This window comes from Bubalus bubalis, chromosome 13 (genome assembly GCF_019923935.1).
Source record: "Bubalus bubalis isolate 160015118507 breed Murrah chromosome 13, NDDB_SH_1, whole genome shotgun sequence".
Taxonomy (NCBI): Eukaryota; Metazoa; Chordata; class Mammalia; order Artiodactyla; family Bovidae; genus Bubalus; species Bubalus bubalis.
In genome coordinates, this window is record NC_059169.1 from 68,997,563 (window position 1) to 69,069,280 (window position 71,718).

Genomic DNA, 71,718 nt, shown 5'->3' on the forward strand with positions numbered 1-71,718 from the left:
TGGAGAAGGAAATGGCAACCCACTCCAGTGTTCTTGCCTGGAGAATCCCAGGGATGGGGGAGCCTGGTGGGCTGCCGTCTATGGGGTCGCACAGAGTCAGACACGACTGAAGCGACTTAGCAGCAGCAGCAGCAGCAGCAGCAGTGTTTATAAGGTGTCAGGGCATCTGATACATAGTAGGTAGTCACAATAAAGGGTCCCATTTTCCCATTTCACTCTGGACATTCTATCGGAAGGCTGAATTATATAGCCAGGTGAAGGTTTAGAACTCAGATTTGATTTGTTCTTAGGAATTTCATTGTCTAGTTGGACACACATACTCAGAGGCAGCAGCTGGGGAGCTTAAGATAAATGATTTTGAAAGCTTCTCTGAGCGTACAGAGTTTTCAGACACACAAAAATAAAAGCCATAAGACATCAGGATGTACAGTACACCCAAAGCCTAGTGATCAAATTAGAAAAAGTATGATTTCATCCAACATACCCAGGTGAAATCAGAACACCCTAGAGTTGATTAGTTGAGGCCCAATCAGGCATTTATGCTTATATAAAATAGATATCCACCCACAAGATGAAAAATAAATAAATGGAACACTGAGACTTTTCTAATCGTGAAAATAAAATTTAAAGGCCATTTGTCACTTTCCTGTCATTTTGTGTCACAAAGACTTGCAGTCCCCATAGGTGAACCTATTTATTCCTCCATCCTGTCATCTAGATTAGAGACCAAGACAATATGACAAACGAATTACTGAGTGTTGACGGGATCCTAGATTTTTTAAAAGCAGCTATAAAGAACTTTTATTAGGACATTTAGGGAAACTTAAATATGGATTGCTTAATAATTGAATATTACTGAGACCATATTAAGTTTCAGGGGTGTGATTTTTTTTTTTTTAATCATTTTGTCTGTTAGACAAAGGTCACTCTTGGCTCGTGTGCTGGTCTGAGTTCTGTCTACTCCACTGGGTCTCTGTTAATCCAAGAGCAGGTGTACACCTTGCTAAATTTCATTGAATGCAGGGAACCCCAGAGATCAGGACCCGGATGTTTACAAGGCTTCCCACCCCAGCTTCATTGACCATCTAGTCTTCAGGTCAATTTCATTGTTTCAGTGACTGGTGAGCTCAAGAAGGTAGGGCTCTTTGTGTTTGATTCATGGCACTGGAGCACATAGTAAGTGTTCAGTAAGTGTCTACTGGCTAAATGAATTGGATATAGGAAGCTAACAGATACTGGCATATGGACTTTGTGGAACTTGTAACTTAAGTTCAAGTGGAACTTGGTTATTAAGTCCACTTATAAGTTGTCTCTTGAGTTTTATTTCTGGATAATCATATCAACTATGAAAACAGCCGGTTTGTTCTTTGTTTCTTTGAACTTGCTTATTAAGTCCACTTATTTATAAGTTGTCTCTTTTGAGTTTTGCTTTTGGACAATCATATTAACTGAGAAAGCTGCCAGTTTGTGTCTTTATCCCCAGTCCTTGCAGACTTTTCTTTATCTTACTATGCTGGGAGGATCTTCAATGTTGCCTAAAAGTGTTGCCCACAGCCTTTCTTGCCCTCTGCCTTATTTCAGAAAGAGTGCCTTTGCTGACTTCCAATATGAGTATCACTCTTTGCAGCACTTTAGTAGCTACTTTAAAAAATTAAGCAAGTTTCTATTTCTATTAATAGTTCGTTCAGAGGTTCTTTTTTATTCTTTCAAAGTCACTTATGGATATTCCCATTCATTTCCCACTTGCTATTTTAAGAGATGGTCTTCTAACACCACTGAGAAATAATCTGCTTTCCAGTGTCTCACAGCTGAATTCACAATTCCTCATTAGTGAGAGGGGCTTAGTTCCTGCCTTATCTTTTGTTCGCTGTAAAGTATGTCAATATGGAGGAGCAAATCAAATTCTTAAAAATTGGCATTGTGTCGAGCCAGTCTTCTTGTCACGCTGTATTACATGTGAGTTACCAGGAATGAGATATCCAGGCTGTATAAAATCCATAAAAATGCAAAATATACATTGCAAATTCTAAGCTGACTTATGGAGCTGTACCGAGAGCGAGACCCCGGGTCCTCAGGGTCTTTTTCTCTTTCATTATATGTGAGAATTTCAGTTGTGCTGCTAATTACAAGAACCCAGAGATCTCAGCATCACAATGGGATTAATGACAGCAGCAAAGACTCAGAGAGAGAGAGAGAAATCGATTTTTTTTAAGTCAATAAAAATGCAACTATAATCTATTTCCTGAAATGGGAGGGGGTCACCTAGCTGATCCCTCCCTGAGGCTGGAAGAAGCTTAAGAGCTCAGCGACTCAAAAAAAAGGTTTCAGAATTCTCTGGACTCGGCTCTCTTTCCATTCTTGTCATTCTACACCCCCTAAGCCCACCCCCATCGCCCTTCCAATCCTCGTCCTGACATCTGTTTTTTTCATCACTGTCAGTGAAAACAAGCATGGTGCTGTCTGAAACCCACAAAGAGCAACCTCCGGGGAAGAAAATATCAATCATAGGTGTGTGAATCATCACCCCCAGGAGCTGGCATGCTGTTGACTTGCACAAGAGCCTGTATTTTTCACTGAATGCTGAAAATCAGCCTTCATCTGTATGATTCGGGGTAGGGGCAGGGGTGGGATATATAAAACACAAGGGTTTCAGGAACTCAGCACTGGCAAAAGTCTGGGTGTGGGGAGAGAGAGACGGGTGGGTTCATTTTGGCATCTAATCAGTCCCTGGGAATAGTAAGAAAATGGGAAGGGAGTCAGCTTATCAGCATATCGACTTGCAATGAGGGCCCCCTGAAATGCTTCCTAATTCCCTTTGCAGAAGGAGCCAGGGAGGAAAGCTACTGTCACAGGCAACATTCATTTGCTTGAACGTTCTCCAGGTTCATTCATTTTCTGGGGAGCACTATCGTTTTGTCTCCAGCACACCACGACGAGGACTGGCTGGTGCAATCAATTCCACCCAACACCCATCAATTCAGTTAAACAACCAGTGGGGAGGGAAGAAAAGCCAGAAATCAATAGCAGTTGTTTCATTGGATTGACGGGTTACTTCAGGCTCTTCAGATCCATCTGTTGGCTGGTGTGCTCAGTTGCTGCCGTGCCTGCAAAGTGTCACAGGGGAACTTCAGGCCAAGGCAGACCCTACCAGAAGGTGAACGCCAGGCTCACCGTGGGCAGCGGGTGCTTCTTTGGCTGGGCTGACCTTGCTGTCATATGCAGCCACGAGCATCACCATGGGCAAATCGCCATGGGCAAAATCACCATAACAGCCACCTTTGCAGAACACCTTCTGTGAGGGCCCTTTACAAACATTATCACTTGACTTTCAACAAACCAGCAAGGTAGGAATTGTCACCCCTCCCTGCTCTTTTCTTGCGTGAGATTTTTGGAGAGGTCATTTACTTGGCTAGCCAGCAGTGAGAGGAAGAGGCAGCCTTCAAACCCACCCCTTTTCATCGTCAAAGCTGACATTCTCGGCAGGATCCCACTGGCCTCGTATCTCTGGATAGCTTGGTGGCTGAGAACAGATTCTGGAACCTGACAGATAATGGGTTCAAATCCTGGCCCTTCCTGGGGGACCTTGTGAAACTTACATAACTTTTCTGAATTTCTGCTTTTCCATCCGTGACAGATTTTATTTTGGGGGGCTCCAAGAGCACTGCTTATGGTGACTGCAGCCACGAAATTAAAAGACACTTGCTCCTTGGAATAAAAGCTATGACAAACATAGACAGTGTATTAAAAAGCAGAGACATCACTTTGTGAACAAACGTCCGTCGAGTCTAAGCTATGGATTTTCCAGTAGTGATGTACAATGTGAGAGCTGGACCACAAAGAAGGCTGAGCACCAAAGAATTGATGCTTTCAAACTGTGATGATGGAGAAGACTCTTGACAGCAAGGAGATTGAACCAGTCAATCCTAAAGGAAATCAACCCTGAATACTCATTGGAAGGACTTATGCGGTAGCTCCAATACTTTGGCCACCTGATGCGAAGAACCAACTCTTTGGAAAAGACTCTGATGCTAGGAAAGATTGAGGGCAAGAAGAGGATGGGGTGACAGAGGAAAAGATGATTGGGTGGCATCACTGACTCAATGGACATGAATTTGAGCAAACTCCGGGAGATAGTGAAGGACAGGGAAGCCTGGCATGCTGCAGGTTACAGGGTCGCCAAGAGTCAGATACTACTTTGCAAGTGAACAGCAGTCTGCAACATGGGTGGGAATAAAACCTATTCACTGAAGCAAAATATACACCAAGTCCACTGTAGGCCTGGGGTATTATAAATGTAGAAAAGGCTGGGGTTTTCCTTAACCATTATTCTTAGTAATATCATTAAAAATAGTGATATGAGAGACTGCCCTGCTGGTCCAGTGGTTAAGACTCTGCACTTCCACTGCAGGAGACCCAGTTTGATCCCTGGTCAGGGAACTAAGATCCCACATGTCAGAAGATGTGGCCCCCAAAAAAATAAAATTAAAAAAAGTAGTGACTTGAGATTTCTTAAACTCCTATTATGGCTACAAGCCTTCCTCTTTTCTCGTCCTTGCCACTTACAAACCCTTGGCAAGGTCTTTGTTTGGGTGTCAATGTTTAATTGCCTACCTCTGAATTTCAGTGAACATTTCTCACTAGATGACCCACAGAGGCTTCTACTAAGCCTACTCTATTCATTCAACATTTTAAAGTGCCCTCAGGTTTTTCGTTCACTTGCCTGGAGAAGGCAACGAAGATCCGTGAAAATGCTGAAGTGAAAGCTCGGAAACCCCACTTCTGTGAAGTTCAAGAATAGGCAAAACTAACTTAAGACAGTAGAAGTCAGACCAGTGGCCACTTCTTGGGGGCCAGTGGGAATTGATGGGGAAGAAGTGGAAGCCTTTGGGGTGCTGGAAATCTTTTCTACCTGGATCTGGACATTTGAGCTGTATGGCGATGATGGTGCCCTGTACTGTCCATGGGCTCCACCAGAGTTAAGGAGAATTGAAATTGTAATTGTGCAGAAGGCCCCTCTTATACTCACAGAAAGCCGTAAACTGCCCTCACCCACCTCACCTATGGCACCAGGTAACAGATAAATCATTCCCTCACAGTGGAGTGAACCAGTCTGAATGAGAGTTGGTCCAGGGAGGCAGTAACACTGGAAAACTGGAACATACCCTGTCACCAGATGTACATACAAAGGAACTGAATGTCTTTCAGATTCTCTCTTGTTCTCAAACAAATGTGGTAACTACCTTTGATCAAGTACCTGTTTTGAGCTAACTATAGATATGTATATTTTTTTCTCCAGCTTTTCCAACCACCTTATAAGGTGAGTATCTTTTGTTCCATTTTATAAGTGAATTTGTAGGTTAGAGAAAACCCTTGTGGCTCAGCTGGTAAAGTATCCGCCTGCAATGCGGGAGACCTGGGTTCGATCCCTGGGTTGGGAAGGTCCCCTGGAGAAGGGAAAGGCTACTCACTCCAGGATTCTGGCCTGGAGAATTCCATGGACTGTATAGTCCATGGGGTTGCAAAGTGTCAGACACGACTGAGCGACTTTCACTTCACTTTCAGAGAAATCTTATAACAGTAAGTAGTGAAGCAAGATTTTAACCCTGGTCTGTCTGGCTTTTTGGCCAAGGAGCATAAGCTCTGCCGAGCGACTGGTTTTTCAGTTCCAGCTCTGCCTTGCCTACGTGTGTATCCTTAGGGGAGCACCTCGACCTCTCTGTGCCTAATTCCCCCATCTGCAGAAATGGAGGTAGTATTGGCAGATATATATTGTGGGGTTGTGAGTTAAGTTGTACAGCACTTAGAGGGCTTCCCAGCTAGCTCAGTGACAAGAATCTGCCTACCAGTGCAGGAGATGCAAGAGACACGGGTTTGAACCCTGGGTCAGAAAGATCCCCTGGAGGAGGAAATGGCAACCCACTCCAGTATTCTTGCCTGGAGAATCCCATGAACAGAGGAACCTGGCGGGCTACAGTCCATGGGGTCACAAAGAGCCAGACACGACTAAAAGAGACTTAGCATGCACACATGCATGCTTTGTGATCAGGACAGAGAAATGTCTTAAAGAAAGTACATTTTAAGAAATTTAATGGAAACGTTTTAGGTGTGGGCAAATACACATAACATTTACCGCTTTCACCACTTTCCAATGCACAGCTGGGCAGCATTAAGCACATTCATGTTGTCCTGCCACCATCGCCACCATCCATCCCCAGATCCCTCAGCAAACACTTTACTTAAAGCCCCTTCCCAAACGGCTGAAGTTCTAATTTCACTTCCTTCTGTCTATGGGGTCACACAGAGTCGGACACGACTGAAGCAACTTAGCAGCAGCAGCAGCAAGAAACTATCTTCAGCTTGCTCCCAGCATGTAATGAAAACAAAGCCCAATATCTGTTCCCCTCGGTTTTTCCAGTAGGCGATAGGATGCCTGTGGCTGTAAACTGTGAGTAAAAATGGTGAAATATGATGATCAAGTATCCCAAGAGCTTGTGTTCCCAATGGCCAAAGGCCACATGTTCTTAGTAAAAATGCCCTGCATCCCTGGGAAATGTAAGCGGTCCCTGCAGGCAGGTTTCCAATAAATAAAAAAGCTTATCAGTCGGGGTTTAGCCTGTGCTTTTGTCCAGCCATCCTTTTCAAAGCATGCCAATGACGCCTCTTGTGGTGCCCTGTGAAAGCGTTTCAAAAAGAGCTTTCTTCGTGACTCAGCTGGTAAAAAATCTGCCTACAATTCGGGAGACCTGGGTTCAATCCCTGGGTTGGGAAGATCCCCTGGAGAAGGGAAAGGCTACCCACTCCAGTATTCTGGCCTAGAGAGTGCCATGGACTGTATAGTCCATGGGGTTGCAAAAAGTCGGACACGACTAATTGACCTTCACTTTCATGTATATTACCATATGTAAAATAGATGATCAGTGCAAGTTTGATGCATGAAGCAGGGCACTCAAAGCTGGTGCTCTGGGACAACCCAGAAGGATGGGGTGGGGAGGGAGGTGGGGGGCGGGTGTTCAAGATGGGGGGGACACATGTGCACCCGTGGCTGATTCATGTCGATGTGTGCCAAAAACCACCACAATATTGTAAAGTAATTAGCCTCCAATTTTTTTTTTTTTAAGTTTCTTTAAAACTGTTGTGTATCTAGGAAAACTTGACACTTCAAAATTTTGAGTTTGCTTGTTAAAGGCTCTGCTTGTACAGGCAAAGTTCTAAAACGATGTTAAAATATCAATATTGTACTGTATTCTGGAGAGTTCTGTTTCTTGTGCAAAAATGCAGACTTTTTTAAAAGTTTTTTTTTTTAGGTATTTTAAAGTCTTTATTGAATTTGTTACTATATCATTTCTGTTTTATGTTTCGGTTCTTTGGCCATGAGGCATGTAGGATCTTAGCTCCCTAACCAGGGATTGAACCTTTATCTCCTGCGTTGGATGGCAAAATCTTAAACATTGAAACAATAGAGAAATTCCAAATGCAGACTCTCTTTTGTTCTTGTTATGCCTAACACCACCTCAATTCTACCCAAAAATGTCTGAGAAGATTCACTACCTCGTTCTTCCCTGGTCTTATTGATTTGCGTGTCTGTGGCCTGGGGTTGGTCAGTCAGAAGCAGGCTGCCATTGACCAAGCAAAATGGGGACAGTGACCAACCCAGAGGATTTTTTCAGCCTGATTGTCCAGAGTTAATGCTTCTGGGCTGTCTCAAGGGGCAGAGCCGGCAGGGGCATTTTCCCAATGGTTCTCTATTTAGAGGAGTCAGTTTCTAGCTGACTGCACGAGTATCTCTATTTCAGATTTGCTAGGTTTTTTTTGCAAACACCTGGCTTCCCTGGTGGTTCAGACAGTAAAGCAGGAGACATGGATTCAACCCCTGGGTCGGGAAGATCTCCTGGAGAAGGAAATGGCAACCTACTCCAGTACTCTTGCCTGGAAAACCCCATGGACAGAGGAGCCTGGTAGGCTATAGTCCATGGGGTCGCAAAGAGTCGGACACAACTGAGCGACTTCACTTTCTTTTTTCACCCTTATTTGGCTTCCCAGGTGGTGCTAGTGGTAAACGACCCGCTTGCCAATGCAAGAGACATAAGAGGTGTAGGTTCGATTCCTGGGTCAGGAAGGTCCCCTGGAGGAGGGCATGGCACTCCAGTATTCTTGCCTGGAGAATCCTGTGGACAGAGGAGCCTGGTGGGCTACAGTCCATGGGGTCACAAAAGAGTTGCACATGACTGAGCACATTTCACCTTTATCATATTTGATAATTAAGGAAGATACAGATGAAGCCAGTGTTGCAAAGGCTTCTCTGATTTTCGCCCATGGCCACTTCCTGTAAAAGAAGCTCTCTGCTAGGTAAAAAAAAATTTCTGAGCAGGTTTCAGAGCCAAATGAAATGATGGGAACTGAGCTGTAGAGACCAAGGGCGCCATCTCGTGGGAAAGCAGGAGGTTGCCACTGCAGCTATTGAATGAAATTTGCAGCGTAGAAATTCCTGCCCAGCTCTTCCTGTGGGGCCCAAGGAGGCCTCAATTCAAAAGCTCCAAGATATTGGCCTTTCTCTGTAAATCTATGTGTTGGGGGGGTGGGGGGAAGGGCGGGCAGAAACAGTTAGAAACTTCTTTGTCAAAGGAAAGGAAAGAAGCTTCCTTTGTGGGGTGTGGAAGATGCATGCTGTGCCTTCTCCCAGATAAAAGGAGTCAGGAGTAGTCAGCCTGCAGAGAAGCCTGGAAGATTCTGGAAACCCAGGAGCCTCAGCCTTGGACAGCTATAGCATGGCTGTGCCAGCCAGGGACAGTCAGGGCTGGTCTGGCCAGAGTGCCAGGGGAGGAGCCCACTTAAATGGAGCCCTGTCACCTGAGGTCTACGGGGAATTTGTACCCTCAGCTGGAGAAGGGTTTTTACTCTCCTGTTTCCTAAGGCAGGTCCTCCCCTGTGGGAGTGGATTCCTGTCAGTAAGCCAGAAGGCCCACCATGTGGCAGGAAAGAAATCTTTCTTTCCTTCTCATATGCCACAGTGGGCTTCCCTGGTGGCTCAGTGGTAAAGAATCCGCCTGCCAATGCAGGAGACACGGGTTCGATCCCTGGGTCAGGAAGATCCCCAGAGGAGGAAGTGGCAACCCACTCCAGTATTCTTGCCTGGAAAAATCCCATGGACAGAGGAGTCTGGTGGGCTACAGTCCATGGGGTTGCAGAATTGGACGCAACTGAGCTCACACACACATACACCACAGACCAAGTCCCTGTGTGGCCATCTTATATCCTAATGGGGCCCATGGAGAGAATCCACTGGACAGCAAGGAGATCAAACCAGTCAATCCTAAAGGAGATCAACCCTTGATATTCATCGGAAAGACTGATGCTGAAGCTGAAGCTCCAAGACCTTGGCCACCTGATACGAGGAGCTGATTCACTGGAAAAGATCCTGATGCTGGGAAAGATTGAAGGCAGGAGGAGAAGGGGGCGACAGAGGATGAGATGGTTCTATAGCATCACTGACCCAATGGTCATGAGACTGAGCAAACTCTGGGAGATAGTGAAGGACAGGGAAGTCTGATGTGCTGCAGTCCATGGGGTTGCAAAGAGTCAGACACGACTTAACAACTGAGCAACATCTTTCAATATGTGAAATACAATGTTTGATTTTTGAATGTTTGTGAAATACAATGTTTGATTTTTGAACGTTGAACTTTACGTTCTTGGGATAAACTCTACCTGATCTTTTCATATATAGTATTGTATTTTACTGCCTAATATTTTGTTACTGAGTTTTGTATCTCTCTTCACAAGGGATACCGAGGAGACTCCGGGAGATGGTGAAGGACAGGGAAGTCTGATGAGCTGCAGTGCATGGGGTTCGCCAAGAGTCGGATAGACTGAGCGACTGAACAACAGCAAAGCAGGACCCGTGGTGAACCCACGCAGCCCGTTGTTCATTTGTGAGTCTCCCGGCGCTTCACAGGCCTGCCCGCTCTTAGCTTCTAGCTCTCAGCTCAAATGTCTCCTGCCCTGACTTGTACTGAGATTTTTAGAAGCCTTTACCTGCAGCCGACAGCATTGTTCTCTATCTTCCTGGCAGCCTGCAGGCTGGCTTCCCAGTGCTCAGCTCATGTGCTCTGATGCAGTAGGTTTCCATGTCTGTCGTCTCCCCCCTGGGCAGGGTCGGCGTCTGGTATGGCATCCCCCTGGAAGAGGAGCTCCAACCTTTGCATCGAGGAGGGAGAAGCCTGAGCCCAAGGGCTGGGAGGGGGCAGTGGAAAAGGCCAGTGAAGACTCCTGTCTGTGGGCCCCTGGCGTGGCCACCCCACTAGAAGTCATAAGAGCCGCAAAGTCTACCACGGGGGGTTACAGAGATCATAGGGGGCCAAGGCACTCTGCCAGTGCACAGCGTTCTCAAGTGCTGTTTATTTCCATGCGCTTGGTTCCATTTACTGCAAGCCAGTCTGCTTTCCGGGATCCCGTTATTAGGAGAGAAGAGGCAGGAGGCAGAGGAGGGCCCAGCTTCTCCCAGAGTTCAGGGCCACACAGGGATCACCGTCATCAGTGATGGCGGCGGGGGTGGGGTATTCTCGAACCTGTGTGCGCGCTTCGTTCGGAGCCTTGGCCCAGACCTCACCCCAGAAGTTCTGATTTAATCGGTCCAAGAGGAGGCACAGGTAGAGGGGGCAGACAGCTCTCCAGGGATCCCATGGTGCACCTGAGAGTGGGGACCCGGCCCCTTCCACCCGCCCCCTCCCCAGGCTTACAGATGAGTACGTAGAGGCCAGGCATATAACGGTACTGTCCTCGCAGCCCTGCTCCCTCTCACGGGGCACAGGGCAGAGCCGGGCCATGGACACCCCCTAGCGGGACTGAGTTTGCTCCACAGCAGTGCTGAATCTGAGGCCCCTCTCTCGCATTTCAGATAAGAAAGGGTGTCCACGTCTGTGACAAAGCTCCTCGGGGTCCCCCCACCACCTGTGGCAGCTGCCACTGTGTTTCACTGCTTCCAGCGAGACATTCTGAGATGGATACAAGCCAGACAAACACCGTGACCTTTCATGAGGGCAGAGGGTCAGAGTGGACCACTGCAAGTGGACACATCTGTTCAGGTGATGGTTACGGCAAGGCGTACACTGAGGTTAAGGAGAAACCCAGAAACCTTGGCAAGGGGCACTTCAGTTTATACCTGAGGGGACACACGTGGCTTGTTTTGTTCAGATGGAACATAGCTCACAAATGTAAAAAAGGTGGGAAATCCTCTGATGCACACCAGGGTCCTATGTTGTCTCAGGTGGTGGTAGTGGGGTCTCAGAGGTCTTGCTTCTGCAGACATTCACTTGTTAGATGCCCTGTGTGTCAAAGGAGGAACACCTCTTATAGAATTTAGACATTCTAAAACGAATGAAGAAATCAGGGTGCGTTTTACATGTTTGGATTTAACAAATGAATGCTTTCAAACACACACCCAGGTGTGTGATGCAAGATGATCATGCTGTTTACAAGATAATAACAGGGTTTCTAAGAGTGTGGAATCATAACACACTGTTTAGGGGTACTGGCGTTCAGGCGGTGTCTGACAATGGGCCGCAAGAATCAAGTTGTGTAGTGAGCATCTTTCTGTTGTGTGGGTGTCGCTTTATCGGTGGGCCTCTTAGCTCGGGCTGCTAAGACAGAACAACACTGACCGAGTGACTTAAACAACAGACATTCGATTCTCAGAGTTCTGGAAATCCCGGAACCAAGTGCTGGCGAACCTGGCTCCTGATGATAGCGTTCTTCCGGGCGTGCAGACTTGAGTCCTCGCATAAAGGAGAGAGACAGATCTCTTGTGTCTCTTCTTAGAGGACACTAATCCCATCCGAGGGCTCCAACCTCTGAACCAATTGTCTCCCAAAGGCCCCACCTCCTAATACCTTCACACAGGGGGTTCAGGTTTTAGCATATGAATTTGGGGAGGGGGGACACGATTCAGTCTGTAGCACTGGGTGCCTTACAGCTTTTGAGAGTCCTATCAGGGGCCTTTTTTCCAAGACCCTTTGTGAACATGAAGTTTGAGTCAAGGGTCCCTGCCTTTGCTCCCCTCCAGGGCCTGCCCTCAGCCTAATTACATTCCCTGAGAATGGGGGGCAGAAAGCAGGGAGGAGGGGAACCTAGGGGTACGGGGGGGTGGGTTGAGGACACTGTTGATTGCATAAGTCCTGATACATCTATGGCTCAGAGTACTATGTAACTGTTGAAAGGGAAGTTTAATTTGGGGCCTAATTTTGGCTAATCAATCTATATAAGCACATATACCATTTATGATTGATCCTTAAATAATTTGTACAAAGGGTTCATTTGATTTCCACACACACTCCATTTAGTTTTCAGGATAACCAAGGGCCATGCGTGAACAGGGCTGTACTGCGCATGCACAGACACACACATACAGACACGCAGACACACACTCACATCTTCTCTCTTACGGGCCCTGGGGCCTGGCTCTTGCTGCTCTCCTCCCTCCCCTCCCATCAAGCCCCTGAGGGGTCCTCTTTGCCATGGGGCCGCCCTCAAAGGAGGAGTGGGGGGCAGCAAGGACCTGGGCAGTGGAAGTTTGCTGCACATTTTCTGGGTGAAGGAAGATGGCAAGAATGCATTCTCAGCACAGCTGCCTCGCTCTTGAGCCCTGGGGACCCGGCCCCTGGGTGGGTCACCCTTGGCCTCACACCCCTCCAGGCCTCCCCATCCCACCCACCCCTGGACCAGTGAGGAGTCTGTCTCTGTGTGCCCTATACTCTCGAGGTGGTCTTCTCCCCTGGTGGGTACCAACTCTGGGCTGCCTGAGGTTCATTTGAGGGTTTGGGGAGCCTGTCAAAGGCCCGGGGGTGAGGCCCTGGATCCACTTTATCACCAGCGCCTTCTGCAGCAGGCAGCCTTCTGGGAAGCAGCGTGTCACTGTTGTGCTTTAGTTGACAGCTCTTGGGGCTTCCCAGGTGGCTCAGTGGTCAGGAATCCTCCTGCCAGTGCAGGAGATGCAGGAGACCCGGGTTCGATTCCTGTGTGGGGAAGATCCTCTGGAGGAGGAAATGGCAACCCCCTCCAGTATTCTTGCCTGGAGAATCCCGCAGACAGAGGCATCACAGAGTTGGACATGACTGAGCATACACACTGCTGCACGCTGACAGCCCTTAGGAAGAACACTGACCCAACCCCTCACTCCCAGCGCTTATGACTCAGAATCTGAGGAGTTCAGTAACAGTGTATCGAGCCCGGGGTTCTGGTCTGCAAATGCAAAGATAACAGAAGCACTTGGGTCTTTGGAGGGCACATCCTGCCTGGGTTCTGGGTTCAAAATGATCTGGGTTCCCCTCGCTGTCTATTGGGGACCGCGCTGCAGTGTCATCTACGTCTTCCTATCAGTTGAAGGAACAAAATACATCCAGGGTGGTTGTGCGACCACATGAGATGGAAGAAAAGGGGCTATGGATGGGGCTGACCCCGAGGGGGTGGGAGCGGGGTGAGCCAACCAGAGCCTTGGGGCACCAGAGTTGGCTGGGGGAGGAGAAGTGGGACCTTTGCCCTGGCTGGGGGCACCGGTGGGCCAGGGGTCCATCTCCTCCAGCTCCTCCCGTGACCCTGGCCCAGGTTCCCAGAACACAGGTCTCCCCACCTCCGGCCACCTTGGGAGTGGAGGCATCTGCATTAAAGCTCATTTCTGGTTTGCCCCAGAGTCAGGGGCTAGACTTCTGGACTCGTCCATCACCTGGGGATCTGGCCAAGCAGAGAGGGAAGCATCCTAGGAAGTAGGGCTTAGAGGTTTGCAAATGAGGAGTTGGCTGGGGCTGCTGCAGGGGTATGGATGTGGGCGAGAGAGTAGCCCGTTTCCCATCCCCTCCCCTCCGCCCTCGACGGTGGGGCCAGCTTGGTCTGTGTGTCTTCTGGGGCAGGGACCACTGTGGCCCCGGCGCTGTCCTGGGCTTCTCGCCCATCCCCTCCACGTTGTTGCCTCCCTTCCCGCTGCTCTGGGGGCCGAGCCCCAAGACGGAAGGTGGGTGGTTTCCTGCCTGGGTTACCGGGCTGAAGAGGGGGAGGCCAAACCATGGAGGCCTCTAGTGGCATTTTCAGGAGTTCATATCTACCTCATCGCTGCTGTCAGGAGCAAGTGACTCCATGCATTTCCTAGACTGATGCCTGGCACAGGGTTCAAACCCTCTAGCAGTTGCTTGTTATTCCTTCAGGAGGTGTCTACAGTTTCCCTCCTGCCTCCTTTTCCCGTCCCCTCTCATCTTGTAAACCACCCCGTCCCCAAGGCATCTAGCACTCCGCCCCCACCAGATTCCTCCTTAGTCACAACAATATGGCCTCGGTCTTTGTCTGTCAAACAATCCCAGCAATGGCCCACCCCAGTCTTGGGCCAGAACCCCCTTGGCAGTCTCCTCTTGTTCTCCCTGGCCCTCTGCACCCTAGAGACCACTTCCCAGGCCAGGACAGTGAAGCCAACCCTCTTACAAGACTCAGTTTTAAACCTTGCAAAGGGCTTCCAGCACAGCCCCCAGGCCCCATTTGCAAATACATTGCTCTTTGCAAATAAAGCAGCAGAGAATCTTGGGTGCATGTGCACAATTTAACAAATGGATCAAAAGCTAGTGCTTTAAAAAATTGTAGCTCAATTCAGAAATGTCTTAACTTCAATAAGTAATTTGAACATCCTCTCCCTCATCCTCCTCTCATCACCAGATTATTCGAATTTTTCCCTGAATACAATTACTCTATTTTTTTTTTATGTTATTTTTAACAGAAAGGATGCTTTAGCCAGTTCAGTGGGGTTAACAAAATTAGAGAGAAATGCTTATGTGTGCTAAGTCGCTTCAGTTGTGTCTGATTCTTTGTGATCCTATGGACTTTAACCCACTAGATTCCTCTGTCAAGGGGATTCTCCAGCCAAGAATACTGGAGTGGGTTGCCATGCCCTCCTCCAGGGGATCTTCCCGACTTAGGGATCAAACCTGTGACTCTTTCGTCTCTGGCATTGGCCGGCGGGTTCTTTATCACTAGCGCCACCTGTGGAAGCCCATTTATGTGTGAAGACACAGGCATTTCATTGGCACTGTTTATATGCTGCTAAGTTGCTTCAGTCGTGTCCGACTCTGTGCGACCCCATAGACGGCAGCCCACCAGGCTCCCCCGTCCCTGGGATTCTCCAGGCAAGAACACTGGAGTGGGTTGCCATTTCCTTCTCCAATGCATGAAAGTGAAAAGTGAAAGTGAAGTCGCTCAGCTGTGTCCGACTCTTAGCGACCCCATAGACTGCAGCCCACCAGGCTCTTCCGTCCATGGGATTTTCCAGGCAAGAGTACTGGAGTGGAATGCCATTGCCTTCTCCTGGTCTTTATATAAAGTACAAATTATTCCTTATTAAAAGAAAAAAATTTAAAAAATTAGAAAAAAGCAAGAGGCACAATTTCTGGCATAAGGTAGGTGACTATGCCTTTGTCGAAATTTACAAGATGTAGATAAACACATGTAGCTCCATCCACTCATACAGGCACAGACACAAAATTTGGACACACTCACTCATTCAGACAGGTTTCCTTTCCATCTAACTTTCGCTCACCTTTATTACATCAGCGTACATCAGTGTGAATCATTTTCGCTTTGCTGTCTGTTCTGCCCAGATCTGGGCGCGTGTGTGTAGGTGCTGCCCTCTGGTGGAACTTTTAAGACTTGCATGCTCAGCAGAATGAAAGAAATCCCAGTTTCCACCTTTCCAGAGCTCAGTAAGCATTAGTTAATCGCACTGTGTGGTTGTATTTATTTAATGACTGACAGAGAAAGAGGAAATTATGAAGGACACAGAGAAGGAGCAGCCACAGGAAAACCCCCCTAGAGTCTACGACAGGATGAGTACCAAGTCGCCTCCAGTAAATATTTGTTGATTGATTAAAAAGATAAGCCTGAAGGCTGTATGTAGATAGACTGGGATTCTGTGACGGCAACGGAAGTGACCCAGTTCCATACAAACACCGAGAATCCTGCTGAATCTGGACATTTTTCAATATTCACTTCTTGTCATCACTTAATCCACCCAGCCCTGTGGCAGAGATGGGAGGCTCCTCTCCAACAGCTGTTTGGGTTACAGCCATTTTCTACTCAAAGGGAGTTAAAGGGTTTAGAGATGAAACATGCATTCTTGAACAGTGCAGTCTCTGCCCTGGGACCTTGATTCAACCTGGCACCCATATCTGATGCACAGTAGCAGTTTCGCTCTGATTCCACGCAGAGGGAAATAACATGCTTTGCTGGAAGGGGCAGGTCCAGGAGCTGAGAATTTAGTCAGCAAATACAGGTCGGGATGGACAGGCACTCTGGCAGGTTGGCCCATCATCTTGGCAAACCTTGAAAGACGGACTGCCTCTAGCTACACCTGTTCCTCCTTTAGCTGTGACAAAGAAAGACCAGCACCTCTGCCCAGGAGAGAGGCTGTCACTGAGTAGAGACCAGGCTCTCTTCAGAGCCTGAAGCGATACTTCACCCCTCTTTCCAGCCAAGACTTGAGGAGGACAAAAATAGCAAATCTCACAGAGAGAGTTTTCCTGTGAGCCGAGGTAACAGGTTTCTTTGGAGTAGGAATAAAAGCAAGAATTTCCATTTAACTCTTAGGAAAAAAGAAAGGAAGGCTCTGTTCAGAGGAATAGAGGCTTAATACAGGGTTTGGGGGTTTACACGCCATGAAAAGAAACTGGGGGAGGGAAAGCAGGTGGGAGGTTACAGAAAGATCTGGAAGGGTAGCCTGAAACCCCTAAGGGGTGGTTTCTCTAGAACGGTTGGTAGGAAGTTGCTACAATTCTCAAGAATCTCTGGGAAATCTCTCACCCAATCTGATATTTGCCAAGAAGCCTAGAAAACACTGTGGACCTTGGGTCTGGTTGGGCCCCTGGGGATATATAATACACCCTGAGCCAAATGATTCGGGGATTGCTCTTATAGAGAACCCTTTCACTGGCTGCCCTCCGATGAGAGCCTCATCCTCCTACAAGGGCGGTCACCACAGCTCCCCAGCAGACCGTGGCAGCCTGTCCCACTGGTGGCCCCAGTGAGCCATGCTTACTGGTTCTCATACTACCTGCTGAGCTGGTCCTGTGATCGACTTAATTAACAGTGTTAAGAAGCAGGAGAACACGGTGCTTGCTCTTTTCTGTCTTAAGCCATGAGGCTTGGCAGTTTCTGCCTTTGCTTTATTGGAAGCCCTGAGCAGCTGAGGCAGGATTCTGGCCACCCTGCTGGAGGGACCATGTGGAGGAGAGGCTTGTATGTCCCAGCTCCCCAGCTGAACCCAGTCCCAGCCTGCCCACGGCTGAATGAAGGCATGGGAGTACCACCGCCATGCCCATCACCAGTCCAGATGAATTGTAGAATTGTGAGCAAATAAGATGATTGCTGAGTTTAAACCACTAAGTCTCAGGGTGGATTATACATGGTAAGAGAGAAGTGAAGCCCTCACTTTTCCTAAATCTGACAGAGCTCCTACTTAAGGTTTCTAAATGGAATTTTCTGAAAATCCCATTTGCCACACCATCTTCCACTCTAAGTTCTTATCCAGTCAGGGTTGTCATATACAGTTGTAGGGGTTTTGCACTGTACCAGGGGATCCGGCCAAGGGAGCCAGTAATGACTGCTGGCCAGGCCTAGAGAGGGCAGCCTTTCTAAGTCATGTAAGGGAGACTCTGACAAAGAATATTCAGTTGAATTAAACCCCAAATTATTGACCTGGCCTCCAAGTTTCCTTTAAGTGCCTGATGCCACCTTCACTCCCCACTTCAGCTTTCTCCAACCCTGTTTCTCACTACTTGCCTGTGGTCTTAATCCAGCTGAGTCCCCCTTCCAGCCTCCCGCAGACGTGCCTACTCTGCTTTCCATTAATGGCAGTTTCCAAGTTGAGGCTGTGCCTTCCAGGGTGGGACACAATGCAGCCACCAACCCTCCGTGGCCTTAAGCACCATGTCACTTTCTTTTAGTCTTGTGAACTTCAGAGGAGCTGATGTTTACTTGCATGCTCAGTCGCTAAGTCGTGTCCGACTCTTTGCGACCCCGTGGACTGTTGCCTGCCAGGCTCCTCTGTCTATGTAATCTTCCAGGCAAGAATACTGCAGTGGGTTGCCATTTCTTTTTACTTACAGGCACACTTTTAAAGGATTTCCAAGCATGTGAAAGTAAGAAGGAACAGTGAAGCCACCTGTTGGCATTTTGTGTCTGTCTCCCCAGGTAGAGGACCGAGCCCAACGGGACAGGACGGGCTCTGACCCCCGGAGGGTTGTGTTCCCCTGGACACAGGTCCAGAGGCACTGCATGAGCCAGAGGAGCTGGTCTCCTGGGGAAATTCTTTCCCTCACAATTCACAGCACAACCAGAATGCAGAATGTTCCAGCAGGCTGTGCAAATGGACCGGCGTGACACGGGATACACGTTGTCGAACTTTGTAATCTTACCCTCTATTAAATATTCAGCACAGACGATTCGATCTCTTCCTTTTCTCAGTTTCTCCCTTCTTCCTCTCCATCCCCTCCCCTTCCTGCCTCTTTTCCACTTTTTTTTTTAGCCTGCCTTTTGGGAAATGCCCATTCAGAATGGCTTTCCTGTCGAGGATACAGCCAAGGGGATCTCCAGGCGCGGGGCGAGCATACAGAGTGTTTTCTTTCACTCTGGATTCTTTAGAGAAACCGCAGTTGCCTGGTGGGGCTGAAGAAGCAACCACTTTGAGATGCGAGTCCCACTGGGATCATCCCTGATCCTACCCTGACAATAGCCAAGGAGCCCCCTGTCGGGGAGGGAAGGGATTAAGTGCTCACTCGGAGGGGATGGGATGCTTGGCCCTGTGCAGGCAGGTTGCTCAGGACAACTAGCCTATGAGGAAGTGAAGCTCAGCATCATTCAGGGAAGCAGGCTAACCTGCCGATTTCTAAGCTCATCATTATTAAGGGTGGTCCATCTGGGCCTTTGATGTCTACAAATATTGAAGGATGATAGGCCTGAATGCAAAATATTTGCCCTGAAACAATAGTTTGGCACCTGGGTGCTATAAAATAGAAGTAGTAGTAATCATACTTTTATTATAAGTTTTAATTGCTACTTTGGATTGAGCAAATATTCCCTGTTAAGTGCTCTTCTGTATTACCTCATTTAATCATGACCAAAAACTCCATGACATTGGTAATGTCTACTTAACCTGTGTCATGAAGATGAGAACACTGAAGCTCAGAGTTGAATTAATGTTTCCAAGCTGGTCAGTGGCAGATCTGGGAGTCAGATCGCATCTGAGCGAGGCCCACGCTCGCATTCTTCCCTACCTCCCTGCCCTGCCCACCAGGCTGTGAGCATCGCCCAGCAGCACAAATGAGGCTCCCCTGGGAGCAGAGAGAAGCTCGATCATCCTCCTACACCCTTCCTGCCCACAGCTGCCATCTCGCAGCAACGCTACAGAGCAGGTCCTTCTGGACTGGTCTGCCCTGTGCTGGGATGCTGCCCTTTGGGTTTGAGGAATTCTGGAATAAAGCAACGTTTCTTATAACAAGTTGCCTTATGCTGAGTCTCTGGGGCCCTGGCCAAGCCTCAAGGCTCTTGCTAGCTGCACAGAGAGCAGGTTTGGTTTCCAAGAACAGTGGGCTGTTTCCCAGTCCACAGTGGGGTGGTGTGGAGGGGCTGGGCTGGGGGTGTGGATGCAGGCCCTTCCCAGTTCTCCACCTAGCTGCGTGCCCAGTGTTCTCCATTGCAAGGGAAGAATCATCTGTGATGCCTAGTTTCAGATCTGATAGATATCTGTAGTTTCCTCAAAACTCTCTTTACAAGGCCATCCATTCCTTCTAGTGAGGCCATGAGAAAATCTAATATGAGGTAAAAGCAGTTGCCTCTTGGGATGAATTTTCTTGAGTGCTTTTGCAGGGAGAGAGCATTCCCCCCTCGACCCCCTCAGTGGGAGCTCCAGTGAGAAGGTGGCTGGTGTGGGACAGGAGGTGGGACAGTCAGCTGGCTGGGTCATGCTGCTTCTTTCATCTGCCCCTGGTATTCATGAAATGCTTGCCAAGTGATGTCGCTTTAATAGTCTCTCCATTTTCCTCCCAAGTCTGGACTTCAGGAAGAATCCATCTGGGAGGCAGGGGTAGAGTGGGGGAGAATATACATGAAGATAGAGGTTAGGTTCTTATGACATTCTGAGTATAATAGAGATTAGATTTCATTAAACAAGCTACCAAGAAAGGCAGTGGGGTCATAGACCCTAGATTTCTCAGAGAAGGAATTCTGTCAGCTCCTGTCCATCCTGGATACTTGGATACTGTGTCTGTGTAAAGCCAGAGACGTGGGATGGGTAGAGACCCCCGACACGCACACCCAGGAGACCTTGGAGTGCATGCCTTTAGGGCTCTGAGAACCAAAGAGCAGGGGACCAGCGCTCTGCGTTCGAAGCTGGGGTGCCGGGTTTAAGGATTATTCTCACTCACCTGATCAGACCTTCACCAAGTCTCCTGACCCCTCCAGGCCCACCTTCTCATTTGTGAATTGAGGACCCATAATGATGTTGGTGGAAAGGATGCTTCTTTCTTGAGGAAGCCACAAGGATGCCATCAATTAACATCTGGGGAACTGTTTCATCAGCACTGCACAGATGTAAAGCGTAGATGTGCCTACATATTCGAGACCATCTCACCACCGTGCCTGGCAGAATGTCACAGGCGGAGGATGCGCTCAAGAAGAATACATTTATAATGTCTTTTCCTGGTTACATTTTAAAAGTCATGGTTATTTTTCTAGAGCAGGATATCAACATTAAAAATTTTTTTGTATCACAGATCTCTTTGAACATCTGATAAAGCCATGGACATTTTCTTCCTCAAAAAGAAAGAAAGAAAAAAAAAAAAAAAAACAATCCCCCTCCCACAGCAAACTAAACCATGCTAAAGCGTATATCCCATAACATTTACTACAATATCAAGGGGCTCATAGTTTCCTCTGACGCCCATCTCAGCTTAAGAAAATGCCTGTGCTGGAGATTTTCAGGCTTCAGTTCTCTGAAGTTTGGGACAGAAATAGACTGTGTAGAAAAATGAATACAATAATGATATGTAGCATTTGGCTGGGAAAAATTCTAGAGGGAATCTCCCTGAGATTGTTGGTAGTGGTAAAGAATCTGCCTGCCAGTGCAGGAGACCCAAGAGACATGTTTCGATCCCTGGGTTGGGAAGATGTCCTGGAGTAGGAAATGACAACCCACTCTAGTATTTTTGCCTGGAAAATTCTATGGACAGAAGATCCTGTTGGGCTACAGTCCATGGGGTGGCAAAGAGTCAGACACATCTGAGCATACATACATAGTGAGTTTTATTTAAATGAAAATGTGTTCAAGCTAAAGAAAGGGATTTTCTCCATACATGCGGCCACCCTCAGCTCTCTGAGGCTTTTGTGCAGAAAGTTGTGGTAAGATATCTGAATCCTCCTGTCTCCACAATAGACTGCTATCCGGTAACAGCAGCAAGGTCTCCTTACCGCAGGGTGAGGCACCTCCAGGTCACTGGGATGCTACTCAGAGTCCAGCTTATCAGGGATCTGAAAGCCTCCTGCCAAAGGTCCTGGCTGTGTCCACCCAGGCGCATCTCAGGGGGACTGAATTTTACCTCCAGCAACATGCTATTTTTGGCTTAGTGCTGTCTTTGCAAAGTAGGATTTCAGGCGTTTTGGCGAGGGGGAATTCAGGACCAGGGCCAGCTCAACAGAAGTGGAAACTTAAAAACCCACAGCAAGATCCAGTCAAACCGAGTGAGAACACATCCAGAAATGCAAAAGGAAAAGGAGAGAAAATAGCTGAGCAGGGAAACGCAGCGTCACACGTTCCCCATCCAGCTGGGACCTTTGATGGAACAGCGAGGAAGGTATTTGTCCCCCGGGGTGCTTCAAGCCAGCCAGGGAGCTTGCTTTTAAGGCTCAGGGCGCGCTCTCTCACATCCTCAGATGGTTTATGGCATCTCGGTTATTGGATGTGAAAGTTCCCCCCATGAGAGATGCCTGGGTTGCCCGCCTGACCGAGCCCACACTCGCTGGGATTCCAGGACTCAGGGGCCCCCGGGAAGGCAGATGGGGGCAGTCCCGCAGGTTGGCTCCCGCGCCCCCAGCTAGATCAAGTGGCGCCGCTCAGGCAGCTGGAAGGCACCCACAGAGAGAAACCCAGCACCATGCTCAGAAAGCTCCACTCCATCCTTCACTCCGGCCCGCACAGGAAGGCAGAGGTGGCGGAGAGCCCTTACTACCACGGCCCCAGCCCCGCCGTCAGGCTGATCCGCAGCAGCTCCGTGTACGTGGTCGGGGACCACGGCGAGAAGTTCAGCGAGTCCTTAAAGAAATACCGGAGCGCCGGCAGCATGGACCCCAGCCTGTACTACCTGCAACAGGAGGGGGACCGCGCGTGGATGCTCTCGCGCACCCAGGACTGCCTGCAGTACTTACAGGAGCTGCTGGCCTTGCGCAAGAAGTACCTTAGCAGCCTCAACGACCTGAAGCCCAGCCGCGCCCCGGGCGTCTCCTCCACCTCCTCCAAATCCTCCAGGGGCGTAAAGAAGTCTGCTGCCAAAGAAATGAAGGTAAGTGCCACCGTGGACTTCCCTGGTGGCTCAGATGGTAAAGAAATTACCTGCAATGCAGGAGACCTCGGTTCGATCCCTGGGTCCGGATGATGTAATGGAGAAGGAAATGGCAACCCACTCCAGTATTCTTTGCCTGGAGAATCCCATGGACAGAGGTGCCTGGTGGGCTATAGTCCATGGGATCAGTTGGACATGACTGAACAACTAACACTTTTTCACTTTCTTTCAAGTGCCCCCAAGAAATGCTATGGACAAGAGCATTTGTCCAAGAGGCGAGTGGGAATCCTGCTTTGTCCAAGCACAGCTTAATAAACCTGCATGTTCTGGGCACCAGCTCCAAGACCTCAGAGAGTCTCCATGGCCATCTCCCCGGCCTGGGAAGGGTGGCTGGTCCCATGTAGAGTTTTCGAGTGGAGGCCCAGGGGGAGGGACAGTTTCTGGCATCCCCAGAGCAGCCCACGAGGAGGGCTTGGGCTCGGCCTTTAGGCCAACAGTTTGCCTGTCACTTACCGCCCACTTCCTGGGTGAGAGGAGGCTTTTATGACATTTGCGTGACAGCTCATCACTTCAACACATCACTTCTCAACAAGTTATTGTTGTTACTTTTATTAATACAATCACATGTGAGAGTCCCAGTGCAAAGTGAACACTGGGAGGATTTGCTCTGTCTGTGTGAGGTGCTCAGGTTCTCAGGGGACTCAGTCACAGCCTGAGAGAGAGGCTGTGACTCTAGGAGACTGAATGACAACTTTGCGGGGCACTGGGTCTTCTGCCCAGGCAGACCAAGCAGGAAATCAGTGAAGGGAAGGACCTGCATTTTATGGTTTCCCTGGTGGCTCAGACGGTAAAGAATCTGCCTGCAATGAAGAAGACCTGGGTTCGGTCCCTGGGTCAGGAAGATCCCCTGGAGAAGGGAATAGCTACCCATTCCAGTGTTCTTGCCTGGAGAACTCCATGGATAGAGGAGCCTGATGGACAGCAGTCCATGGGGTCGCAAGAGTCAGACGTGACTGAGTGACTAACACTTTCACTTGTACTTATCACAGTGTTTGTACACATTATGTTTTTTGGAGGTAATTCCAGTAATGCCAGAAGAGAAGTGGGGAGAAAGCCCTTCGGGATCACAGAAGGACAAGCTAAGGCCCGGTGACCAGATTTTGCTAAGACCCAAATCTCACTGTTACTCATTCCTTTGTTCCCTGAATTATTTTTTTTTTATGTCTGAAGTTTGAGGCTGTTTAAAATCCCCATCAATCATTCTCCTGAGCTCTAAGGTGTTCAGAGCAGGCCTTTCTGCCCTCTCACCCCCTACCCCATCCTGGCTGCCTCCCCAGAGTGTCCCGCAGGCCTGCAAGTCCCATTAACACTGACCAATTGGTCTGTTATCTGATCTCTAGGGCTTGGCCTCACCCAACTGGTTTCAACTGTCTGCACTTTATCCCATGTGGGAGCAGTGTAAATAACCATTTGAACTCTCAAAGTAGGTCAGTGTTGGGGCCCATGGAAGTATCCTGCTCTCAGGTATGGGTACTCATCCTGCAGCCAGCCAGTTGTAGATTTGGGGGCCTGACACCCCTCCTTCGGGGCCACCTCCTCCTTCAGGGCCACCTCCTCCTTTGTGATCACCTCCAATGACAGAGGGGGTCACCATGGCTTCTGGACTCCCCTCCAGCTTGACTATCCTGGGGTTCTCAGCTCCAGTTAGATTCCCTCCAGGCACTTTGTGCATGTGTGTGTGCTAAGTTGCTTCAGTCGTGTCTGATTCTTTGCAACCCCCTGGACTATAGTCTGCTAGACTCCTCTGTCCATGGGATTCTCCAGGCAAGAATACTAGAGTGGGTTGCCATGCCCTCCTCCAGGGGATCTTTCTGACCCAGGGACAGAAGCCACGTCTTTTGGGTCTCTTGCATTGGCAGGTGGGTTCACTAGCACCACCTGAGAAGCCCTGTGGTCTCTGTAGCCTTGAAATATTGAGTTTGTTCTGTCAACTTGTGTGCTAGGGAGAAAGCTGGGGACAGAGTGTGAGCCCAGCTATAAAAGGATCTTCATAATGAATAGGTACCGTGCCTTCAAATCATTTCAGCAGAAATACTTCCTTACTTCCTAATCATTCTACAGAGGATCTGAGAGGATTCATACACCAGCAGCATGAGTTGGCAACAGACATTGGAAAGCTGGGAGAGAAAAAGCATCCACAGAAAATCAAGACGGCTCAAGAAAACATGCAAATCCTACAGCTGGGTTTGGCTTTGCACTTCCTGGGCGCTGCAATGTAAAAAGAGCAGGACTTATTTCAAAATTCTGACTATCTAAGAGGAAGAACCATACCTATTGTTTATGGGAATCCAGATTTTTCCCAGGTTTAAATTCTAAACTTTCTCATAGAGGATCTGATACCAGGAACCATGGGTGATGTCATTTGTAATGCCCTCACTGATGTTTTAGTAACAATTCATCAACAAATGTATCATTCCTTCTTTTCTTCCTTCACTTAACAACACATACTTATTGAGCACATACTATGTGTCAGGAACTCTCCAAGATGCTGCTAAACGAGCCAAAGATCACTCTCATGGGTGATCATTCTTGTGGGAAAGGCAGGCAGTGACCCAGGAGTCAGATTTCTGGAGGCGATTCTCAGAGCCCTTGCGGGTGGCCACCAAGTCGCACAAGGCACGTACCCTAGTGAGGAACCAGGGAAGGGACCTGGCTGTAACTCCTGCAGGTCCTTTCGAACCCAGTGGAGGATTCAGATGCCAGAGGCACAGGGGTTAGGGGGGGAACCACATGCCCTTCCAAAATCTCTGTCAAAGTCCCCTAAAGATGTGGTGCAGCCTCTGAGAGAAAAAAGCCCGTGAGAAGTTAAAGCTGTCCGGCTGTGTTTCTTGGTATTTCCCGCCTCATCCCAGCACTTTGGAAAGCGAATTGCTCTCCTTCAAGCCTGCTTTGGGGTCTGGTCTGGGACGAGACTGGCCTCAGCCCTGGCGTGTTTCTCCCCTCACCTCGTTCCCATGGTAATGTCTTCAAGCTGCCAGAGGTCTTTGGGTTACTTCCCTTCTCTCTTTTCACTCCTTCTCAACACATCGCTTTCTCTCAAGCTTGGCTGTCTTTTTTTGGAGGGGGTGGTAAAATAAGGATAACACAGTATTTACCATTTTCACCATGGCATTTCATAGCACCTTAAATGAGCGCTTTTCAGTATCCTCAGATTATGGGTAATGAAGTCTATCAGTCAATGAATTACGAAATTAAGTGCTTTTCTTTGATATAATATACATTTCTTTTAAAGAAAAATGTGCAACCCTGTGTACTATCAAATGGTTAACTGCCAGACAGAAATCAGAGCTCTTTACCCCAGAGCTTTCTGTAAGCTTTTCCAAATGATCATATAGACCCATGATAATTCAGCCCAAAGACAGTAAGCCCTAATTAACATCTTTTTAGAATGCTTTTCGAAAGTAAATTAGTAGAAACTAGAAAATGCATTCCTTTAAGAGGTTATGGAGGCTCTAAAAATACTTCATTTAGAAATTAGGAGAATGGTTTTATAAAATGTTTGACAACTATCTTTTATTTCTTAAAATATAACTCTCTTTAAAATTCTTTAAAAAATTAAAAAATTCCAAAAAAATTGAAAGTTACCATTTGAACCATTTTTAAGTGTGCAGTTAATTCCCTGGCATTAAGCATAATGCTGTGTAGCCCACTACTATCCATTCCCAGAAAATTTTCATCAGCCCAGACAGAAAGTCTGGGCCCATTAAGCAGTGACTCCACATTTTCCCTTTCCCCTCGACTTCTATAGTCTCCTTTCTGTCTCTATGAATTTGCCTCTGCTGCTGCTGCTAAGTCGCTTCAGTCGTGTCCGACTCTGCGACTCCATGGACGGCAGCCCACCAGGCTCCCCAGTCCCTGGGATTCTCTAGGCAAGAACACTGGAGTGAGTTGCCATTTCCTTCTCCAATGCATGAAAGTGAAAAGTGAAAGTGAAGTTGCTCAGTCGTGTCCGACTCTTAGTGACCCCATGGACTGCAGCCCACCAGGCCCCTCCATCCATGGGATTTTCCAGGCAAGAGTACTGGAGTGGGGTGCCACTGCCTTCAGGAACCTCATATAAATGGAATCGCACAGTGCTTGTCCGTCTGTGACTGGCTTCTTTCTCTTAGCATAGTGTTTTCAAGGTTCATACACGTTCTCAGAACCTCCTTCCTTTTTAACAGTCCATGAGCTTGGCCTTTTTCAAATATTTATTTTTATTTATTTATCTGGCCGCACCAGGTCTTCGTTGCAGCATGCGGGATCTTTAGCTGTGGTCTGTGGACTCTAAGTTGCAGTACATGGGATCTAGTTTCCCGACCAGGGAGAGAACCCGGGGCCCCTGCAATTGGGAGTGCCTAGTCTTAGCCCCTGAACCACCAGGGAGCTTGGGTTTTGATGGGAGGTGAGGAGGCAAAGTTTGAGATTACACTCGGATTTTGTCCGGAGTGCTCGTCAGCACTTGGGAAATTCCCTGAGGATTGCTCCCCACATTTTTATGGTCAGATGAACAGGTGAACAGCTGACATCCCTCTGTGAGAACTCAGCCACCCAAGGGGACCTGAGCCTCACCCACCCACAGCGTCTGGGCTACTGGGGAGGCAGTTTCGGGTTGGCTGCAATGCAATCAAGAAACTCTGCCCAGAAGGTTTGGGAGGAAGTATTTTCCAAAGCTAAGGTTCCTGGTCACCTACCCTAGTCCGAAGAAACGTCTTTATTTCTGTGTGTCTTCTAGCTCTGAGCAGCTTGGATTCCCGATATGTCTGCCTGGATAAATGAACCAGCTCTTCCCCCACCCCCACCCCCCAACTAAAGAAATTCAACTGCTACAAGAATAATTTAAACAGAGCCAGTGGAATTCTGAAGAATGCCTGCCAAATGTGATTGATTTTTATTTAAAGTTGTTTTGCTCTGATAATAGATAGCTTTCAGAATAAATTTTCTGTCATTGGCCGTTCAATCCTGGTGCATGAAATAAGACCATGTCAACAGCAAATAGATTTTTTTTTCTCCTTTATGGTAGAAAGCTCTAAATCCAATTCACCTAAGAAGATTCTAAATCACCTACCTATAAATGGCATATGGGATGGGGAAGCAGGTCCTGGATTCCCATATACCCCTGGGAATTATTTTTCAGTTCTGTTGGGGGGAATTTCTGCAAACCCGGTGATATGAAAGTGCAGGTTTTCTGTGGGCATCAGTTACTGGAGGTCAGATACTGGGCCTGTATCTGGTTGGCAGAGTTAAAGGGCAGTAAACATTCAGTATGAACTGCAAAGAATTTCTATTATGCTTGGCAGAGCTCCCCAGAAGATGACAGACAGTAAAATCATGACGGATAACAGAGTGTCCAATTCCTGCAGCCCCCTCAGTCAGATCACAAGATGGGTAATTACATGCCCAATCTATCTTCCAGACACCTGCTGCTTGCTCGGCTTAGTAACGACACTTCCTCCTCCCATTTCCCTCTCCACTACACCCCACTCACCCGGCTAACTTCTTGTCTTTTTAAGACAGCAGAGAAAGCACTGTCCCAGGCAGCCATTTCTCAGGTCCACAGTCTAACACGGTGGATTTCTCCCTTCGCTGGGTCTGGCCCTTAACTCAGCACTTAGCTCCCAGCACCTAGCACTCAGCACGCAGCCCTGTAATTGTCGTTCATTTGCTGTGTCTGCTACCGGCCATGAGCTCCTTGAATGGAGCCACCATGTCTTATTTATCTTTTTATCTCCAGCTTCTAGTGAAGCTCCAGGCATACAGTAACTCAATAAACAAATAACCTGAGAAACCCCAGTTGTAATTTAAGAAGAAAACTGAAAGGTTTATGGGAGACTTGGTTTTCAGTGAGTGGAAAATTATCTTTTGTTTTTAATAAAGTAGAATATATTTGGGTGTATTCAGATGAAATGATAGCCTAATAATTAAAGCATCCCATGTGTAATGAATCCGAGTTTACTATCAAAAGGACACTTTTTCTTTTTGGTAAACATTTTTTCTAAGTTATATTTACTCATTAAATGAAATTTATAAAACACAGAAAAGTTGAAGAAAATTGAAATAACTTAGAATCATATCATCCAGAATAATCACTCTAAAATCTTTAAATATATTTTCTTTCAACCATTTATTTCTTGTATGGTTGTAGATATGTATAGTAGTGTTGCCAGATAAAATAGAGGATGTCTATTTAAATTTGGATTTCAGATAAATGATGGATTTAAAAAATATAATTATGTCCATACAATATTTGGTATATACTACTACCAAAAATTTATAGCTTATGTAAAATTGAAATTTAACTGCCATTAAGTTTTTTTAGTTCCTGAATTTGGCAACCTTTATGTATGTATATGTATAAATTTATTAAATTTGGCATATACCATATACTTTTTGGAGAAGGCAATGGCACCACACTCCAGTACTTTTGCCTGGAAAATCCCATGGATGGAGGAGCCTGGTAGGCTGCAGTCCATGGGGTCGCTAACAGTCGGACGCGACTGAGTGACTTTGCTTTCACTTTTCACTTTCATGCATTGGAGAAGGAAATGGCAACCCCCTCCAGTGTTCTTGCCTAGAGAATCCCAGGGACAGGGGAGCCTGGTGGCTGCCGTCTATGGGGTCACACAGAATCGGACACGACTGAAGTGACTTAGCATAGCATAGCATATACTTTTAAATAACTTATATTTTGGGTTCTTTTCTATCATTAACTTGTTTTTGAAAACTGAAGTTTTAATGGCAAAAATTTAACTCACAACCCTTTAAACAATTGTTCAACATTGTGAATGAATTCATCTTACTCTGTCTATAAAGGCATCTTTTGGACAGTTATTCCTTAGTGTGATTAACAGGTCAAAGGTTAAAAGTCATTCATTTTTTAAAAAATTTTATTTTATTTTTAAACTTTACATAATTGTATTAGTTTTGCCAAATATCAAAATGAATCTAAAAAAAAAAAAATGAATCTGCCACAGGTATACATGTGTTCCCCATCCTGAACCCTCCTCCCTCCACCCTCCCCATTCCATCCCTCTGGGTCGTCCCAGTGCACCAGCCCCAAGCATCCAGTATCGTGCATCGAACCTGGACTGGCAACTCGTTTCATACATGATATTTACATGTTTCAATGCCATTCTCCCAAATCTTTAAAAGTCATTCATTTTTAAAGGTTCTTCTACATATTGTTTTCCAGAAATATTTTATAATTTATGCCTTCATCAACAGTGAATTAGAAGGCTCTTCTTATTGTATTTTATCAACACCAAGTAGTGTCATTAATTTTTAAAGTCTATTGATTTAATAGATAAACTGAATTATCTTATGTACTTGTTTTGAATTATTGCTTGAACAAAGAATGACCCTCTTGTTTTATCAAACCAATGTGTACTCTTGATTAATGGATTGCCCATTCATGTCTTTATACATTTTGGCTCTAGCAAACTTTTTTTAAAATTTATATGGATTCACGTCAAGAATGTGAGCACATTGTTCGCCACAGGGTTAAAAATATTTTCTTAATTTTATATATAGTTTAATTTTACTTGACAGTACAATTTTATTTATCATTAAAAACATTACCAGTTTTTATGTAGTTAAACGTGTCAGCTTTTGTCTTTGATACTTCTTTGTTTCATGCTTAGAAATCCCTTGTATGTCTCAAGGTCAGTTATGTATGTGCCATTTTCCTCTTTTTTTTTAGTAGTTCCATAAAAACCCCAGACCTCTTATCTATCAGCAATTTATTTTTACACACATAGTGGGAAGTGAGAATCCTATTTGAAAGTTTTCCCAGATAGCAAAGATTCAACACCATTTATTGACAAATCTATCCCTTCTCTCACTGGATTGTAATATTTCACTTATCATGTGTGAAGAGTTTTATACTATGCTTCAAGGCTATTAATTCAGTTCTATTAGTTAGGCTTCGAAGAGTTTCATAAGTGTGAGCAAAAAACATTCACTTACTGTTTTGCTAAAGTGAAAGGGTCATTTAGGTGACCTTTAAGGGAAGGAGTGGAGAAGGTACCAGGTACTAGCAAAGGAAATAATGGCTTTAAGATGATAATGCTGGGGAAAAAAGACAGCTTGTCAGACTGTGAGTCTGCAACCTCTAATACCAAACACAGAAGAGGTACAGCTATGTTTCCAAAGTGATTATACTGCTTAGCTATAAGAGGTAATTCCCAGGTCTAGTTACCCTATAGTTTGTGCCAAACCCTGCCCTTCCTTTTTATCTTTTTGGTCTGATTTTTCTCAGCTGTATTGTCTACATCACTATTGGTTGTTGTTTAGCTCGGACAAGTCTACCAATAGCTCATCTATTGAAAATGTGGATGTGGACATGTGTACGTATGTATTTAAATTTCAATGATTATACCTTTCCCCAAGTTGTTTGTCAGATCTACAGTTCTTATTTATTTGTTTTTACTGAAGCATAGTTGACATACACTGTTGTGCCCATCTCTGCTGTACAGCAAAGTGACTCAGTTGTACACCTGTACACATTCTTTTTAATATTCTTTTCCATTACGATTTATCACAGGATACTGAATATAGTTCCCTGAGCTATACCATAGGCTTGTTGTTTATCCATCCTGTATCTAATAGCTTCCATCTGCTAATCCCAAACTCCCAGTCCTTCCCACCTCCCTCCACCTTGGCAACCACGAGTCTGCTCTTTATGTCTGTGAGTCTGTTTGTGGTTTGCACATAGGTTCATTTGTGCCATATACAGTTCTTGTTTCTTAAGCTCCCATTCGTTTTATCACAAAACCCTCTTCAATGATGGGTACACATTTCCCTAGGTGTTGTGATATAAAAAGGATAAGAATAACGTTGGATTTGATCGTAAATAACAAGGATGGCATTCCAAGGATGGCAGAAGCAAAGAGGATATATTTGAGCTTTTAAGGGTTATCCTGAAGGGCTTCTTTTGAGAACATTACATTGCTTATGGATAAATTTAAAGTGGTTTGCATTTCATTTCACCCTGCTGAATGAGCCAAGGGAAAATGGTCTCCCCAAGCCAGCCAGACCAGTTCCACACTTGATCCTGTAAATTTCATCGCAATGCATTGACAATTTGATTTCCAGATGTTTTTAGCTCAAGGTTGTATTATCAATACTCCATGAAAATAAGGGGTACAGAGTTTTCAAAATTTATCAGGTTAAATCCAAAGGTATAGGTTACCATCATAAAAACTGTTGGAGAATATAAACATTAGATGATAGCATGTATACAGCCTACATTTATTAGTTCAACAAATTACTCTGTGTCAGGCACTGAAATAAGTGCCTGACATTCATAGATGGAAAGACAGCCCATCTGCCCTGATGCAGCCCATAATCTGAAGCGCCATCACCTCAGCATCTGGCCTGAACCACACTGATGTGTTCAAAGAGAAGTGGGTAGAATAACAACGTTGGAAGCGGGGTGTACCCTACAGCCTGTGTCATGTAGGTAGTGGTTGGCAATGAGAGAGAGAGTCAGTTGCACAGTTGTGTCTGACTCTCTGAGATTCCATGGACTGTAGCCTGCCCGGCTCCTCTGTCCATGGGATTCTCCAGGCAAGAGTACTGGAGTGGGTTGCCATTTCCTTCTCCAGGGGATCTTCCCGACTGAGGGTTCAAACCCAGAGCTCCTGCATTGCAGGCAGATTCTTTACCAATTGAGCCACTAGGGAAGGAACTGAGTATCTATCCAAAGCCAGTCTATCTGTGAGTGTCATTTGCCAAAGCTATTTCATAGACAAGGTTGAGAATCATGAGTCTGTCGTATGACATCCCTTATATGCGGTATCTAAAAGGAAATGATGCAAATGAACTTACTTACAAAACAGACGCACAGACTTGGAGAACAAACTTGTGGTTGCTGGGGGGAAGGATGGGGGAAGTGATAGGGAGTTTAGGAGGGTCAGGTTCACACTATATATATTTATATGCTATATTTAACATGGATAACCAACAAGGACCTATACCTATTGTATAGCCCATGGAACTCTGCTCAATGTTATGTGGCAGCCTGGATGGGAGGGGGTTTGGGGGAGAATGGATACATGTGTGTGTACGACTGAGTCCCTTCGCTCTTCACCTGAAATGATCATAGCGTTATCAATCGGCCATACCCCAAAACAAAATGAAAGGTTCAAAAACAACAAGAATCATGGGCCTGGTATGCGGCTATGAGGGTTTCATACAATGTTGCTGTCCACACAAACATAGAAAAGCAGTGCCCGTGTCTCTGCTGCAGGGTGAAAGCGTCAGAGAGGAGGTGCCACGTGAGGTGGCCCCCGGGGAGGTGAGGGGGGTGGGCCCCAAGCACAAGAAGGGAGGAGGCGGCGTGATGTTTCATGGTGGTCCTCTTGGCTTTGGGTGGGCTTAGAACCTATCCAACCTACCCTAACCTCTGACAAGTTGTTGCTGCTTACACCTGCATGTTGGTTTTGGAGCATCCAAACCTCTTGGAGACAAATACTGACAGATCCCAGAAGAAAGTAAACAGATCGGAGAAGCTGAAGGACCCAAAGGGCAGGTGAGACCAGGCAGGATGGGAGCGGATGTGAAATGCAGAAAAATACACTGCCTTGGGGGACTCAAACATTACAGTGAGGAATACAGTGGAGTTTGGTTTGGAAAAGTGCAAGGGTTTCATCTGGGGAAAGTAATCTGAGACCCAGGCTTGTTGTGAAGGAGTCGGACAGGGAGGCTTGGAAAATGATGACCTTAAGGCCACTGAAGGTTAAATGTGAAAGGCAAACTTGAGTGGAGTTGGCAACATAATACAGATGCTCTCAGAGAAAGCTCGTTGCCCCGGGGCTGCGCGGGCTGAAAGAACACGAGCCCTGTGACGCTCAGGCTTGAGCAGGTGCCCCAGAAAGCAGGTGTGTAGCAGTCTTTCCAAAGAAGTAGCCGAAAAATTCTGGGCCAGGAAAAGTCAAAATGGGAAAGAAGGAAGGAAGGAAGGAAGGCAATCCACTTTTATTTAAGAGTATTGAGTTCAGAGAGGGAGAACTGGCTCTCACCCAACGGTGCGGGTGACTGAAGTCCCATTTTGTCCAACCATCGCTTTGTAAAGTAGACTTTCTGTGATCTTAGCCTGATCCCTAAGCCCTGAGCTTCCGTTGATGGAGCTCCTGTGCTAGTGGTCTCACTTGGAGACCAAGAGAATGTCTTAATAGAGGCGAGAAAGGCCCAGGGGAGCTGCAGGAAAGGCGGGGAAAGTCAGAGTCAGCCTGAGTTTGAAAAAGGGCTTGAATAGGCCCAGGGAGCCTGGACTTGCAGATTAGCCTTGGTGTCACCAAACCAGGCTCGTCTACCTAATTCACATGAAACCCAAATGCTGAGATGCCAGGGTTTGCAGCCAAGAGAAGGTTTATCCACAAGGCAGCCGAGTGAGGAGATGGGGGACAAATTCAGATCTGCCTCCAGGAAAGCAAGGGGCTCTCAGGTATTTATGGGATAAAGAAGCAGGGTGGCCTGGGGCTTTGGGAGCTTGGGGAAAAGTGACTGGAAATAAGGAAAAAAGGGAGCAATTGTCATTCTGTGCAGGTACAGCTAGGGTACAAGCCTCTGCCTGCTCAAAAATGCAGGCGCTTAGCATCATCTGAGGGAGAAAGAGCTGTCTCAGCCACGTCCTGATGGTCAGATAGGAGCTGGTCACATAAGGCGTTCAAGGCAGAGGGACTAGCAAGAGAAAACACAGGGAGCTGCCTCCAGAGATGAGCCTTCCGGTCATCCGACTGTGGGAGGGTGGCCTGGCTGGCTGAGTCCATACAGACTGTCAGCCAGCCCCTTAGTTTTCCATCCCAGTCCGTGGTGTCCCTGATGCTGCCAAGTCTGGAACATTTCTGGTTTTAAGGGTCAAACTGTCCCCGTTCTGAAGTGCTTCCAATTCTGCCCCGCCCCACACCCGCCTCCCGTGGCTCTCTGGAAGGCAAGTTCCTCTGCTCTGTTCCAGCAGTTCCTCTTCAGCTGCTTTCCATTTGCCAGGAACTCTTGGCTATCTCTCTCACTGACCACCTCTCTCTTGTTCTCTTTGTCTTTGAGTTTTAACCGCCCCACCCCTTTCATTTTCATTTGCTCTTTGAACGGGGCAGGATAACTACATATGAACAGTTTTCCACTTTTAACAGAAAAGGTTCAGTATATTTTGAGATACTTCAAAAATTTTCTCCAAGAATGCTTCTCATAAATATAAAATAAAAAAAAATCCACTATTTAAAGATGCTTCTTGGGAATTCACTGGTGGTCCAGTGGTTGGGACTCTGTGATTCCACTGCAGGGGACATGGGTTAGATACTTGGCCAGGGAACTAAGATCCTGCAAGCTGTGGCATGGCCAAAAAAAAAAAGAAGTTCCCTAGTGGTATAAAATGCATTTTTGTTGTTGTTCAGTCACTCAGTCATGTCTGACTCTTTGTGACCCCATGGACTGTAGCACACCAGGGTCCCCTGTCCTCCACTATCTTCCAGAGTTTGCTCAAAAAATGTATATATTTCACCAAAATCTTATGCGTGTAAAGATGTCATCCTTTAGTTTCCTAACATGCAAATCTGTGATTAAATCACTTTCATTTGTAATACCATCCCACTTTCAAAAGGGTTTCCCTGATAGCTCAGTTGGTAAAGAATCTGCCTGCAATGCGGGAGACCCCGGTTCGATTCCTGGGTCAGGAAGATCCCCTGGAGAAGGGATAGGCTACCCACTCCAGTATTCTTGGGCTTCCTTTGTGGCTCAGCTAGTAAAGAATCCGCCTGAAATGCAAGAGACCTGGGTTTGATCCCTGGGTTTGATCCCTGGGTTGGGAAGATTCCCTGGAGAAGGGAGGGCTACCCGCTCCAGTATTCTGGCCTGGAGAATTCCATGGAGAAGTCCATGGGGTCACAAAGAGTCAGACACGACTGATCGACTTTCACTACTTTCACAATGCACACAAAAAATAAAAGAACACTATATTTGGTCCAAAGAGCCCAGGTTAACACCTATTGTCTCTCTTTTTCCTCCCTGAGTTCTCTCACTTCCTACATTCTTTGGGGAGTTTTTTTATTAGTTCACATGTTGATTCTGTGTCTTTTGTCCTGAGTTCTCCCCCGAAGTCCACCACAGTGCTTGGACTTCCATGATGCCAGTCACTGGTGACTGACTGGGGGCTGTTGTGAAGATGATGATGGTGATGAAGAGGAGGGGGAGGAGGAAGGGGAGGAGGAGGAGGCTATCCTGAAGGAGAATGGATCAGGACAGAACTCGGAACCTGGTCTGACTTGGAGTAGATTTCTTAAACACTTTATATTGTATTAATATCATTGCTTTCACTTTTCAAACAATCATACCAATTTAAGTGTATTCCACGATTGAACCTGAATTTGGCCACTTTTCCTACTGACACCTCTTCTGGAGTGTTTTATTTTCAACATATCTCATCCCCTGTTTTCTGCTGTGAGCATCTCATCACCTGCCCGGGGGAACTGGACGATCTCCTAATTGGGCTTATTTGCAGGGGATAGACCAAAGAAAGACAAATTATTTTGCCTAATGGCGGATAACAGTCCCTGACCAAGACAGAGGCAGATCGACTCACCCTTTCATACCACGCCCCCCCCACCTCCTCTTGAGATAACGGAAAATCCACTGACTATAGCAACTGTGGATCTGGAGTATCTACCTTCCTTTCAGGGACACTTCTTCAAATTCACGTGCAAACCCACAACATCTCTTAAACGTTCAATTTTAGCAACATTTGGTCCTTTTCAGCATCCCTTACGGAGGGTGCTCCGAGCTGGGCTGGCTCACGCAGCTCTGCCCCTTCCCTCTGCCCTTCACCTCTAGCAGAAACCCACCCCCAAGAAGTACTCCCAGTTCAGTGCGGACGTGGCGGAGGCCATCGCCTTCTTTGACTCCATCATCGCAGAGCTGGATACGGAGAAGCGGCCGCGGGCTGCGGAGGTGGACCTGCAGAATGAAGATGTGGACTTCGATGGTGAGTGCCATCCCCGGGGGCGGGAGGTAGGGGTGGCCTGAGGTCTGTGGACTGGACTTCCCCTGATAAAGGGGCAACTCTCATCTGCAGTCCAGAGCCTGGCCCTGAGCTCGCTCTATGCCTTGGGGTCCTGGCTTTGGCCTCCCCCACACTGGGGTACCCCCTTTAACCCTCGGAGCCCTGTTTGGACAAAAGCTCCTCTGTGGGGCTTTCCTGGTAGCTAGCTGGTAAAGAATCTGCCTGCAGTGCAGGAGACCCTGGTCCAATCCCTGGGTTGGGAAGGTCCCCTGGAGAAGGGATAGGCTACCCACTCCAGTATTCTTGGGCTTCCCTGGTGGCTCAGCTGATAAAGAATCAGCCAGCAATGCAGGAGACCTGGGTTCCATCACTTGGTGGAGAAGATCCCCTGGAGAAGGGAATGGCTACCCACTCCAGTATTCTGGTCTGGAGAACTCTTTCATGGATAGAGGAGTCTGGTGGGCTATGGTCCTTGGGGTTGCAAAGAGTTGGACATGATTGAGCGTGCATGCACGCAGGTATAGTCCATGGGGTCACAAAGAATCGAACACCACTGAGTCTTTCTCTGTGGTCCATTTTTCATAGCTGAGGTGGGGTGGAGTTTTTAAGGCTCTATGAGGGAAAGCAATAGAGCAACAGTTCAAGCAAGGGATGAGGTGGGGAGATGTTAAATGGGTACAGAATATCAGTTTTGCAAGATCAAAAAGTTGTGGAGACCTGTCACACAATGATGTGAATATACTCAACGTGACTGAATGTACACTACAAGATGCCTCAGAGGGTACACATTATGTTATGTATCTGTTACCAGAATTGAAAAAAGAAGAAAAGAGAATGAAAGTGAAAGTGAAAGTCGCTCAGTTGTGTCTGACTTTGCAACCCCATGGCATATACAGTCCATGGAATTCTCCAGGCCAGAATCCTGGAGTGGGTAGCCTCTCCCTTCTCCAGGGGATCTTCCCAACCCAGGGATTGAACCCAGGTCTCCCGCATCGCAGGCCTATTCTTTACCAGCTGAGCCACAAGGGAAAAGGGAATAGACAAATTATATTTAACCTATATACTATCTTTAACTTGTATATTTGATTATGTAGGTTGGCCCTGGACAGCACTGTTTGCTAGACCTGACTCTGATCTGTCACCATTTGTCACCCCTCTGCACCCTAACCCTCCCCACCCCCCGACCCAGTGCTCCCTCTGTGGCCCCCACCGGCCACCACTCTGCAAGGGTGTGGCAGGCGGGAGAGGGCCAGGGTGCTTGCTCAAGCCCAGCTTGGACTGTTGGAGAGGGTGGGGTGAGGTTGAAGGTGATGCTCGTCTCCTGGCCAAGGTGTATCACTGGCTGCCTCCTGATGGAGAGCAGACAACTCCACCACATTCATGGGGTCGAGCCCACATCCAGGATTCAACTGTCAGTTTCTTTAGTCTTTGATTGGCCCTCGGGGCTTCACTGGTGGCTCAGTGGTAAAGAATCTGCCGACAATGCAGGAGACTTGCCGGAGATGCAGCTTCAATCCCTGGGTCAAGAAGATATCCTAGAGAAGAGGGCATGGAAACCCCCTCTGGTATTCTTGCCTGGGAAATCCCATGGACAGAGGAGCCTGGTGGGCTGCCGTCCAAGGGGTCGCAAAGAATTGGATGTGACTGAAGCGATTGAGCATGCACATCCATTGAGGACATAGGTGATATCTTCAGAGTTAAAATTTTTTAATGGAAATGACTTTATGTGTTTTTCTCTGATAACAAGAATAACATATGTTCATTGTGAGTCAAATGAGTCAAACAACATACTAAAGTATAAGGAAGAAAGTAAAGCATTTGGCCTGTAATCCTACCACCCAGAGATAATAATCACTGTTAACGTTTTGGTGTATGTTCTTTCAGAAAGGTTTAAACATAGACTCACTTTATTATTCTTTTTAAACAAAAATAAGATCTCTTGCCTATTTTTTCATCCACTCTTTTCACTTAATTTACAATACATCGAGGGCATCTTTCCAAGTCCAAAAACATAGGTCTGTGTGCTTATCTTTAATGGACACATGCTTGAGCATTTTCTCCCTGCCCTGTAATTGCAGAGTTGAATCATTCTCTTTGCTCGGCTCTCTGGGCCTTCTTGGTGGCTCAGATGGTATAGAATCCACCTGCAATGCAGGAGACCCAGGCTTGATCCCTGGGTTGGGAAGATCCCCTGGAGAAGGAAATGGCAATCCATTCCAGTATTCTTGCCTGAAGAATTCCACAGACAGAGGAGACTGGTGGGGTTCAGTCCATGGGGTTGCAGAGGACTGGACATGACTGAGCGACTAAGCATGAGCACCCTGGCACAAGCTGGGCCTTCCTAAGCCTTCACTATTTTACGTGTGTATTTATTGTGAGTTCTCAGCTCGAGTTGCCCGCTCTGTGACCTTCCACTCCCCTCTCCTCCCCATGGTGAGTCCTCCTTTCCCGGGGCCCGGCTTCTCTCTTCCAGTGGCCACCAGCTCCCGAGAGCATAGTCTGCACTCTAACTGGATCCTCAGGGCGCCCCGACGGCGCTCCGAGGACGTCGCGGGGCACACGACAGCCGGCCAGTTCCGGAGGAGCACGGAGCGCCGGACCATCGGCACGCAGAGGAGACTCGAGAGGCACCCCATTTACTTGCCCAAAGCTGTGGAAGGGGCCTTCAGCACTTTGAAATTTAAGCCCAAAGCCTGCAAAAAAGAGTAAGTGCTTGGGCCACGGACTGTAACCAAGATGTTCTCATGTCCACCAGACTCTTGCAGGGTGCTTCTTAGGTGCCCTGAACCCCATTCTGCATGGAAAAATTATTCCTATTTGGGGGGAGGGAGGTCTTAGTTAAAAATTTTTGTAATAGCTTACACTTCTATTCTAGCTTCCTTTACCTCTGTCCCCAACCTTAACTGTCCCTTCAGCTCTGGGTCTGTCTCCCTTTCTGGCCACTTAGCCCTCATGCTTTGTCCATCCTGTTTCACTCTTTCCCCCAGATGTCACTGATACTCTGTGTGCTACAGATTTTTAATGACAGTTTGGGGTTGACACAGGCATAGCACCACGAGGGAACCAACTCTGAACCATTTAGATGGTCCTGCCGTAGAAAGGCATCACCAGGCTGGGATGAAGGGCTTCTTCCTGGCCGGGTCTGCGCTGGCCGTCTTGTCATCATCTCTTGGCCTCTTTCCCTGCAGATCCTCCTCTCCCAAGACGAGTTTCCATCTCTAACTCCCAAATCCCTGGGACTCACTCCTTCAGAGAAATACACGCACACTTGCTCTGGCCACCCCAGGCCACTCTGCAGGGAGCTCACCTCTCACAATAGAAGCGCCTGTCTCTGCTTACCCTCCCCCCCTCCACCCGTCTTCTTTTGTTTCTCTGCAAGAGCCCTCCAACTCTGATGGGTTCAGGGGTTTTCTACATCGCCTTTTCCTTCCTCCATAATAAAGGACCTTGTACTGGACATATTAAACCAGGACTCAGCCCTCATCCCCCATCCTTCCCCTCCAAGGTCAGGTCCCCCCACAACCCTACGATGACACAGTTCTGTCCTCCGCGAGTCCCAGCACAAGGGGAGCATCCGACAGGCTCCATCAGGAGGGTAAATCAGAGTATCCTTTCCCTGTGCGACCAGCCAAGCCAAACCGAAGCCCTCTGCCTCATTCCTCCCTTCCAGCCTCGGGAGCTCCAGACAGATCCTCTTCAACTTCTCGGGAGAAGATACGGACTGGGACTCGGAGCTCTTTGCGCCGGAGCCCCCGGTGTCCCTGGGGGAGGACTACTATGAGACGGAGAACCCCCGAGGGCAGTGGCTGCTTCGGGAGCAACTCTGGGAGCGGACAGTGCCCTGACGGCCTCAGCTTGGCAGCCTGGCCAGGCTGGGTCCCCCAGAAGGAGTCTGCTTTCAGCAAAGCAGCAGGTGTGTGATAGAGTTAAAGATGGGTCAAATCAGGTCCTTGAACATGTGGCCTGCCAGTGCCCGGTCAGTGCCAAAGACACCTGCGCGGCCTCCAGGAGGGCCCGCCGTAGGGCACTGGCGGGGGTCTGCTTTCTCTGCATGGGCAGGTGGGCCGGTCGTTACCACCCTATTGGTCTTTAAGAGCAGAGGGAACGGAAGGTCCAGGCTCACTCCTGGGCCTCCCCTGGTACAGGGGAACATCCTGCTTGGTACTGGAAACCAAGAAACGCACCCATCCACTCATATCTGAGCCAAAATTTTCAAAGAGAGGCGACTCCTCTGTCCACGGGGTTCAGAAACCCTCTGGTCACCTACTGAAATTGCTTCTTCTCTGCAGAATGCTGTTTGGGAAGCAGCTGGTTTCTCCCCCGCCCCCCCCCCCCACCTTCTTTTCACAGTGTTCTGGAAATTTCTGCTGGATTAGGCTGAAGATGAGGCCAGTGTCCTAGCAGCAGGAGGGGGGGACACAGTGTGTGAGGGCCCTGCCTGGGGACCACGCTGTCTCCCCCAGCCCCAAAGCTCAGCTTTGCTCCTCACAGACAGTTGCCTGGGCCTGAAGGAAGATGAAATGATACTTTGTTTCTAATTCTCTTTTTCTCACAGACAGTTGCCTGGGTCTGAAGGAAGATGAAATGATACTTCGTTTCTAATTCTCGGGCCCCAAATCCTAATAGATACTCACCCAGCCTGTGGATGAAAGCTAGGGCCCTCCCTTCCCCCAGTTATAAGGGCAATCAGAACCTTCTGGAGTAGAAAGGATTTTGATTTCCGTAACTGTCCAAATTACAGAGACTCCCCTGGCGGTCCAGTGGTTCAGACTCCATGCTTCCACTGCAGGGGGCTGGGGTCCATCCCTGCTTGGGGAACTAGGATCCCATGTGCCGCGTGGTGTGGCCAGTAAGTAAAAATAAAGAAAAAGAAAAACACTTCTCTTAAGAAATACAGTTTTAAAAAGGAATTACACATGTAGCATATTCTTTGCATTTCTCCTGTACTTTTTTGCACGTTTTGCATATGGTTTGACCCCTTCAAGTTTGAGAACCGCTGGTTTGGAGACTACACTGAGCTTTGTCCAGCCTCACCTATTCCTTCTGGCATTTTCTTGTAAGAAAAAAAGAAGTCACCCAGGGCGGGGGAGAGGTGCAGTGGTGTTAATGGCGATCATGGAGGAAAACGGACTAGGAAAAATCAATAATTGAAATTAAGCCACGGTTGCTTTAGGCTAAGGTCCCTCTGTGAACTGAATAAAGCTTTCCTTCTCCCAGGCCCATGTGATGATATTCTTATTGTTCAGGTTTTATTAGAAAGAAGCTTTTATTTATGTTATTTTGACTCTGAATCTAAGTATTCGTAACTTCTGTGAGAAAGAAATAAAAAAACGAATAATTATCTGACATTCTTAAATGTTTTTTCTAGTTTAAATAAAAATGTTTAAAAAGTTCTCAGGTGATGCTGATTCTGCCGTTCTGGGGTTCATATTTTGGGAATTGATGACTTAGAGGTTTGAATGTTAAACCTGATGAAAACCTGGCGTGGGGTGCGGGGCAAGAAATTTTATATCAACACATTTTCAGAACGAAAATGCATAGCAAATGTTTTAATACTTGCCTTTCTTATTCTTTGAGTGCCAGTGTCAATGTTTGGGAGTTTTTGTTTTGTTTTTTTTTTTGCTCATCCTAAGCCTATTAGAGCCAGAGGCTCTTCTGAAGAGTAAATGTTTAGGAGATTTGTTTTATGAACTGCATTAATGCATGCCAAGTCACATCACTGTGTATCTTTCTTTTCTCCAAATGTGGCCTTATTTTGAAGCCCCACAAAGGAGAGTTCACTGTTCGGGATAGACTCAGCATAAGGGTCTCTAGGATCTGCCCTTATCAAACTCCAGTTGATCCTAGATCGACCCTGACATCAAGTGGTGAACACACTTGATGTATTTTGCTTGTATAGATAAGAGAAAATGAGCAGGGCAGGTAGGGATCATTGGAGTCTTGATTTTTTATTTTTTAGCATTTATTGCTTATGGGACATGAAATTGTGCTTTTCTCTTTTGCTTCATGTTTTGTATATTTTTTGTCTTTAATGAGACTATACACAGACTGCCTGAAAAACTCCATGCTTCAGAAACATAAGGTCTTTGAAATTGGTGATAAACCCCAGGATCTGGGCTCTGCCTGGGGAATCCTGAGACAGTGTCTGCTGGGATCTTGTAATTAGTAACATTTGAGACAATAAAAGTTTAACTCAGTAAAATCGACTCATGTGATTCTTTCCCTGCCTTGAGTTGACTAGTTACTCAGTCAGTTCATCGCTGGGGTACAATGTTAGTTAGCAGCCCCAGCTTTCCCAGGACTGTCTGTTTTGATGTATAAAAATCTACCTATCCCCAGACAGAATGCTCAAATAGAGGATGAGAGTCCTGGACATCTGGCTTGTTCTTTAGCCCAGATTCTAGCTCCCACCCCCAATGTCTTTGCCTTCAGGGAGAAAGAGACATAGGAGCCTTTAATTCCAATCATATACATCCAGCTCGTTGGCTGGTTGCTAGGCCACTGAGAACATGGCTGCCAGGACAGAGCTTCCTGGTGCTCACTCTTACTTAGAGCCTAGATTCCAAAAGGACACTGCGGTCGCCTCATCACGGGTGGCCCTTACGTGATGGGTTAGTTTCCCGTTGCACGCTACCACACAGTTAGGGACTTACCACAAGTTTATTCTCTTGGTGCCTGGCAGTTAGGAGAACCAAAATCAGTCTCCCTGGGATAAATCAAGGTGTGGGCAGAGGAGAATCCGCACCCCTGCCTTTTTCTGTCTCCAGAGGCTGCCTGCATTCCTTGGCTTGTGACCCCTTCCTTGCATTGCCCCCACCCTATTTCTTCTGTCATCATGCCTCTAATACTATGATTTTCTGCTTCCCTCTTAAAAGGACTTTCTTATAAGGACCTCCTTATCCTCTTATAAGGATATAGGGATCTTATAAGGTGATCCCTCTTATAAGGATCACCTTATAAGGATGATCCACACTCGTCCCCCTATCACCGGCCCCTTAATCTAACTAAATATGCAAATTCTCTTTTGCCTAATAAGGTAATGTTCACAGGGCCCATGTATTCTTGCCTGGAGAATCCCATGGACAGAGGAGCCTGGTGGGCTCCAGTGCACAGGGTCATAAAGAGTCGGACATGACTGAAGCGACTTAGCACGCACAGGGACCAAAGCTTAGGATGGAGACATCTTTGGGAGGCTATTATTCAGCCTAAAAACAAAATATCACAAGATATTCTGGTTCTTATTAATCTGGCCCAACTTTCTTTTAAGTTTGATTATAACTGTCCAATCTTTCCCGGTGGCTCAGCAGTAAAGAACCCACATGCCCATGCAGGAAATGCGGGAGTCATGGGTTAGATCCCTGGGTCTGGAAGATCCCCTGGAGGAGGAAATGGCAACCCACTCCAGTATTCTTTCCTGGAATATGGACAGAGGAGCCTGGCAGGCTGTGGTCCATGAGATCGCACAGAGTTGGATATAACAAGTGACTTAGCACACATGCATAGATTAGATTTGAAGGTTGCAGAATTTGATCTCAAGCGAACCTTAAGAGGAGTGCCAAGCCATTGTTTGACTCCTCATTTCCAGTCTTGCCTGGTTTCTGTAGGTAAGGTGCAAAGGCAAATGTGTATTCTCTTTGCAGTTCTGGAATTGCCCGCCCTCAAATCGGCCAGCTGGGGAAGACTGAATGAATTTTTCATGATTAATCCAGATCTTGGATCCCAGAGTGTGGACTCGAACCTGAGTCCAGTCCTCTGAGCTGTTTGAGGTCATTCAAAGCCACATACATGATTTGGGAGAATGGCATTGAAACATGTATAATATCATATATGAAATGGGCGGCCAGTCCAGGTTTGATGCACGATACTGGAAGCTTGGGGCTGGTGCACTGGGACGACCCAGAGGGATGGTACAGGGAGGGAGGAAAGAGGAGGGTTCAGGATGAGGAACACGTGTATACCTGTGGCGGATTCATGATATATGGCAAAACCAATACAATATTGTAAAGTTAAAAAAAAAAACAAAAACAAAGCCGCATACAGTGGCCTCACCTCTGATGGAGGAATCAATTACCCAGCAGCCGATGGTATGTGAGCATTTGGCCACACGATGGCGCTTCACGCCTAACAATTCCGAGGCTTCTCTCACGGATGATTTGCAATTCAAATAGAAAGGGGAGGCGGTGTGTCCTTTCTCAGAACAACACAGATACCATTGCCAGGGAGCAAGGGGCTGTTGGGGAGCAGAGGTGAGCTGGGTTCAATCACCGAGGGAAGGCCTCCGTTCTATTTTATAGGATTGTGGTAAGGATGAATTAATATTAAGCGGAGCCAAGTGCAATTGCTGACGTCCAACAGTCTCTGACCCACAAGGGCAGCAACTGCATGTGGTTCATCCTACAGGCTCTTGTGCCAAGTCTCAGCGAGACTTGGTAGAAGTGAGCTGTTATTATCACGGCCAGCACGACGGGAGGACAACAAGCCCTCACTATGCACATTTAGAAAAGAGTTGCTTTGTCTTCTGGAAATTTTTTCCTGAAGATTCTTACTAGTAGGAGACTCCGCTGTTTCCATGGACTCAAGTCCCAAATAGGAAAATATGCCTGACGGACATCTACATATCACAGCTATGCTGTCAGTCAAGCCATTTCTCGCTAAAGCCCGCCTTCATCAAGGTTGGTTCCAGCAAGGATGAAAATCAAGGCTGAAACACGGTACCACTTGCTCTCTGAGTAAAGCTGAACTCTCACCTCTGGGGCTCAGGGCCCCCCTTCGCCATCTCCTGCAGAGCCTCCCTTGCCTCTCCAAGCGGGCACTCTGCACCTGGGGCTGGTATTGAGACTTTTCTCTCTGATGTACCTACATTGCATCTCATCCCCTTTTAGCAAGTCTGGCAAATGCTGCTGCTGCTAAGTCACTTCAGTTGTGTCCAACTCTGTGTGACCCCATAGACGGCAGCCACCAGGCTCCCCCGTCCCTGGGATTCTCCAGGCAAGAACACTGGAGTGGGTTGCCATTTCCTTCTCCAATGCATGAAAGTGAAAAGGGAAAGTGAAGTCGCTCAGTCGTATCTGACTTTTAGCAACCCCATGGACTGCAGCCTAACAGGCTCCTCCGTCCATGGGATTTTCCAGGCAACAGTACTGGAGTCGGGTGCCATTGCCTTCTCCTGATCTTACTAGCCTAAGGAATAGAGACTGTTTTCATTTTGGCAGAGTTTTCAAAGCTGTAGCCAAAAGCAATGAGAATTTCAGATACCCGGGGCAGGCCCATGGGATGGGGATAATTTTGGTCATAAGAGCCTCTGGGAACCCAGGAGTCTGCCTACATCCCACTTGGTGGTCCTGCTGCATTAGGCCCTAATAGGGAACTGGAGGTGGACTGGGGGTCCCCACCAAGAACACAGATCTATGGTCCTAGGAATTCAAAAGCAAATAAAACTAGAGACTGGTTATATTTTATCAGAGAAAGCTTTTTTTCCCCCAGATCCTCTTTCCTTGCACTCTCCTCATTTCTTTCCCCTATCTCTAGAGATTCACCCCAGGAACATCCCTCTGACAGCTCACCCTCCCCCCCTTGTCATGTGAGAAAGGAAAGGCTTGTGTTTCTCACTGACGTTGGACACAGACCACGGAAGACAAGAAGGTATCTTGTAGGCTCTCACCAGGTGTCGCTGATTATGCATCCAAGGAGGCTGTATGCTTACAGACTTATGTTTAAGGTGGGGAATGAGGTTTGAATCCTTCAATGCACCAAACATGGGTTAAAAGTGAAGAATCCAGACATATTCTATGGTTCAATTTGTATGAAATTCAAGAGCAAGCAAAACTAATCTATAGAGAAAGCCATTAGAACAGGAGTGTTTGGGGGTGGTGGGGTGGGCTGAGAAATGGTTGGAAGGACCTTTATGTCATGATGGAGACATGCTATGTTTTTATTAGGGTGTGAGTTACATGGATGTAGATATTTGTCAATGTTCATGGAACTGCCCACTGAACGTCAAGCAGGAAGCAGTGAGAAATGGCCTAAGAGCCACAGTCCCTGTAGGTGTAGGAGGTCCCTTATGTCATGGAAGAGACAGGGAATTTCCACGTGATCCAAGTTCTCACCAGGCTGTCTACGCAGTGGAAAAACATGTAAAATGTCAGCCAATTTTCCAGACAGTTTCAAAATCCAAGGACATTTGTCTTGGTGCTCCCGTGGCCTATGTCTTTTCAACTGTTTACAGAGTATTTACAGCAAGTAGTCCTCCGGGTGGCAGTTGTAATTAAGAAAACTGGCAGCGAAAATTAGCACATACCATAAAAGAGAGATAATCGCTCCACTGTCATATACAATATTATTATCAAATGGTATTCACCGAGACAGCCAATTGGTCCCTACCAGCTCCATCTTGTTGTTCTAGGAAAGACTCTCCCCTCTTCCTTGTTACCCTGAGGATGAAGCTGCCACGGCTCGAGAAAGATATGCCATATGGTACTTAACATCAGAATCGGAATGAGCTTGTGCCTTTTGTGTGAGATGCTGAAATTTATTAGAAAATCAGAAAGCCTCATTTCCACCAAGTTCCTGAGACCTGCCATCTGCTGCATGAGAAAGAAAATGGAGATTTTTTTTTTTTTAACCATTTACTTATTGTGAAATGTGAGAGTGCTGGTGTGTTTAAAAAAGCAGGGCTGGGGGCTGGGTTTGGGGGGTTGCATAAGAACAAGCCAGAACAAGCCCACTTGGCAGGGAAGAAAGAAGACTGTCAGCTGAATGGTGGCAAAGGCTTGGGAAGCATAATTATGGAAATCACCTATTCCAGAGCGTTTTTTTTTTTTCCTCCTCCTCCTGGCCACATGTTCCTTCTACATAGGAACAGCCCATGGGGAGGCCAGCTTTCAAGAATAAGCAAAGTCTCTGTTTCAGAAAGGAAGAAGAGGGAGCTTAAACAAGCACCAGCCTCTCTGAGTATTAGGTCTCTCTGGGGAGAGAGCAACGCAAGTAGGGCAAGAGGGAGCAGACAAGGAGCCCAGAAGGCTGAAAGGATGGGGCGGCAAGGGGCGTTCCTAAAGGGAGATGCAGGAGGGCGGGAGAGGCTGGAGGGGAGGAGAATCTGACAAGGGGCGGGGATGTGGTACCCAGTGAGAAGGAAGACATCTTCTAACGTTGTTGGGAAGCTTACTGTCATGTTGGGGATACAAAGATAAAGCTGTTTTGTACCATCAAGAGGGCGTGTCAGATGCCTGGGGATTCATTTCAGGGGGATGCCTGTCGTCTCTGGCTTCACTGGGTTCACAAGATGCTGGTTTGACCCCAAGTCCCTGTGGCTGTCCTGTCTCTCCACAGAGCCCTGCAGCATGGAGAGCTTACCTAAGCCTTTGCTTTTATTATAATAATTTATTTTTACTCTTGCTTTTACATCAGAGCTTGGCATGTCTGTAGGAGCTGCTGCAGGCAACGTTCACCAATACGGTTAGTGCCCAGGTTTCTCAACTCTGATCACAACATTCAGGATGTAAAAACCTTCTAGCAAATAGGCTGCGGGAGCCTGAAATGAGCCGTGATGGGGGTTGGGGGTGGGGGAGTAAAGCTTTAAGGCACCAGGGACTTTCACATTATGACATTATAGAGTCAAGTTCAGGTCAAGGCCGGCCTTTCCTGGACCACATCCAAGGAGGCTTAATTAAAGAAGAACTGGAAAAAACCTCTCAATAGGCAATCTCATCCAGGAGGCGGTCTCCCAGCAGGATCCCAGGGGCATCCTCAAAGTCAAGTTCAGGTTCTAGGCCCTGCTCTGGGGCCATGGGGGCCACCCGAGAGTGCAGCCCGTACCCTCAGCCTCCATGGTCCCCAGTTGCTCATCATCACGCAGGTAGGTGACCAACAGCGTGTCCAAGGAAAGGATGAATGCGTGCAAAAAAGTCTCGGATGGTCCAGGAATCCTCATCTCCCACTGAAGCCAATCCAGGAATCAAGGCTTCAGTCGAGAGTCTGCGTGGACCTTGTTAAGGAGGAATTGACTTGATGGGAGAGGGATCAAAGTGAGTTTCTAAATTTGCAGCGAGATTAAGTGGAAAGCGACCAGAAACCCCAGTGTCCAGCTGTGATCCGGACATACTGGTCCTCCGAGCCTTCTCCCACCCAGGGGGTGATGTGCGAGAGCCGCCTCCCCGGTTCTAGACTTGAGCCCGTGAGCTCTGCACGGGGCCGCCTCCCCGGTTCTAGACTTGAGCCCGTGAGCTCTGCACGGGCAGAAAGGCGCAGTGGTGCTGTCGGCCCCTCAGGGAGAAGTCAGGGGTCAGCCTTGGGGAGCAGGTCCCACATGCTTGCCTGGGCTCAGGGGAGGGAAGCGACCTTACTTTTTACTCCCTCGGCAGGTCAGGGCCCCATCGTCAGCTCCTGGCCTGGGGGCTGGGGATCAGCTCTGATTTCCCTGGGGGGCGGAGGTGGGGGGTGCCCGACCTCTACAAGACAGGCTTCCTCTGCAGATGCCTGGGATTCTCCTGAGCCGCTGGGGTCAGACAGGACGGTGGTGACCGCTCAGACCTGAAGATGCAGCATCGCTATGGTAAAGAGCTCTCAGCATCCTCTGTTTCGACTTCCCCCTCAGCTCCCATTTGTCCAGCAGCTATTAATTGCAGGACTTACTATCTAAGAAGAGCATCTGCCTAATGTCTCAAATTCCTGAGCACTTGCTAAGCACCAAGTGCCTCTTACCTATCATGTTGTTTAATCCTGACTACAGTCCTGTGGGTCTTCTCAGGTGGCGCTAGGGGTCAAGAAGCTGCCTGCCTAATGTAAGAGACTGGGGTTCCATCCTTGGGCCAGGAAGACCCCCTGGAGGAGGGCATGGCTGCCCACTCCAGCATTCCTGCCTCGAGAATCCCATGGACAGAGGAGCCTGGCAGGCTGAAGCCCATAGGGTCACACAGAGTTGGACGCAACTGAAGCGGCTCAGCACACGTTGCAAGCACAACCCTGCAGGAGGGGACCATTCTCATTCCTATTTCCCAGATGAAACAACTGAAGACCAGTGAGATTCGGTGAAGGGCTGGGGTCCAACAGCTGATGAGACGTGGGTTGGCCCGTCAACCCCCATAGCCCAGCTCCAGAACTCTCTCTCTATAAACCTAAATAACAATCCTCCAAAAAAGTAGGCACTCCGTTTTCCAGGTTACCCTGTGAGTAAGTAGACTGGATTCAGAGAGGTTAGGTAATTTACCCAAAGCCACACAGAGACAGAAACCACTCCGGCTCCATGATCCAAGCTGTTTCCTCTCGGTGGTCCCCAGCCTTTCGGGCACCAGGGGTTGGTTTCATGGAGGACAATATTTCCACAAACTGGGAAGGGGGGAGGGTGAGTGAGCGGATGGTTTCAGGATGATTCAAGTGTGTTACATTTATCGTGCACTTTATTTCTCTTATGATTATATCAGCTCCCCGCTCAGATCATCAGACATTAGATTTCAGAGGCTGGGGACCCCTGATCTAGGCCACACCCCCTGTGCAGATCTGTGTTACATTGTGGGCTCCATCCCCCAGAAAAAAGATGAGAGGCATGGTGAGAAAAATTGGGTATGGACTGTACAAAGGAGATTTAGCAAGAACTTAACACTTGCTGGACTTCAGATAAACAGAAAAAATGGCTTCTTTCGAATACTGTTGTTTCTCAGAGGTACCGTGGTTACTGCTCAAAGAGTCCCGGAAGGATTTGGATTCTGTCAGCCAATGAGAGCACCTGCCTGCTTGAGTATCCACTTGTTATCAGGGCTAGTTCCAAGTGTTTGAAAACTTGGGTGCTGTTTGTCATTCTTCCCCATTTCACTGGGGCCCTCAAATGTATAAGGAGTGTGTCTTGGGGAGAAGCCCTGTGACCTGGTATGCAAGAAGTAAATACAAAAGACCTAACACACACCTTGGACAAATTCTGCAGAACCGGCCTTTTTTTTTTTTTTTTGGCTCTCTCTAGGGATAGAGGAAGTCCCCTGATTTCAGCGCCCAGAAGAAAGGTGTATTTATAATCAGCAGAGGGTGAGGCAGCTGCTCTCAGACAGTATACTCAGGGTCCCCAGTGATTAGTTATGCCACCTCTGGGGACCATTGAACACCAAGTGCTGGACTGACCCTAAGTCTTCAAACTGAGTTACATTACCCCATGTGGTTATAACCCAGCAGCAGACTGCTGGATTCTCCGTGTCTGGGTTTCCTTCCTCATACACTAGAAGCCTTAGGGAGGATGTTTTCACTGGACTTGGCACTTGTTTTGAAAGATAGCTAGAATGAATAGTTGCTATCTTTGTTACTGTTGGATTGATTTTAAATGCCTTTAAAAGGTATTTAACAAAAGGCTTCCCTGGTGGCTCAGTGGTAAAGAATCTGCCTGCCAATGAAGCAGACGCGGGTTCAATCCCTGGGTCGGGAAGATCACCTGGAGGAGGAAATGGCAGCCCACTCCAGTATTCTCGGCTGGGAAATCCCATGGACAGAGGAGCCTGGCAGGCTACAGTCTGTGGGGTTGCAAAAGAGTTGTACATGACTTAGCAACTAAAAACAAACAAAAAAAGGTATTTAATGATTTTCCTGAGATCATACTTGAGGCTTCAATTCAGTACTTACTTATTCAGTAAGTGTCTATTAAATACTTCCTATGTGCCATGGACTGTCTTGGCACTTCAGTTGAAACGTAGATAAATTATATCTACTTTTTGATTTGAGGAGCTTGTAATTTAGTAAAGGGGAGGGAAAAATAGTATATATGTGTGTGTGTATGTACACAAACATTTTATGTGCTGTGTGGGTACATCGGTGCATGTATTGATAGATAGGAAATGTGGGTTGTGTGCATGTGACATCTTAACAAGACAACCCCATGGTGACAAGGATGCAGGGGGTTGAGCGATGAGCCTAGGACCCAGGGAAGGCCAGCCAGTGGCCAGTGCAGGGAGTGAGAACAGTCTCAGAGACGAGATGGCGATGGAGCTGAGACTTGCTGCAGATGACTGAACAAAAGTGGGAAAGGACGATCGGAGAAGGGTTGCCTGTTTGGGGAAGAGCAGGAGGTATTTGTGGAGAAGGCAATGGCACCCCACTCCAGTACTCTTGCCTGGAAAATCCCATGGACAGAGGAGCCTGGTGGGCTGGAGTCCATGGGGTTGCGGAGAGTCGGATACGACTGAGCAACTTCACTTTCCCTTTTCACTTTCATGCATTGGAGAAGGAAATGGCAACCCACTCCAGTGTTCTTGCCTGGAGAATCCCAGGGACGGGGAAGCCTGGTGGGCTGCCGTCTATGAGGTCGCACAGAGTCGCACACGACTGAAGCGACTTAGCAGCAGCAGCAGGAGGTATTTGGGGTGAGCCTAAGCCCGCAGGAATAGGCAATAGTGAACATAAATGGAGACAGTTCTAGAGGGTGCTCTGAAGGCCAGGCCAGGGTGTGGCCTTGTGAATGGGCCACACACAGTGGGGTGGGCAGGCCTGGGAGACGATGAACAAAGGGGATCAGCCCACGTCGTGGTGGGGAGCTGGAAACGCAGCTGTCCGGACACACCTGTTCCCAGAAAAGAGCTGCTGGGTTTGTTCTGTTTTTTACTTTTTGGCCACATAGTGCAGCCTGTTGGACCTTAGTTCCCTGACCAGGGATCGAACCTGCGCCCCTGGCAGTGGAAACCTGGCATCTTAACCACTGGACCACCAGGGAAGTCCTCTGCTACGGTTTAGAGCCCTCTCCTTCCTGGTGGCAGTGGCCTCTTTCCCTTTAAGAAATCCCCATAGATGAAAATCCAAACTTATAAGATGACTTGAGGCTGATATTTGTGAGACAGGAGAATTATTCACTCTATGAAGATGCTTTTTTTAAAACTGAGCACCCTTGGTGCTTTTAAGCAGACTCCATTCATCCACAAGCCCCCAGATTGAAGCCCCGCGTTGTGGACAGTGGGGCGGCCTGTGTGGGTTGCTTTGCTCTTCACTCAGCAGAGGCATTCATGGGTTCTCTTTTTTATTAAAAAAAATTTTTTTTTTAATCAGAAGGAAGGAGGAAGGAAGAAGGAGTCTCACAGATGAAAGAGCAAACCCAGTAGAAAATTCTTTTTGTTCATTCCAGTGTTTGCCCTGTGTTATTGGTATCTGTCTCTATTTTCCTCCACTTTTTATGTCTTCTTTGATGGCTCAGTGGGTAAAGAATCCACCTGTAATACTGGAGACATGGGTTTGCTCCCCGGGTCAGGAAGATCCCCTGGAGGAAGAAATGGCGACCCACTCCAGTGTTCTTGCATGAGAAATCTCATGGACAGAGGAGCCTAGTGGGAGTCTATGGGGTTGCAAAGAGTCAGACACGACTGAGCAGCTGAACATGCATACATGCCACAGATGCACACAACCTTAGATTCATCTTTGTAAAGAGAATTGTCTTCTCACTGCTTTTTTGATGTGACAGTGGGTGGGATCCCGTCTTCATCCTTCTAAACACTCCCTTGCCACCTTTATGCTTCTGAACTCTTTGTTCTAACCAAATGATTCCCTGTTTCCGAGATGACTACAATGAACATTTTCTAGCTCTAATCCGATTCAAATGTAGCTCATATGTTTTCTCTATGGAAATGGCTTTGTCCTAAGCTGGGAATGAGCACAACCAACTCATGAGAAACAGGGAAAGGTCCGACTCATCTCCCCAAGAGGAGGCTATTCTGTGTTTCCTAAAAGTGACCCTTCAGGTATCTGTCACCGGGGGTTCCATGCTTCATCAGCCACATTTCTCCTTCATTTTGTGTTCTAGTATGGATTCATCAACCCCTGTCTGCAGTCACTTGTGATAGAGAAATTTGGTGAAGAGACATGGGAAAAACTGAAGTTAGTCTATGAAAGGAAAACTGAAAACTCTCAGGTACAATTGGTAAGCCTCCGGTGTTTTGAAGGTTATAAGGCTTTTACTAACCTTTTGACTCAATCAGTTGGTTGTTACTAGGGTGATCAGATTCCTTGAACACACCAAGTAAATACAGAAGAAGCCTGGTATCTCAAATCTGCCTTTAAGGAAGGTCTCTCTATCAATTCCCCAAACCAGCCTTAAAATAGGGCTCTCCTGTGAATAATTGCTGTATTATTGTTGTTCTGTCGCTAAATTGTGTCAGACTGTTTGTGACTCCATGGACTGCAGCATGCCAGCCTTCCCTGTCCTTCACTATCTCCCGGAGCTTGCTCAAACTCATGTCCATCGAGGGGGTGATGCCATCCAACCATCTCATCCTCTGTCGCCCCCTTCTTCTCTTGCCCTCAGTCTTTCCCAGCATCAGGGTCTTTTCCAATGAGTTGGCTCTTTGCATCAAAGTATTGGAGCTTCAGTGTTAGCTTTTATTTCATGAATGAGTTAGCTGTTTTTAATCACAGAAGAGAAAACATCTACATTATTCGCATAGCACATAAATGGAGCTGCTGAAATCCCACAGAAGAGGGGATACCCCCTTTTAATTGTAGCCAGAATCTCTCCTTAGGTTTTCTTTAGATAACTGTTATAGTTTTCCTCTCTGCCTCTCTCTGTTAAGCCCTTAACACTGTTATTTACACCTCCATATAGTCTCCTGTCTGATTCCTGTAATCTTAGGCAGCTCTTCCACTTTCTTGGAGGTTCCAGCTTTAAAACATTAGGGGATAGGGTTGAATGGGGTCTCAGAAATCTCCTGGTCTTATGAAGAGGGAAGAACTGAAAAATCTGGAAAAATTATTAGCTTCCTCAGTTACTCAAGGGCATGCAAATGAAAACAATTAGGTGCTTCTCTGCCTATTAAATCGCCAAAAATTTTAAATGATAATAACCAATTCTGGTTAAGATGCAGCAAAATGGGTAATTGCTGATAGCATTTTAAATTAGTGCAATCCTTTGGGAAAGCAGTTTGACAACATGTACCAAAACTATGACAATGAGGAGATCTTTTGAAGTAGTAATTTTATTCTTGAGAATTGACTCCCTTAGAGACACATGTATACGCGTGTGTGTGCATGTATATGTAACACAGCCTTACATTTATAAATAATAAAAGAAAAAAATCCTTTACATATTCAAAAACAAACCAACTAACAAATGGAATGGCAAAAGAAACGTACCATTATGCAGATAATAACAAAGATCATGAAGCAACTTGTGAGGTTTTACAACAGTGTAAGTAAAAACAACAAACAACAAATAAACAAACAAAAAGCCTTCCCCAAACAAGACAAAATTTACATAACCACTGAGTAAATGACGCAAATGAAAAAGGAAAGAAGAAAATAACGAATTCTTCATACCAGTTGAATTAGAAAGATAAAATGCCGTGTGACTTTTTCCCTAATATATTTTTTCATTGCTTTTGTAACGTAAAAACCATTGAAAATGCTTAGTGCAAACTTTCCTCACTCCTACCCACATTTTACAAAGGAAATAATTAGATAGAGCTGAGAATTCAGGAGACTCGCAAACAGGAGGCTGAATTGAGGAGGGGCCCAGCGGGCCCCACAGCCTCAGCTCCTCTGACCACACACTGCTTACACGTGTGCCCTGACCCCCTCATTTAGGGAAAGGCTGCCTGAGCCATTTTCCACAGCATCCCTGGGGTAATTCACTTAGAGTGTTGCAAGTTTGGGCTCTGGAGTATATAGGCCAAGAAAACTCATTTCCAAATATTTCGAGAGGAACACTTATGTAATTATGATCAGAGAATACTTGAACTGGAGGGTGCTGCAGAGATCATCTAGCCCAGATCTCTTCATTTTTACAGCTGAGAAAATTAAGGCCCAGAGAGGTTAGGGGATTTGCCCAAGACAGAGCAGCAAGTGGGCAACAGAGCCAAGATGAAATGTCAGATGCTTGAAGTGCTCCCTTTCGGCCCCTTCAGCTGCCTTGCCTGGAGAATTCCATGGACAGAGGAGTCTGGCGGGCTAGAGTACACGAGGTCACGAAGAGTCAGACTCCACTGACTGACTGCAACACTAACCTGTCTTGGGAACAGAAACATTCGAAGATTTTTTTTTTTTTTTTAATGTTGTTACATTGTAAAGGGTGAACTCAGTAAGAAGGAGAAGGAAAAGAATAGTCTTAGATTAACCCTCGCTTTGGACTGGACCCCTACCATAATTGATCCTAGTAGCCCAATAAGAACACTACACAGCAGGCTTTTGTCTCATTTCGTCCAGAAGGAAACTTGCCAAAGGGCACAAGGTTAAGTACAAGGATTGGGACTCAAACCCAGACCTGTGACCGTGAAAGCTCCCCTTTCTAACAGGCCACACTGCCTGAAGCAAGGGCGAGCAACTGGCAGCACGGATTTTGATTCCTAACAAGAGTCTGGGTGAGAATATTAGTCGCTCAGTCATGTCTGACTGAGCCGCCAGGCTCCTCTGTTCATGGGATTTCCCAGGCAAGAATACTGGAGTCAGTAGCCATTCCCTTCTCAAGGGGATCTGCCTGAGCCAGGTATCAAACCTGTGTCTCCTGCATTACAGGCGGATTCTTTAGTGGCTGAGCCACCAGGGAAGACCTGTCTGAGTGAAAAGCAAGGGGCATTTCTTTAAACTTGGTTTTCCTGAGCTCCTGTAGAAGGCCTGGTTCTGTGGAAGACACCGGAGGATGAATGACTCAGATAAGCCATTTTGCCTGGATGGTTTTGTAGTGTGTAGAAATTGCCTGTATACCTCAGACATGGGGACTACTGCCCAAGGCCCAAGGCAGACAGAAACTGGTATCATTTGCTCTGCCATCGCCGGACAGGGATAGACACGCCATAGCCCTGCCCTCTTTGCCTGCCAGGGCACGGTCAGTCCTAGGACAGGTGGTGAGCACAGAGAACATCGGGTGGACATTGCCGGGAGGGGTGGGTAGGAACCAACTCGGGGAAGAGGGGTTTGCACTCTCAAGGGTGTGGCTGCATGTCCCAGAAAGTCAAGGTCAGTTTCAGCAGGGGCTCTGAGGCCACAATGCTTAGAGTTGAAGTCCAGATGCACTTGGATGTGACCTGGGTGTTTCAACATTAAAAAAAAAAAAAAAATAGTAGCTAACCTCGTAGGGGTTGTTTCACATGTTAAATGAGATAATGCAAGCAAGACATTTAGAAAAAGAATGCCTGGTCAGTGGCGAGCACTGAACAGACGTAAGCTGAGAGATAAAAGCCTATGTTCACTATGCTCCAGAGACGGGTGCTCGGTGGGCTGGGGAGAGGACCAGGGGAGGTAGGGTTTGCCTCCCACTGGACTAGACTGAGTCCTGGCTCTGCTGCTTCCCTGATAGCTCAGATGGTAAAGAATCTGCCTACAATATAGGAGACCTGGGTTCGATTCCTGGGTTGTGAAGGTCCCCTGGAGAAGGGAATGGCAACCCACTCCAGTATTCATGCCTGGAGAATCCCATGGACAGAGAAGCCTGTCGGGCTCCAGTCCATAATGTCCCAAAGAGTCGAACACGACTGAGCGACTAACACATTCACTTTCTGCTGCTTGGGCCAGGCCATTTCACTTCTCTGAAACTCATGATAAAAGGTGAAGACCCTGTCTTCTAGGGTCTCCTAATACCCCAAAGTACATAATAGGTGCCCAGGAGGTGTGATTGCCCCTCCAGAATCCAGGTGCTGCGCTGGGGTCAGGTTATATCTGGCATTCACAGGCGCCACTTTGCCGCTGCCTTCTGTCTGGAAGAGGCAGACGTTTTTCTAGGGTGTCTGCTCTGCGCAGAGGAAACCTGGCTCCTAAAACGAGCATCATTTGGCGGATGGCGTTGCCTCTGCTTCTGTCTCCAGACTGATCTCCCCGACACCCGTTGTCCAGACCTGCCTGAAGGACCCCCATACTCGCCGACGACCAGCCCGGGACAGAGAGGGAAGGACAAGCTTTTGTTGATCGATTTTTGACTGTGAACCTTGTACCGTCTGAACCTTCGTTCAACTGGTTGGTCCAGAAGAATCTATCCTGACTAGGAGAGTGGGCAGGGTTCTGGAAATAACTGAAAATAACCAGGAATAGCCGGAGCAGTTAGACATCAGTGGAGATAAAACAGCAAGGTATTGTCTGCCTGTGACAGGCAGCTGAGTGGTGTTACTTAGAGAAGGCCTGTTTTTATTTGTTAATTATTTATTTTTGCCTGTGCTGGGTGGTCTTTGTTGCACGGGCTTTTCTCTAGTTGCAGCAACTAGGGGCTGCTCTCTAGTTGTGGTGTTAAGGCTTCTCATTGCGGTGGCTTTTCTTGTAAGAGCCTGGGCTCTAGGGCTCACGGGCTTCAGAGCACAGGCTCAATAGCTGTGGAGCTCAGGCTTAGTTGCTCTGAGGCATGTGGAATCTGCCCAGATCAGGGATTGAACCCATGTCTCCTGCATTGGCAGGTGGATTCTTTACCACTGAGCCACCAGGGAAGCCCCTATGGAATGCCTCTTGCCTTCCCTTATGTACGGAACAGATATAGCATGACCAGCTATTAAATATCAGGACTTTGATTGGTTGAGATATTCAACGTATCTCTGTAAATCTAGAGGGGAAAAAACCAGCTTCCCATATGTATACCAAGTAGATGCTATACAAGAAGCTTTTCCCAGTTTCCACCTTTGGTGTGACCTCACTGTAAATGGTAAATTTTCTCTTCCTGCACCAGAAGGGCACTCCTCACAGCATCCCAAACAAGCAGGGTGCCCTGGTATCCACAGGAAGACAAGGTGACTGAGATATTTGAACAAGCGGTGGGGAAAGATGCCAGGCAATCTGAGGAATGTGTCCAGGGACGGAGAACCAGGTGGGGCCGTATCCCGAGTTTGTGTTGCTAGATTTCACCTCTTTAATCTTGAAGTCTCAAAGGATGTGTTTGAGCACTAGACACCTATGTGATCGCATTGGAAAGGCATCTTTAAACCAAAAGCAAAAAGTCTATCTAACAAGCTCAGCCCCCAACAAAAATTGCATATTATAACTCATTAAAAAAAAAAAAACTGTAGTACAGAAAACTCAACTCATCAAGTGCAAATTAAGGCAAGATTATTTGTGTGCAAAGATCTCCTTCAGGCTACATTTAAATAACAAGTTCCCTGGTGCTTTTAAAATAGAATTTTAGCCAAAAAAGAAAACCCCATCAATTCCTAGACAAATTTTAAGAAGCAATGGTCAGGTAAAATGAAGTATGTCTCCAGACTTTACGACATAAATTTTACTTTGTACGAAATAATCAGAAACAGATGTTTCCCCTCCTTTGTCTCCGTTGTTTATTGCTCTCTCATATACCCTAGATTTATAGATTTCTAATTATGAACCACTCTTTCATAACCTCCTGGCTAAAACCTTTATCAAGACTTAACAGTGAGAAGCAACTAATAGATTAAGAAGAGTAAGATCCCTGGAGTCATATAAACTTTTACTTTTTGCCTAGATCGTTTACTAGCTGTTTGACTTGGGCACGTTTATTTACTCAACAATATTCATTTGGTCCTTAGTACGTGCCAGCCAGAATTCCCAGCCTTGGGAATGGTGATGAGGGAAACATTTGAGGGCTCTGTTCTCTGGGAATGTGTGTTCCAGGCTGGGGTGGCAGGCTATAAACAAGTAAATAAAAAATAAGTGAAATGAAAATCTTTCAGATTGTGTTAAGTACTATAAAAGTACAGGGTTCTCAGACATACATATACATGTATCCATTCCCCCCCCACCCAACTCCCCTTCCATCCAGGCTGCCACATAACACTGAGCAGAGTTCCATGTATTATACAGTGGGTTAGGTAAACTTTTTGCTCTTAAAAACAATTGAAAACCCCAAGAAATTTTGTTTACTTATTAGTATTTGCCATATTGGAAATTTAAACTAAGAAACTAATGGCTGCTTATAAATTCATCTAAAATTAATAGCAAATTAATTTTAATTTACTTAAATTAATAATGTAATAATAAGCTTATTACATGTCAGCACAAATAACATTTATGGTTATGAAAAATAACTGCATTATTCAAATAAAAAAGAGTGAAGTGTCCCTCTTTTTAGATTTTTGCAATCGCTTTCATGTATGAATTGCTGAAAGACAGTTGAATGTTCTCCTCTGCACCCTGTCTGTTGTGATCTGAGGTTTTGGTTGAGCGATGTGAAGAAAACATAGGAGGAAGTACTTCAATACTCTTTTTAGATAATTGTGGACATTCATTTAAACCTCACCAAAGCTCCACCAGTGGTTGTCTCTCAAAGATCAGTTACAATCTGTGTGCATGTGCGCTCTTTGTGACCCCATGGACTGTAGCCCGCCAGGCTCCTCTGTCCATGGGATTCTCCAGGCAAGAATACTGGAGTGGGTTGCCATGCCCTCCTGCAGGAGATCGTCCCAACCCAGGGATGGAACCCACGTCTCTTGTGTCTCCTGCATTGGCAGGAGGCTTCTTTACCACTGCACCACCTCAGAAGCCCACAGTTACAATATTGAGTGTGAAACCAATGACTTTGGTTTCAGTGACCTTGAAACCAAACACCAATGACCTTTTCCATAGTCCATTAAGTGAAAGTTCCGTGGCCTGTGCTACCCTTTGAAATAAATCTTTTACCATCATTTTGAGCTGTCATGCACTAGTCATTCGAAAAATACTAGCTCCCTGAGTTATGCAGATCTTATGAATGTTGACATGATACAGTACATTATACAATATCAAAATCACATTTGTCAATATCACCACAATCCCACCAGAGCCTCTTAGAATTGGGGAGCTAATGAGCTCACAGTAGCAGATGCAAGTTTTCCAAAATTCCAATTTTCACTTGAAAGCTTGAGTTTGATCATTAGCAACAAATTCTGTCAGTTACTTCCCTTGAAATGACAAGCTAACTTTGTTCTTTCTTTTTTTTTTTTTTTTTTAAGAAAATGTCTGCCAAATATCCAAGTCTGAGTAATCGTTATCTGTCTGTCAGTGGTTCTTTCAAGTAGAAATGATGTCCTATGAAAAAAGTGGCTAATTCATCTCACAAAAGCAGTCATAGATGTACTTTTCCCTGAGGTGCCCCCTACACTTCTGTATACAGCAAAGTGCTTTCTGCATGCGTGTGCGTCCCACCGTGTCATGAAGAAGGTTCAGAACAGGTAGACTCAGGGCCAAGATTTAATAAAGCTGACATTTTTTACTGCATCACAAAGAACAATCTGAAGTGAAGCTGGCCTTTTTTTTTTTTCTTTTTTAAACCATGAATATACAGTGAAGAATACAGTGACCATTTAGTTCAGACTGATACCACTATTATTCAAACTAAGGCACCAACAGTTTATCCACCAATGCTTTTGCACCATCATCACAAATACCAACCAGTGACAAGGGCAAATAACATCTTCATTTTATTATGAAAGTGGTTTTGACTTCATGGGCCCCTTACAGCATCTTAGGGACCCACAGGGGTTCCCTGGAATACAGCTTGAGAGCATCAGAGTTGAAGCAAGAGAGTCTTTCTCAGTGAATCATGTTTGACTTTTAGGCTCCTCTGTCCATGGAATTCTCCAAGCAAGAATAGTGGAATGTGTAGCATTGCCTTCTCCAGGGGATCTTCCCAATCCAGGGATCAAACCTAAATCTCCTGCATCGCAGACAGATTCTTTACCATCTGAGCCACCAGGGAAGCCCTTGGGTCACTTGGTGACACTCAAATCTGGTATAAGAATTCCCCACCTGCCATAAGGGAACTCTTGAAGGAACGGTTTCCCAGGCTTTAGAACCAATCCCATTTTCTTGGCCTGAAACTTGCTACAAAGTGCTATTTATTTTTCCTGTGGGCTTTACAGCTCACTCTGAACTCTTAGAAACCATTACATCAGTTTAGTCATGTCGGACAACGTAAGATCTATAACTTGTAATTCTTTGCCTTGCCAGGTTGAATCCTAGAAAGTGTTACTGAGCAGTGGTGTCCAAGACTGGAGAGTCATTGGAGACAAGTGGTTAAAAAAATATTAATTTCCAGACCCCACCTCCAGGGCCCAGGAATCTGTATGCTTATTTTGCTCCCCAAGCTATTGTGGAAAAGGTGACCTAGCCCTAGTCTCCTGCCCAGATGTTTTGGGTGTCACTAGGTGGAACCAACTAAAGAGAAACATACACTTAATGGCTGACTGTTTTAGGTAAATACTGACTTGTCGAAACTCCTGAATATGTGTCCGTGTGGCCACCTACATGCTTGGCATTTTTTTGAGCTGGGATCATCTACCTCTTACTTCATTGATGTTTCCAACCCCCAATCTCATCAGCATGTTTTCTGATGGCCATTTTTCTCTTCTTTTCTTCTTCTTACCAGAGGCTTTGCCATCTCATTGGCAAGATATCGATTAGTTATTTTTTTAATTCTTGGGGAACATATTGTTTCACTAAAGCGGTTCGAATGACTGTATGCTGATGTGCACTGACTCTGGGGAGGTGTTAGATGCAAGATTCTGGGATCAATAAACAAGGCTGACACTCTCCGAATAACCCTCTCAGGCTGGGCATGTCTGGCATTCCACAAACATGCAACATATGCACAAACCACATCCACCTTTGACACCGTGAGCTCAGCCTACAGGAAAGAAGAGGCTGGCAGACTCAGGCAGGGATGGAGGGTGATGGCCATACGGCAGAGAGCACCCCACTTAAGGGAGAGGTGGTGGCTCAGACCCCCATCTGCCCTGGGGGGCCCTTATGCAGCTTCTTGGAAGAGCTGGATCCACTGATGCTCAGCGACCCCTGTGCCGACATGGACCCAAGAGGGAAAATACACCAACAGAGGGAGACTGGGAGCTTCTGGTTCAGTGATGAGCAACCGTGGGGACAGGGCCCCGCGGGCTGTCTCAGAATCTCTGATGAGTGTGTGTATGAGGCAGAGGAGCGTGGATTGAGAAGAAGGCGGAGGAACACTGATTACACCCACCACCACCTTTACAGATAAGGAAACGGAGGCCTAGAGGGAGGAAGTGATTTTCCCTCAGAGCTCGTTTGTGTCGGGGTGGGCCTGGCAGGTTTCCTGCCTCCCCGCTGCAGTGGCCGCCCCCTCCCGCCCACCGCCACCATGTCCCAGACCACCTCTGTGTTCTCAGTACTGTCACAGCTCCTGCTGGCGACAGGAGAGGCTGCTTCTCATTGCCCCCAGGCTTTTCCCTTTGCTCATCCTATTTTATCCTCATCCATACTCCCGCGGGGCTTCCCTCGTGGGCAGCTAGTAAAGAATCCCCCTGCAATGCAGGAGACCTGGGTTCAATCCCTGGGTTGGGAAGATCCCCTGGAGAAGGGAAAGGCTACCCACTCCAGTATTCTGGCCTGGAGAATTCCATGGACTAGTCCCTGGGGTTGCAAAGAGTCGGACACGACTGAGCGACTTTCACTTTCACATACTCCCGCCAGAAATGTGGGACAAGGATCGTTATTCCATTTTGCAGTGAGGAAGGTGAGTTTTAGAAAGAGAAAGGAGGGTTCAGCCCAGGAAAAACTGGAAGATTTAGAAGTGAGAAAGGATCTTCAAATACAGAAGGCTTGGGATATGGAGGTGGGACTAGCCCAGTCTGCCTTTCCCCAAAGGGCAGAACTATGCAGGAGGCATATGCAGGGAACAACAAAATGCAGGGCTCTGTGGGCTTCAGAGCCCAGATCCTTCATTTGTCAACTGGCTGATGCCGGCGAGACACTGACCTCTCTGAGCATCAGTTTCCGCAGTAGGACAAGGGGTGATTAGAAATAATCTCTATCCAAAAGCAGATGCTCAACAAAATGAGGCTCAGACGTAGGTCTTAGCTCAACCTAAGAAAGAACCTGCTATCAGAGATAGCAGTCTCTGAACACAATGTATTGCTTGCAGAGCAGTGAGCTTCTTGTTAAGAGGAATCTGAGTTGTGTAGGGTGGGAAATTCGACAATTAGGAAATTTCTCACCTCTCCCTATTCCAATATTCTGTGATGTGTTCTGGGATAACTTCAAATGTTCTGTACTCACCCCAGTCTTCAAGATGCTCTCTGCTGCCTCAAAGCATAAACTCTCTGTCCAGAGTGCTCCTCTTTGCCTACCCATTCCTCAGTTTTAATGAAACCTCCCTTTCTCAGGGAAGCATTCCCTGACCTGCCTCCTTCCCCCTACGTTAACTGAATTGCTAACTACACCTTAGCGATCCACACAAGAGCCAAGCCAAGAATGTCGGCTTTCTGACTCCCAGGTTCCGTCTCTCTTCACCAGATCTGGTCAGATGTTACAAAACCAAAGTCGAGCAGTAACTCCTACAACCCAGCCAAGTACATTGCAAAACTGGGAGATTCTGAAGCAGCTGCTCTACCTGTTTCAGAAGACCATGGCCACTGAGTTCCAAGTTCACTACCATGTACTAGGTTCTTAACACGTGCCAAGACAGTGCCGTTTGCAGGTGCTTGGGCTTGCTCCATGGCTAAGCAGTAAAGAATCCACCTGCAATGCAGGAGACGCAGGAGACACAGGTTCAATCCCTCGGTTGGGAACATCCCATGGTGGAGAGCATAGCAACCCACACCAGTATTCTTGCGTGGAGAATTCCATGGACAGAGAAGCCTCATGGGCTTCAGTCCATGGGATTGCGAAGAGGTGGACATGACTGAAGTGATTGAGCCTGAGCACGTAAAGATAGTTCACCATAAGTCATGATCTAGCAGCCCAGGCCAGAGGGTAAGACCAATGTTCTTGACAGAAGTTGGGGAAACACATCATCTACTGGGAGTAGAAGGGAGCTACCTTCTACTCGAGAAGGGAGCTTTTGGCTCAGACCAGGGCCCAGGGAAAGTGTCATTGGAGAGCTGAGACACAAACACACCAATGCTTCCCATTCCTTACAATCACGAATGTTCTTGCTGTATCTTGCCAGGTCGATGGATGTATTTCTGGGGCAGAACTCCAGTTGCTGGGTTTCCATGGCGCTGTGATTTATCTTTCAGAGCTTCTGCAGATGTGCAAGACGCCTTCATGACTTACACGGTGTATGATGATGTCATCACCATTAAGCTCATTCAAGAGGCCTGCAAGGTTCTCGGTAAGTCCAAATAGGGCCTTCTTTGCTTTCCAGTGGACCTAGATTTTGATGGGGACACTGTTCAACCCAGTCCACCCTCCTTTCCTTTCTCCTTCCTTCTCCCCTGCTTGGAGCATACAGTGAGCCAGGGCCTGGAGAGGAAGGAGGGGCAGGTGGCCTCTCTGGCCGGAGCTCTAGGGGCCTTGCCAGCAGGGAGGCGAGGAAGCCCTCCAGCACTTCCAGCCTCTTTGATAACACCCTTCTTTCAGTCCAAGTTAAATTTCCCTTACCCATTCCTCACAGGCAACATAGCTTTGGGTCATGCTGGGGACATTTAGGAATTATTGCAGGTGGACATGGCATCACGATCGTCGCCTGGCACCTAAGACCCTGGGGCAGGTGTGTTGGAAATGTGGGTGAGGCAGGAGCTCAGGGCCTTCAGGCCTGTTCCCATGCAACCCCCAGAGGGTCAGGAGGCAGGAATGTGGTTTCTAGCTGGTTTCACGATATCCCTGAGGGCCCAGCCAACAGATCTACCATCCTGGGGACCTCTTTCTGAGACGGTTATAGATTAAGGCCAGGAAGGACTGATGCTGAAGCTGAAACTCCAAATACTTTGGCCACCTGATGGAAAGAACTGACTCATTTGAAAAGGCCCTGATGCTAGGAAAGATTGATGGCGGGAGAAGAAGGGGATGATAGAGGATGAGATGGTTGGATGGCATCACCGACTCAATGGACATGAGTCTGAGTAAGCTCCAGGAGTTAGTGATGGACAAGGAGGCCTGGCATGCTGCAGTCTATGGGGTCAAAAAGAGTTGGACACAACTGAGTGACTGAACTGAACATCAGCACAACCAGCCCAGTAGGTATGCTCAGGAACACACCAGGGCAGCCACTCAACCCGCAGGGACAAGGGGCTGCTCTAGAATGCGACAGGAATGTGTAAAGTGCCTGTGTCAGATGAGGTGCTGTGTTTATTTCCCCTTCCTTTGAATCTCAGAAGAATTCTCTGATCAAAAAAAAGAAAACAAACAAATGTGCCAGCCCTAACCTCACGCACCTGGACCCAGTAGAAAAGAAGCCTTTCCCCTGGATTTTCGCATAGCAATGTGATTGACATCTGCGTCCCTTCTCCTGTCCCTGGTCAACTCCTGGATGCAGAAAACCCTTCTGGGCATCGCACCTGGGAGAAGCCAGGAGTGTCTGCAGAGCCTGAAGGGGACCCATTGAGGTTTAGGGAGCTGACGTGTATGATGAGCAGACCCGCCCCAGCCAAGGGGCTGCTGCCTCTGATTCATCAGGCTGTTTGTCTGAGCCAAGCAGGGGCCAGGGGTGCCAGTGAGAACTCGGGGGACGATGGTGATGGGAAGAAGGAGGAATTTGGGGCACCAACTAGTCCAGCCAGATGTCTGTTAGCTCCTAGTCACTTGTCACCTGCACTTCCTGATAGAACTCGGTAAGGTTGTTTCTGAGGCTGAAAATAAGGTGCAGGGAGTAAACTGTGCGGTTGATCCTTAGGCTCCTTGAATTTGGGCTCCAGGGAGCACCATCTCCAGACAGCTTCCCAAGCCAGTGCCCCACCTCCCTGGGCAGTGACCCTGTGACAGAGGACGCGGGCGGCCAGCAGGCAGGGCTCCTGCAGCTTCCTGCTGGTCACAGTTGAGCGACCCCCCACCCACTCCCCTTTCTAAAGGGGCTCACAGGGAGACTTCCTAGAGAAAAGCTGGCCCAGTACCTCCTGGTCCACACCCAACTCCTACCCTGTCCTGCCTGTTGCGGGGGGCGGGCTCCCAGAACCCTCTGTCATCATGCAGCTGATCTCGGGGGTGCGGCGGAGGTTTGTGTGGGGCTTGGGCTGTCGAGAGGCAGGTGGGGCGAGGATTTCCTGCGGGAGTCTGACCCCAGGGTGAGGGCTCTTTACAGGGCTCTGGGCCGCCCCCTGGGCTGGGAGCCCGGAGATTCGGCTGCCAGATTCATCTCCGCTCCTGAACAGCTGCAGGCCCGCCCTGGGTACTGCCTCTCCGTCTTCTTGTTTAGCACACCTGCCCAAGAGATCTGGGGCGGGGGCTGGGGGGGTTATCTCTTTAACCATGACTTCTTAGTTCTTTTACATATGCGTTTACGATGTTAGAGAAGATGTAGAGATGTAGAAGGGATAGGCTACCCACTCCAGTATTCTTGGGCTTGCCTTGTGGTTCAGCTGGTAAAGAATCCACCTGCAATATGGGAGACCTGGGTTCAATCCCTGGGTTGGGACGATCCCCTGGAGAAGGGAAAGGCTACCCACTCCAGGATTCTGGTCTGGAGAATTCCATGGACTGTATAGTCCACGGGGTTGCAAAGAGTCAGACACACTGAGCAACCTTCACTTTCACTTACGATGTTAAATATCAAAGCTCACAGGTAGATCCCCTCTTATTCAAACACGTACTACCCCACAGACCACATGACCTGCAAAACAGAAACTATTGACTCTTTGCCCTTTCCAGGGAAAGTTTGGTCATCTCATGATCTGGAGAGTGGAGCTGTAAGAAACAGGTATTTTTCAAGATTTTGAAAATCTCTTTTAAATTGAGAACTTCTGTGGACAGAATTGTGTCCACTCTCAAGTTCCTATGTTGAAATCCAAACCCCCATGGGATGGACTTGGAGAGGGGGCCTTTGGGGAGATAATTTAGATGAGGTTATGAGGGTGGGATCCTTATGATGGGATTAATGCCCTGATAGGAAGAGACACTGAAGAGCTTTGTTTTCTGTCTCTTGCCTGTCTGTCTGTCTCTGTCTTTTCCCACCACACACACACATAATGTAGAGAGGGATAAGCCAGGAGGAGAGCTCTCACTAGGACCTGCCATACTGACACCTTGATTTTGAATTTCTAACCTCCAGAACTGAGCACAGCTCTAAAACGGCTACAGTACGTTGCTGAGGCAGTCCTAGCAGACCAGTACAGGAATTCTAATTAGTATTTATGTGTCCAGAAAGAACTACTACATACCTCTAACATCACACCCAGGCTGTTTTGGTGACTGTGTATGGTTGTGGATGCCACTGTGGTATAGCAGTACTTTTAGCAGAGAGATCCCATCACAGGCCTGCCCCAGTGCACTCACACTTCCAAACCAGCCAACACGTTTAGAGGCAGCAACAAGTGTATAGACCAACGTGTAGGCTGACTCACGTTGCCTTCCTACCAAAGGCCAAAGTCTAGTGCTGTGATTTCTCTGTGTCTAGCTTTGAAAATCAGAAGGGTATTTTCCTCTTCTTTATCACAGTAACATCTGTCGGCCTATCCCTGAAAGGGTGTATAGGTATGATGAGTGCATTTTTCAAATAAAAAGTTGGGATTCAAAATTGAGTAAGCACATGCATGAGACTTGGAATCAGGATGACCCTGGGAAGCATGGACTGTGTGGCTTCTATCTCTTCACATCTATTTATTGATCTATAGGTATAGATAGATATATATATATATCTGTTCCAGTTCTCAGTTTAGTTGTTCAGTTGTGTCCGACTCTTTGTGACCCCATGAAACGCAGCATGCCAGGCCTCCCTGTCCATCACCAACTCCCGGAGTTCACCCAAACCCATGTCCATCGAGTCAGTGATGCCATCCAACCATCTCATCCTCTGTCATCCCCTTCTCCTCCTGCCTTCAATCTTTCCCAGCATCAGTCTTTTCCAATGAGTCAACTCTTCGCATGAGGTGGCCAAAGTACTGGAGTTTCAGCTTTAGCATCATTCCTTCCAAAGAACACCCAGGACTGATCTCCTTTGGGATGGACTGGTTGGATCTCCTTGTAGTCCAAGGGACTCTCAAGAGTCTTCTCCAACACCACAGTTCAAAAGCATCAATTCTTTGGTGCTCAGCTTTCTTTGTAGTCCAACTCGCACATCCATACATGACTACTGGAAAAACCATAGCCTTGACTAGATGGACCTTTGTTGGCAAAGTAATGTCTCTGCTTTTTAATATGCTGTCTAGGTTGGTCATAACTTTCCTTCCCAGGAGTAAGCGTTTTTTAATTTCATGGCTGCAATCACCATCTGCAATGATTTTGGAGCCCCCTAAAATAAACTCAGCCACTGTTCCCACTGTTTCCCCACATATTTGCCATGAAGTGATGGGACCGGATGACATGATCTTAATTTTCTGAATGTTGAGATTTAAGCCAAATTTTTCACTCTCCTCTTTCACTTTCATCAAGAGGCTCTTTAGTTCTTCTTCACTTTCTGCCATAAGGGTGGTGTCATCTGCATATCTGACGTTATTGATATTTCTCCCGGCAATCTTGATTCCAGCTTGTGCTTCCTCCAGCCCAGTATTTCTCATGATTTACTCTGCATATAAGTTAAATAAGCAGAGTGACAATATACAGCCTTAACATACTCCTTTTCCTATTTGGAACCAGTCTGTTGTTCCATGTCCAGTTCTAACTGTTGCTTCCTGACTTGCATACAGGTTTTTCATGAGGCAGGTCAGGTGGTCTGGTATTCCCATCTCTTGAAGAATTTTCTACAGTTTATTGTGATCCACACAAAAGCTTTGGCATAGTCAATAAAGCAGAAATAGATGTTTTTCTGGAACTCTCTTGCTTTTTCGATGATCCAGTGGATGTTGGCAATTTGATCTCCGGTTCCTCTGCCTTTTCTAAAACCAGCTTGAACATCTGGAAGTTCATGGTTCATGTATTGCTGAAGCCTGGCTTAGAGAATTTTGACCATTACTTTAGTAAAGTGTGTGAGATGAGTGCAATTGTGTGGTAGTTTGAGCATTCTTTGGCATTGCCTTTCTTTGGGTTTGGAATGAAAACTGACCTTTTCCAGTCCTGTGGCCACTGGTAAGTTTCCCAAATTTACTGGCATATTGAGTGCAGCACTTTCACAGCATCATCTTTCAGGATTTGAAATAGCTCAACTGGAATTCCAGCACCTCCACTAGCTTTGTTCATAGTGATGCTTTCTAAGGCCCACTTGACTTCACATTCCAGGATGTCTGGCTCTAGGTGAGTGTGAGTGATCACACCATCATGATTATCTGGGTTGTGAAGATCATTTTTGCACAGTTCTGTGTATTCTTGCCACCTCTTCTTAATATCTTCTGCTTCTGTTAGGTCCATACCATTTCTGTCCTTTATTGAGCCCATCTTTGCATGAAATGTTCCCATCTCTAATTTTCTTGAAGAGATCTCTAGTCTTTCCCATTCTGTTGTTTTCCTCTATTTCTTTGCACTGATCGCTGAGGAAGGCTTTCTTATCTCTCCTTGCTATTCTTTGGACCTCTGCATTCAAATGGGTATATCTTTCCTTTTCTCCTTTGCTTTTCACTTCCCTTATTTTCACAGCTATTTGTAAGGCCTCCTCAGACATCCATTTTGCTTTTTTGCATTTCTTTTTCTTGGGGATGGTCTTGATTCCTGTCTCCTGTACAGTATCGGTATAGTTATCAATATACCAATATAGATTCAGATATTGGGGCTTCCGGTGGGTCAGCTGGTAAAGAACCTGCCTGCCAGTGCAGGAGATGCAAGAGACACAGGTTGGATCCCCTGGAGAAGGAAATGGCAACCCCCTCCAGCATTCTTGCCTGGAAAATTCCATTGACAGAGGAGCCCATGGGGTCACAAGGAGTCAGACATGACTGAATGTGCTTGCACACACCCACCATAGGTGTATATAAATAGTACCCACCTATTGGGTGGGTACTAGGTCTTTAGAAAAGCCTTTGGAATCAGATAGATCTGGGTGAATGTCTTGGCTGTCTGTCTATCTATCTTCCATAAATCAGAGAGAGCAAGGCCCTGATGGAGGAGAGAAGTCTGCAGGAAGGGCATTTCATTGTTTAACAAAAGACACTGGTCAATTGAGACAAACTCTTCCCTTAGACAAAGGATAAGCGCATGCTCGGTTACGAAGTGCTAGTTAGTACTTTGCCTTCCACATGGGCTCCAGAATGCCTTTCTCTACCTTTAAGCAATTGTTGGGACTTTTCCAGGCCACTCTGCCACTGCATAGCTCTGCGCTTTCTAATTAGCATAATTCAGGGAGGCACCAGATGGCAGGTTGAGCCTTGCATAAGAATTGCTCTGTGTATGAATAAGCGCCTACTTAGCGTGTAAGTGGGTTATTAGTGATCTGAAGTGACAAAATTCAAAACAACACACCACAGCCATTTGGCACAGCTGTGCCCGTCTAGACTTCGCCCGCTAAGAAACCAGCAGTAAAACGCATTTCAACAGTCAGCCATCAGCCAGTGCCAGCAAGCCTTCTCTGCACCTAGCTCTTTAAAAAGAAGAGGAACAACATAACATTTTACAAGGTCCTGAAATCAGGCCTTATCATTTGATCTTTACTGTGACTCTCTCAGGTGGAATAAACAGCCCAGATCGTGCGACCAACCAAAAATGCAGATACAACTCAGGTGTCCTGATGCCCAGGCCAGCACTGCAGCCGTGGGCGGGAGGAGCAGTGGACTGGGTGGGCACGAGATCGCTTGCTTTTTTTTTTTAAACAATATTTATTTTTATTTATTTGGTTGTGCTGGGTCTCAGTTGTGACATGTGGGATCTAGTTCCCTGACCTGGGATGGAACCCGGGCTCCTGCATTGAGAGCACCGAGTCTTAACCGCTGGACCACCAGGGACGTTCCTGGCAAGGTCTTTGGAACTGGTCAGCCCTGGGTGCGCTCCCTGGCTGCATCATCCCTAACAGGGTAACCTGGGGCAAATTCCTCGTCGGTAAACATTGCTGGCACCTACAACACCTACATCGGGTGGTTATCCGAAAGATGAAGTTCGATCATGTGAGCCAAGTGCCCTCCACTTAGCAAAGCAGGCCCCTCCCTCCTGAGCCCAACCGGTGGGCCCCTTGCTGGGCAGACTTCTCTGCTCCAAAGCTCACCAGGAAGCAGGCAGCTCACACCAGGTGTGAGCGACACGGCACCTTGGCTGTAGATGGTCTCCCACCGGAGCTGCCTGCATCTATTTCCCAGTTCTTTTTTTTTTTTTTTTTTCTACTACCTGATAAACATATTGCTATACCAGGAATCAATCCCCCCCAGCTGAGAATCTGTTTCCTCCTTGTGGAGCTTCCCTGGTGGCTCAGACAGTAAAGGATCTGCCTGAAAGCAGGAGACTAGAGTTTGATCTCTGGGTTGGGAAGATCTCCTGGAG

The 71,718-nt window shown here is 47.1% G+C and overlaps 1 protein-coding gene across 1 annotated transcript; it reads left to right on the forward strand.

Annotated features, from left to right (window-relative positions):
* Positions 1-22,169: 22,169 nt before the first annotated feature.
* C13H13orf42 (chromosome 13 C13orf42 homolog) lies at positions 22,170-40,451 on the forward strand. The gene is made up of 4 exons (XM_025263247.3): positions 22,170-22,574; positions 36,441-36,588; positions 39,080-39,311; positions 40,277-40,451. Exons 1-4 carry the CDS (start codon positions 22,170-22,172, stop codon positions 40,449-40,451), a joined length of 960 nt encoding a protein of 319 aa, XP_025119032.3.
* Positions 40,452-71,718: the final 31,267 nt, after the last annotated feature.

Excerpts from the sequence above, each read along its gene's own strand:
- C13H13orf42 (XM_025263247.3), top strand. The coding sequence starts at position 22,170 with ATGCTCAGAAAGCTCCACTCCATCCTTCACTCCGGCCCGCACAGGAAG. Across the intron at positions 22,575-36,440 it reads CTGCTGCCAAAGAAATGAAG|AAACCCACCCCCAAGAAGTA; the intron begins GTAAGTGCCACC and ends CACCTCTAGCAG. Across the intron at positions 36,589-39,079 it reads TGAAGATGTGGACTTCGATG|TGGCCACCAGCTCCCGAGAG; the intron begins GTGAGTGCCATC and ends TCTCTCTTCCAG.